The following is a 72,089-nucleotide window of genomic DNA, read 5'->3' as shown; positions in this document are numbered from 1 at the left end:
ATCGTACTAATTTAATGCATTATTTACTATATGCATGGATTTTGATTAGAAAATTGATATGGCTATCCCATGGTGATGGCTGCTAGGATTGTATATGCAAAACACTGGAAAGAAAAAGAGATGTCAACGGTTGAAGAATGGATTTTGAAATTTACTGAATTGGCAGAGATGGTGAAATTAACTGCTTTGATTAGAAATAATGGATTAGACAGCTTTATAAGAGAGTGGAAACCATTTGTGGACTTTCTACATGCTAAATATAATAACAGATGGTTAACAGAGGGATTTGAAGATTAGTGTAATAATTAGTTCAACCTGTTGACTGCTTTTTCATATATGTGTGTGTGTCAGAGGTGGGTTTCAGCAGGTTCTGACCAGTTCTGGAGAATGGTAGCGGAAATTTTGAGTTGTTCGGAGAACCGGTATATACTAACTGGTATATACAACCTCTGATTGGCCCCACCCCCATCTATTCTCTGCCTCCTGATCAGGATGAAATGGGGATTTTACAGTATACTTCCTCTGGAGTGGGATGGGAACAGAAATTTTACAGTATCCTTCCCCGCCACACCCACCAAGCCACACTCACCAAGCCATGCCATGCCCATCAAGCCACACCCACAGAACTGGTAGTAAAAATTTTGAAACCCACCACTGGTGTGTGTGTCTGTGTCTGTGTGTTTGTGTGTTTTGTATTTTACTTTTTATGATAATTAATTTAAAAAAAAGAAAATTGATATGAAATAACTTAAAATACTATAAGCTAGGATCCAACCAAGCCTGATTGCTATCAGCTGGATCTGAAGGCGTGGCCTGGGGGGGACGGAGGCCTCGTTATCTCTTCCACCTGGCCTGCTTCTGGCTCCTGGAGCTGAGCCAGGGAAGCCGGTGCTCCCGAGGTAAGTCCTGACAGCCCTTCTCCCTCATATTCCAAGTCACTTTCTGGCAGCAGGCCTGGCTCCAAGTCACTTTCCAAGTCACGGGCTCCCGAGCTCTGTTTTTGACTGTGACGGTTTCCTGCAACCTTCCCAAGCTCTCTTTTTACTGGCAGAGGCACTGCAGACTGGCCCTTCAATGTTTCCAGGGTGGCCCCACAGGCCAGATCTAAGCACCCTGTGGGATGGATCTGGCCCACAGGCCTTGAATTTGACACTCCTGTCCTAGAGTTTCCACACTGAAGATTAATCTTATGGCCAACAATCTCATTGAATATTTTTAATTCAGGACTACGTAAATTTAAAAATGATTATTAACTCTGCACAAAAACAGATTGCTATAATGGAAGTTTTTACTCCAAGAGTCTGGTCCCAGGTGAAAGCCTTCAAGCTTTTCCAATATTCTGTGACTAATTTCCTCATATTAAATGCATTTTAATAAATCTAATAATTTTTAAGACAGTAACACATTTTAATTTATGTATTTTACACTGTCAAACCAATATTTCAGAAGACATACTATTTATACAGTTTAGCCATGTATTATTCTCCCAACTGAGTTTAAAATAGTAAAGCAATAAAAATGGAAATGATACATCAACTTGTGAAAAAAGATAGACCCAGTTTAGAAAACACCCTGAACTTGATTACTGTGAAAGAATAGAAAATTCTAAATTAATGATAGATGTGAAGCGAGTTAAGCACAATTCTTTGAAGTTTGGAAATAACTGAGAGAATATACAGTATTTTTTTTTCCTATCAGAATTATGCTAATGTCTATCTGTCTGTTTATCTTGCAAAAGCTATAGAGAAAATCTTCTGAGAGACAAGAAAGAAAAAAAAATATGGAGAAGATTTTAAGCAGAAATGAATGAATATGAGACATATTTGGAATGGTGATTAGTGTCAGAACATGATTGTTAATATAGTGAGAGTTCAGAGTATTGGTCAATTTATTTGTACAAAACTACGGAAACCTGGATAAGCAAACAACATTGGGAAATACAGTTCTACTTTATTGCAGTATATATAAAAACCAGTGTGTTTGAAGTTGGTTTTGAAGGGGAAGCCAACTTTGCATATAGTAAATCAAGCTGGGGAAACTGCCGTGGACCCAGCAAAGAGACTGAAAACTATCCAGTGTGAAGATTTGCTTTCTCATGCCAAAAACTAAATCCGCACGTGCATGTTGACTACAAGTGGGAATCTTTGGCAGGAAGAATTGGATGAAAGTGACGATGACCAGAATGACAAGCCTAGTCCGATTAAAAAAGAACATTCTCTGAAACCTCAGAGTTTTGTCATTCTTCCAGTATTTCTCCTCAAGACAAAATGGCTCTTCCCAGTCTTAGCACTCCACGAGACAAACAGAGATTCTCCTATGGCACATTTCCACTAGTTTTAAATGGACCCATGGTGCAATAGTGGCTTATTACACTGTAACTGACCCTAGATAAAAATCTGGAGGGAAAAAATGGTTGTCCTTCAATTATCTCTCTGTCCTTTTTGCAAAGGCTATAAAGAAAATCTTTTAAGAAGCAATAAAGAAAGAAAAATATGGAGAAGATATAACTCTAATGGAAGAGGATTTCTGAATCTTATTTCTTTGTAATGGAAGCCTTTCAGAAAAGAAATGTTCTGGTCCTTAAATAGTAAGATTCGTTGTATAAATAATATCTGTTAAATATTACTTTGGGATACTGTCAATAATAGGAGATGACTTGACCATTTAGCCTTGTAGAATGAATGAATGAATGAATGAATGAATGAATGAATGAATGAATGAATGAACGAACAAACCCAGGCATGTCATTTTTTTATTATAGCATATAAAATTTACTGCACCATCTACCCAAATATTACCATTCTGATGTTAGATGTATCATCTCTATTATTAGAAGCTACTGGAGGCTGGTCACATTGTTTGCCTTCTGCTTAGTAATAATATTTGGAGAGACTGAATGATTTGCTAATTTGAAAATATCCTACAAAACTATGCATGCGTCAGCGAGCCCTAGAGAAAAATACCAACTGTCCTTAAATATAAGCTATTAATATAAAGAATACGCACTATGCACACATACACACTCAGTCAGTCAGTCAATCAGTCAGTCAGTCAGTCATTCAGTCAGTCATTCTTGTGTTCAGTCATGTCCAATTCTAGGAGACTGTCTGGACAAGAGCCTGCCTTTTTCTTGGCAAGGTTTTCCAGAAGTAGTTTGTCATTGCCTTCTTTGTAAGGCTGAAGAGAAATTGACTGGCCAAAGGTCACCCAGTTGGCTTCATGTATAAGGCAGGGTTAGAACTCATGGTGTTATCAGGAGAAACTAAGTAAATGGCTGAAATAGCAATGGTGAAATGTTAATGTTGAAAATCATTTATATGTGGCATTCTATTTACAAACCTTTGCTTAGCTACCAACACTGATTCCTATCATAATTTCAAAAACACAGTTTTAAAATAGTAATATGCTTTCAGAAATAAAGCCTATTGGAGCCAAAATGAAGAATTTCAGAGGGCAAAAAAGTACTTTCCATGAGTTTAATCATATGAATATGCAATCCTCTGTAGCTTTGACTTCAGTGGTAGCAAGCATTGACTCACATTTTAATGCAAACATCTTGACAAGCAAACTAGGCTCTAGGCTCTAAGCTGATGCTATCTGGAGACACAAGAAGGTGAGCTTTAGGTTAAAGGCTGGCCTAGGATGCCAAAACCTAGAGGATCAGTGGTGACCGTCCTTCCAAGTCATTCTAAAAATGCAAATCTTTGTATTGGTGGGAAGTTATGTCAGAGTTAATATGGTCTTGGGAAGACATATGCCCTTGAGGTGGCACTGGGAAAGCCCCTTGTTCATTGACCTGTATATGTTAATGTTAACCTTTATGAAGATTTTTCTCCTACCATGATAATCTTTTCATCTTCTGTCATTGCCATTATCACAATAGTTTGATTATGTTGAATGTTCTGCTTGCTAGGAAGTTTTCATACAGATTCAGTTTTAACTAGGTGTTATGTTTTCCAAATTAAAGTACCAAGGGATAATTAGAGTTTCTCCATTCCACTTCATAGCCCAATTGATTGTCTTCTCAATTTGAAAATAGAATAGATCATACTCCTAGGCTCCAAGAGAAGGAAAGAAATGGGAAGGAATAACAGATACAATAACTCTATGTGAAAAGTACTGTGGAGTAGAAACAATGTTATATAGAAGTATATTGAACCTTATGATTAAAATACTCACAAATACATAAATACACAAAATTAAGCTAGCATTTTTCAAACAATGTTTAACGATTACCAATAATCAGATCCAAAAGCAGTTACAAGTCATAAAATTCAAAATTCAGCAGCAGATATAACAATATACTTTATTGCTCTAGTAATTACCTGGTCAGATTAACCACACCTACTTAAAGAAGCTAAAAGTAATCAATTGGGCAAGTGCAAAATAGGCTTGCTTATTACTGAAGACAAGTAGACTGGTGTTTTTTTATGGTGTTTTCACAAATCCAGCAGAATTCAGGAATGGGTAACACCTTTTGGACAATTCAATTTTGATAAAAGAGTCTCATTTTCAAAAGAGCACCAAGAGCACTTGTGTATCTTGTTTTGCAGATACCAGGGTTAATGTTTTAATGCTTTTAATTTTAACATGAGTAAACTATCTAGCTGACACATCATTTTGTGTCAGATTTACTGTAATATTGCAAGATTCTTTGCAAAAGCAATAACTTGACCATTTGTAAGATCCTGAAGAATTGAGTACTTACTGTATGAATGGAGATGGTCTCAGTCTGTTGTTGTTGTTGCTACTGCTGTTGACTACAAGGAAAAAATAAATCAAAATTACTCATCCAAAATATTTTAGACAGATCTATAACTTTGCTATGCGTCCATCCAATGAAATAATGATTCAGTTTCTTTTTTTCTTTACTTCTGAACCAAGAACACTAGCCCTCTAGAACAGGGGTCCCCAAGCAACGGTCCGTGGCATAGCGGAAACTGGGCCACACAAACAAGCAAAGCCCCATCCACGGAATGCAGGCAGCACACAAAACCACATCCTTTCCAGTCCATGGAAAAACCTGTCTCCACGGAACTGGTCCCTGATGCCCAAAAGGTTGGAGGCTGCTGCTCTAGAATATCCTTCCCCAAATTGGTAGATAGGAAGGTAAGTATGTAAGTTTGCAGATAGATGGGGAGATTGATTTTGTAATAATCAGAGTCTATGGAGTACCCTTGCATGTCTTCACGTTTTCCCTAATGTTCTCCTTGCAAGCAATCAGTCTTCCATAGCCTGTATTTAAACAGTTCAGAATTGTTGTCAGAGGAATATGCTTGAGCTATAAAACAACCAACTGTCAATAATAAAGTAGAGTCAGGATAAAGAAGTGAACAGGGACCCAAAAAGATACATTCATTTAGGGATGTGTAACATTTGATGATTGGAAACTAAATATTCCTGAGAACTCCAGTATATTTCTTTTCCCTCTGGACCATGTGGGAATAGCCTCCCAGACGCCACCATTCCAAGAGCAATCCTGTGGTTTTCAAAAGTAAATCCTCTGAACCGAAAACATTTTGAGAAAATCTGGAAAAAATAAACCTATTTCAGAGGAGGATCATGAAGCACTTTATTACAATTGACATTATTTGTCATACATTTTCACTTATATTGCATTAAATTTTTATTCCAGTGAGAAGTTCAGGAAGATTCTTGGAACCACCACCAAAATTTGGGAGCTGTACATTACCCTGTGACACAAGTTCAGCCCCTTAATTTAAAGAATCACAAATCTGTTTCTTTCCCATATGGGTGCTGAGGCCACCTCTGACAACTTCGGGGACTCCCAGTTTAGTCTAACGGTTAAGGCACCAGATTAGAAAGCAGAATACTATGAGTTTAAGTCTTGCCTTATGAAAGCCAGATGGGTGTTCAACAGAGATTGCTAATCAATTGCAATTCTCTCTTTATTGCACACTCATACAAATTCATATTCTGAGCTGCTCTCTCTCTCTCTCTCTCTCACACACACACACACACACACACACACTCACACACACTTCTTGCCAAACCGCTTTGGCTTTCTCCATTCACTGAAAATTGACCAATCTTAAAGACACAGTGTTTTTGAAGGACATAGAATTTAATACACAAATTAAATTTCCCCATTTAATTGGCAAGATGCTTCAAAAGTCACATCTGGGTCTGATAATATCTGTAAGATTTTTTCCATTCTCAGATTCTGAATAACTTGCTTGAATAACTCCTCCATCTAGCCTTATCTGATCCTGCCTATTTTTCCCTTTGGTTTTTCAAGCTTTGATCTCCCCTATGATCAATCAATGGAGCATTTCCTTCACTGGTGAGAGCAAAAACCTCTCTCTCTCTCCATTGTTGGCTGGTTGAAACCTTGCCAACTACATCTCTCAATGCTGTCCATCCTCTTTGCTTACTGCAGAGAAGAAACCTAAGCGAAGCAGTATCTTTGCCACCAAATGTTAACATTACCACTTATATTTGGCAAACTCTTCTCAGTTTCCATCTCTTTTATTCTTAGCTATGTTGCCCTTCTCCTCTCTCTGCCTCTGCCCTGATTTATAGACCCACTGGACTTTATTCCATTACTTATATCTTCTAAATATAGCAGAATGAAAAGGTAAATATTCTTAGGGTCCATGACTCAAAAGATAATTACTTCTACAGGTGGTATAACCTGAATTTTGACTACTAGATAGTTGTCTAATTAGGAAAAGCAGAATTAAACCCTATAACTCTCTCATTTCTAGCAAGACACTGCTTTAAACAGTATTACAAAAATTAGAGGAAAAATCATGAGTCATGCTAGGTATACCATGATCATAACTGTAATTATTCACAAATATTAAAAAGATAATATAAATATTCAAGTTTATACAAAAAAAATCAAGCATTTTGAACTATAACCTTGGCATTCAAAAATGTATATTCTATTCTATATTCTATTTATTTATTTATATTATATCTGCTATAAAGCAAGTATGATTGGGTAAAATCCAAAAGCATGTATATGGTTAATATTGCAGCAGAGCAATAGGGATGAGCTGGCCAAGTAAGTCTGCACCATTTGTCTGCCAGATCAGATATGGGATAGTGATAGGTCACTAACATTTATGAGATAGCTAAGTAATTCATTTCCTCTCTTTTATCATTTTAAAAGCTTTTAATGTTTCCAGCAGTCTTTGAAGAATACAAGCTTTTTCCCCTGGTGTTTCCTAAAAATAGACCTAGGACCATCCATAATGTTACCACAAAATAGCACTGCTAATGCAAATGTACCCATGTAATTTGTGTCTCCTAGGGTGTGGCTTGGGTGCTAGAATAAGACAAATTAGCCTGCCCCCCAGTTTTTGATCATTTTTGAAATACACTGCCATTTTTAATTGATATTTTCTCAGTCTTTCTGAATGTTTGTCAAACTATAACTAATATGACATTTGAATTCAAACTCCACCTTTAGAAAAGGAAAACAGCTCACACAAAGTAAAAGTGATTTAAGATATTACTGCTTAACCCTGCTAGCAAACCACGGCCAAATGATACACAGCGTGTATCTTCTTAAACGAGATTCAGACTAAAACCTCAAAGCCCAGGAGAAGAATGTCCAAAAAAAATCAACAAGTGTCACCCCTGTTTCCGGTGTAGGTTGCCATAGTGATGAAAGCAGCAGCAAGAGTCTTCTACCAATAGAACTGGTTTGAACTGGCATGGTGAAATGCAAAGGAGGCTTAGCTGTAGAGAAAATTCAGCTCCATCCCTTACCTTTCTTAGTCTCTTACTAATCTTGTCTTTCTTCAGGGTAAGATTCTAAAAAGGAGGAGAGACAGATCAACATTTCTTAACAGATAGGAGCATATTTTGTAGTGTAACAGTGCTTTTAGATTGTAGCTTCAGTCATAATGTTTTTCTATATAGTCAATATTAGTTGCCATAAATGACAGGAAAACCTGTTATGATTTAGTATCAGCAGCAGAGATTGACAGCGCAATATGAAATAATTTTGTCAATTTTGTAGATTACTACTAAGTGTTCTTTTTTCTTCTTCCTCTCATATTATTTAATCTTATACAAGCATATATAATGTCTTTAAAAGGTAAAGGTTCCCCTCACGCATATGTGCTAGTCATTCCCGACTCTAGGGGGCGGTGCTCATCTCCATTTCAAAGCTGAAGAGCCAGCGCTGTCAGAAGATGTCTCCGTGGTCATGTGGCCAGCATGACTAAATGCCAAAGGCACACAGAACACTGCTACTTTCCCACCAAAGCTGGTCCCTATTTTTCTACTTGCATTTTTTTACATGCTTTTGAACTGCTAGTCTGACAGAAGCTGGGACAAGTAATGGGAGCTCACTCCGTTATACAGCGCTAGAGATTCGAACCGCTGAGCTGCCGACCTTTCGATTGACAAGCTCAGTGTCTTAGCCACTGAGCCACCTAATATTTTTAGGACTGCCATATTCTGTTAACGTTGTGGTATCTATACTACCTTTATTTACAATCACATTTGAATCTTTCAGTTTTATCAGTTACCATGAGAAGGGTTATCTCAGGATATCAAGCAAAACTCTTACTTCATTTCTAAATTAAATATATTTAAATTCACATACTGAAAGCAGGAATATGATATATTATTTCCCTGATGTTTTTTTCCCACCTTGCAGCAAAATTGCTATGAATATCGGTGAAAATCTTTACAGTTTAAAATATTTTCAAAACAATTGAAAATCTGCATGAAGCCAATTTCATGTTACCAAAATGTAGCATTTCTCCTATAACATAACATAACATAATAACAGACTTGGAAGGGATCTTGGAGGTCTTCTAATCCAACCCCCTGCCCAGGCAGGAAACTCTACACCATTTCAGACAAATGGCTATCCAACATTTTCTTAAAAATTTCCAGTGTTGGAGCATTCACAACTTCTGCAGGCAAGTCGTTCCACTTATTAATTGTTCTAGCTGTCAGGAAATTTCTCCTTAGTTCTAAGTTGCTTCTTTCCTTGATCAGTTTCCACCCATTGCTTCTTGTTCTACCCTCAGGTGCTTTAGAGAACAGCTCAACTCCCTCTTCTTTGTGGCAACCCCTGAGATATTGGAACACTGCTATCATGTCTCCCCTAGTCCTTCTTTTCATTAAACTAGATATACCGAGTTCCGGCAACCATTCTTCATATGTTTTAGCCTCCAGTCCCCTAATCATCTTTGTTGCTCTTCTCTGCACTCTTTCTAGAGTCTCAAATCTTTTTTACATCGTGGCGACCAAAACTGAATGCAATATTCCAAGTGTGGCCTTACCAAGGCATTATAAAGTGGTATTAACACTTCACGTGCTCTTGATTCTATCCCTCTGTTTATGCAGCCCAGAACTGTTATGTATTAACAGTTGTACCTTTAAATATTTGAGCGGGAAATCAGCACGTTGCTGATTGGACGAAGCCTCCTGCAGAACTGTATAAAAGGAGAGGTTTTTCCCCCAGCCAGTTGCTGGGTTCACCCTATATTAAAGAGCTGTTGTCACTACCCTGGTCTCCAGCCTCGTTACTTCCCGAACCTAACATTGGCGACGAGGGTGGGATCTCGAGGTTAAGGAGAACCAGAACCGAGCTGAAGCACGCTAGTTCTGAACCCAGCGAATTCAGGGCAGAAACGCGGAAATGGCAAACACGCCACCCGCACCGCATAACCCGGCAAGGAGAAATGGGAACGATATGACCCGCTTCGAAAGCTTTCTAGAAGCCAACGAACTACAGGATCCCGGATAACCGCAAACGGGCTTACTTAAGCCATTGCGGGCCGGAGGTCATCGAGATTGCGGAAGCCCTGGCAGAGCCAACGCCGATACAATCGGTATCGTGGCCGACTCTGCAGACTTTGCTGAAGAACCATTTCGCACCGACGCCCAAATACGCAGCGGTTTGAATTGGAGAACGAGACAGATGGAGGCGAGTCCATCGGTGACTACATGGCCGCTAAGAAGAGCGCCCAAGGACTGCGGATACCGAGACCTAGACGAAGTGCTACTCGAGCAACTCATCCGAGGGGTCAAGGACATCCGCCTACGGCGACGGCTGCTAGCCAAGAGCAACCTGACACTAGCCACCGCTCTGGACGAAGCCAGAGCACACGAAATGTCTACTAAAGCAGCAGAGACCCTGCAAAAGCCTCTTCAATCCAAGGCGAGCGCAAAGCCAACGCCAGTACACCAGGAGGAGATTCAGTCCGAATCCGACGGTGAGGGCGAGGATGAGGAAGGGGTCTGCCGGACCGAGAAACGCGACATTGAGGACCGTGACGAGTGCGGAAGCTGCGGAGGGCAGCACCAGCGCCAACGCTGCAGGTTTAAAGACGCAACATGCCGGCGGTGTGGGAAGAAAGGGCACTTAGCTCAGGTCTGCAGAGCGGCCCAACCTTCCCGCCGAAAATTCAAATCGGCCAATCAAAACGCGGAACCGGAAAGGCGGCCCGCGATTGGTTCAAACAAGAAAGGCGCGAAGTCTAACCAAACGACTGTCATTATAGGCCGCTACCAACCAAAGTGGAAAGAAGATTTTCACAAAACCCAAGATCGAGGGAGTACGGTGCAGGCTTGAAGTAGACACGGGATCAGCGATCACCATCATGTCCTGGGACACTCTGGCGAAGTCGCTGCCGTCCGTCGCGAAGCGCCACCTGCAAGCACAACGCCTACGAGTGCACGACTACCAGGGGAATCGCATCCCTGTTCGAGGGACCACCTCCGTCCGAGTCGAGTATGGTCCACATAAAAAGACCCTGCCCATCACGATCGTCGAAGGAACTCTGCCCAGTCTGTTGGGACTAGACTGGTTTCGTGCCCTGGGCATGGGAGTGACTGGCATCTACAGAAGTGACTGTAACCTGAAAGACATTCTCTTTAACGAGTTCAAGATGTCTTCAAGGACTGCCTGGGCAAGTACAAGGGGACCCCTATTTCCTTCAACTTAGACCCCAGGTAGCCCCCATTAGGCTTAAGGCGAGGAGAGTCCTTTGCCCTAAAACCAAAAATCGATAAGGAGCTGGACAAGCTCATAAATCAGGGATCTTGGTGCCAGTCGATCACGCAAAGTGGGAGACGCCAATCGTCACCCCCATAAAACCGGACGGGTCAATTAGAATTTGCGCTGACTACAAGGCGACGCTTAACAAAGCCTTACAGAAAAGCGCTTACCCGGTTCCCGTGGTGCAACACTTATTGCACTCTTTGGGGCAAGGGAAAGTCTTTGCAAGGTTAGACTGGCCCCAACCCTCCCAACACCTGCCAGTAGACGCCCGCACAGCCGAAGCCCAAACGATTGTGACGCACAGGGGGGCCTTCAAGTGCACCCGATTGCAATTTGGGGTCAGTGTGGCACCAGGGTTGTTCCAAAACCTGATGGAACGACTACTGCAAGGGCTCCCAGGGTAGTTCCTACTGATGATGTCCTAATTTCAGGGAAAACATGGAGGAATTGGGGAGCGGTTAAGAAAGGTCTTGAGCATTTTCCGGACAGCCGGATTAAAAGTCAAGACAAACAAATGCCAGATCGGGGTTGAATCCGTCGATTTCTTGGGCTACCGGATAGACAAGAAAGGAATTCACCCTACTGAGAGCAAGGTTAAGGCAATTAGAAAGGCTCCAGCGCCCAAAAACAAAGCAGAGCTGCAGGGATTCCTAGGATTGGTTAATTTTTACGCGGTCTTTTTAAAGAACAAAGCAACTGCTATGGAACCGCTGCATAGGCTCTTAGGAAAAATACTGTTTGGTCGTGGGGAAAGTCGGAAAATAGGGCTTTTGAAGCAGTAAAGAGCCTGCTCTCAAGTGATAGCCTGCTCATCCAATATCACGACTCATTACCCCTAGTGTTGGTTTGCGATGCTTCCCCTTATGGGGTGGGGGCTGTACTCAGCCATAGACTTCAAAGCGGCACAGAAGCCCCTATAGCGTTCTACTCTAGAACGATGTCCTCCCAGAGAGGAACTACAGCCAATTAGACAAAGAAGCACTAGCCATTGTGTCAGGGGTCAAAAATTCCATGAGTATGTCTTTGGGCGGAATTTTGAAATCGTGACTGACCACAGACCGCTACTAGGAATACTGGCTGGCGATCGCCAACGCCTGTGGCACTTTCGCCACGCTGACCCGATGGACTATATTCTTAGCCGCTATTCGCATACAAGCTGCAGCATCGACCAGGAAAGAAGTGGGGCATGCAGACGCATTAAGCCGATGCCCACTACCAGGGGCGATCAAGACCCCACTCCGGGACACCCATCCTACTTATTGACTCTTTGACTCTGGCCCAGTCACATCTAAGGAAGTGGCTCGGCATCATACCGACATTGTGTTAAGGACTGTACTCGGTTGGGTACAGAGAGGGTGGCCGCTGCCGGGCTTAACGGTTCAAAGAATTTGTTAAAAACGAGATGAGCTCTCAGCTCAAGGGGGGTGTCTGTTATGGGGTGATCGTGTGGTAATTCCTGAAAAGTTAAGGGGAAAGGTATTGGACCTCCTCCACGAGGGTCACCCAGGGATCGTAAGGATGAAGGGGTTAGCCAGAAGCTATGTATGGTGGCCACTCATGGACGCAGAGATTGCTGAAAGGGTGGGAAATGCCAGGCTTGCCAAGAGTCCAGACCTCTACCCCAACGGCCCCAGTCAGAGAATGGGAAAAGCCCCAAGGGCCCTGGTCAAGAATCCACATTGATTTTGCTGGCCTTTTCACGCCAAACATTCCTAATAGTTGTGGATGCATTTTCTAAATGGTTGGAGGTCATACTTATGAAATCCACCACGGCCAAGCAGTAATCGCAACCCTGCGCCACCTATTCGCAACTCACGGGTTGCCGGACACTCTGGTGTCCGACAATGGGCCCCACCACGGCAGCCCAGTTTGAAGAGTACCTGGCAGAGGAAGGCATCCGACATGCCCTCTCTGCGCCTTTCCACCCTGCGCCGAATGGCCTTGCAGAGCGCTCCGTAAACTTAAGGAAAGAACTACCAAAATACTTTCAGCATGTCAATTGTCCCACCAGAGGCAAGAATACTCTAGACCACTGCTACACAACACTAAAAGATGCCTATCGGTCTTTACCACGTGCAGCTGTAGGACACTCTGATCATTGCATGATTCACCTTGTACCTGCTTACAGGCAAAGACTTAAAGCCATAAAACCAATAATTAAATCAGTGAAAACCTGGACCGAGGAATCAGAATTAAAGCTACAGGCATGTTTTGACTGCACTGGTTGGGATATTTTAAAGATACCTCTGCAGACCTGGATGAACTCACAGATACTGTAACATCATATGTCAGCTTCAGAAGACCTATGTGTACCTACAAGGAACTTGCGAATACACAGTAATAACAAACCTTGGTTTACACCTAAACTTAAGCAGCTACGACATTCCAAAGAGGAAGCCTACAGAAAAGGTGATAAAATGCTGTACAATCAGGCCAGAAATGCACTAACAAGGAGATAAGAGCAGCAAAAGAAGCTACTCTGAAAAGCTAATGAATCAATTTTCAGCAAATGAACCAGCAAACATGTGGAAAACTCTTAAAAATATCACCGGCTATGGCAAACCTCCTTCCCAGGCTGAAGGTAATCAACAACTGGCAGATGACCTGAATGAGTTTTACTGCAGGTTTGAAAGGAAACTACAGCCACCTATCTCCACAACCCCATCTCAGACACACCAACAACAGCCAAGCCTCCTACAACTGACCCCATTTCATTGGGTTCACAACCCTAGTGATCACAGAAAAGGAAGTGCAGGACCTATTTCACAGACAAAAGCCAGGAAAAGCTCCAGGCCCAGACAAGATAACTCCTTCTTGCTTAAAAGTCTGTGCTGACCAATTGGCCCCATCTTCACCCATATTTTCAATAAATCACTAGAGATGTGCTATGTTCCTTCTTGCTTCAAACGCCTACCATCATCCCAGTGCCAAGAAGCCCACCATCAAGGAACTGTATGACTACAGACCAGTTGCTCTAACATCTGTAGTCCTGAAAACCTTTGAAAGGCTAGTGCTTTCCTACCTGAAAACCATCACGAATCCGCTCTTAGACCCCTTGCAATTTGCATACCGAGCAAATAGATCAACAGATGATGCTGTTAATATGGCTCTGCACTACATCCTACAACATCTTGAGTCTCCAAAGACCTATGCAAGGGACCTTTTTGTAGACTTTAGTTCAGCATACAATACCATCATTCCAGACATTCTTCTAACTAAGCTAAACCAGCTACAGGTACCGGAACAGACTTGTAAGTGGATCACAAGCTTCCTAACAAACAGGAAGCAGCAGGTGAAGCTAAGCAAGATCACATCAAATACCTGTACAATTAGCACAGGGGCCCCCAAGGCTGTGTGCTCTCCCACTTCTCTTCTCTGTATACCAATGACTGCATCTCCAATGATCCATTTGTTAAGCTACTGAAGTTCGCAGATGACACAACAGTGATTGGTCTCATTCGAGACAATGACGAATCCGATATAGACGAGAGGTCGAACGACTAGCCTTGTGGTGCAACCAAAACAATCTGGAACTGAACACACTCAAAACCGTAGAAATGGTGGTAGACTTTAGGAAAACCCTTCCATACTTCCACCTCTCACAATACTTGACAACACAGTATCAACAGTAGAAACCTTCAAATTTCTGGGTTCTATCATATCGCAAGATCTCAAATGGACAGCTAACATCAAAACATCATTAAAAAGGACAACAAAGAATGTTCTTTCTGCGCCAACTCAGTAAGCTCAAACTGCCCAAGGAGCTGCTGATCCAATTCTACAGAGGAATTATTGAGTCTGTCATTTGCACCTCTATAACTGTCTGGTTGGTTCTGCAACCCAACAAGAAAACACAGACTTCAGAGGATAATTAGAACTGCAGAAAAATAATTGCTACCAACTTGCCTTCCATTGAGGACCTGTATACTGCACAAATCAAGAAGAGGGCCGTGAAAATATTTGCAGATCCCTCGCATCCTGGACATAAACTGTTTCAACTCCTACCCTCAAAACGACGCTATAGAGCATTGCACACAGAACAACTAGACACAAGAACAAGTTTTTCCCGAAGGCCATTACTCTGCTAAACAAATAATTCCCTCAACACTGTCAGACTATTTACTGAATCTGCACTACTATTAATCGTTTCATAGTTTCCATCACCAATCTGTTTCCATTTATGACTGTATGACTATAACTTGTTGCTGGCAATCCTTATGATTTATATTGATATATTGATCATCAATTGTGTTGTAAATGTTGTACCTTGATGAACGTATCTTTTCTTTTATGTAACACTGAGAGCATATGCACCAAGACAAATTCCTTGTGTGTCCAATCACACTTGGCCAATAAAATTCTATTCTATTCTATTCTATTCCTCTGATCCACTAATTTTGTCATTTTGTCAAAGAATGCAATGAGATTAGTCTGGCAGGATCTGTTTTTGACAAACCCATGTTGGCTTTTGGTTATTACTTTGTTTGCTTCTAGGTGTTCAATGATTCGTTTTTTGATTATCTTTTCCAGAATCTTCCCTGGTATTGAGGTCAGGCTGGTAGATCTGTAGTTTCCTGGATCTGTTTTTTTTCCTTTTTTGAAGATGGGAACTACATCAGCTCTTTTCCAGTCCTCTGGCAGTTCCCCTGTGCTCCAGGATCTATCTCCAGTGTTTATTTCATGAGAATTTCACTACACACATACAGTATAGTATGCGACATAGGAAGATGCTAGAGGCAAATGATCACTTTAATGACAATAGCAAAGGTATCAATTCATACTGTCTGGAGAAAGACAATGGTAAATCACTCCTGTAATTTTTTTATCAAGAAAACCTCATGGATAGAAAATATGAAATGATTGATGATATAGTGCCAGATGATGGTGTCACCCTCAGGTTGGGTGGCACATATGCTACTGAGAAATTGCTGAAAATCTTTTTTAATACTACATAAAATTTGATATTCATATTGTTATGATTTGACTAGATTAAAGCCTTTGGACTGTCTAGTTAATGATGATGCTATACAGGAAACGAAAGGCTGCAGGAACTGATGGAATGCTTATTGATAAATGGCAAGCAACAGAAGAAGAATTCATCAAGGTCGTACCCGAGCTATCTGGAGAATAGCACAATGGCACAATGGCCAACTGTGGAAGAGGTCAATCTACATTTCAAATGGAGACTTAAGAGAGTGTATAAATTATTGTACACTATCCTTAAATTCATATACTAGCAAAATCATGCTTAGGGTTATCCAATGTGGATTAAAGCCCTGCATGGGAAAATAAATGCCAGATGTTTGAGATGGCTTTAGAAAAGGCCAAGGAACACAGACATTATTGTTGATGCATGCTGGATAGTTGAAAAGGCCAAAGAATACCCAAAAGAAGCACTATGTGCTTCATCAATTATAGAAAGGTCTTTGATTGTGTCAATTGTGTCAAGCTGTGGTGAATGCTCAGAAAAATGAGAATCCCAAAATAGTTCATTATTCTCATGAGAAACTTACATACAGGTCAGGAAGCCAACTACACACAGAACCTGATGAAATTGACCGGCTGCAGATTGACAAAGGACTGTGACAAAGCAGTGTACTCTCCCTTTATTTATTCAACCTATATGCAAAACATATATCAAGAGAAGATGACTGTGGTTAGAGATAGATTGTCATGGAGAAAATTTGGACATTAGGAAGCGAAAATGACTTGATGGCACATCATCATTCAATGTGTCATTTTATTCCAGAAACTAAAATCTATTTTTTAAAAATAGTACTTTGCTAGTAATAAGCTTATACAAACATATATTTAACATATTTACTACCTGGTACTTAATTTAGCGTCTGCAGATTTGTATTTCAAAAGCAGCCTTCTTTGTGTATTTTTTTCATTATTGGTCTATTGTTATTTAAGAAACATATATTGTTAGGTCTTCAGAAAAAAAATGGAGACACATATTTATTGTGGGATTCTTGGTGATCACTGAGTGTTAAGTTGGGCGACTGAGGAGACAGGAGATAGGTCTATGTGAACAACAGCTCTTTATTGTACAGTGAGAATCCAGCAAAATATACAGGAGTGCAGGTCACTTTATATAGTTTCTTGGCCAGGGTGTCAACCAATGATCTTTCAGCTTTTTCCCGCTCAATTTTTCCTCCAAAATTAGATACATAACACCCCTCCATTCCCAGAAGACACTTAGACAACTATTTTTATATATAATCACGCAGATGACCAGGGCGTTCCCTGAATCTAATTGACCTGCGCAATTCAGTCTGAGGCGGGGTTTGGGCTGATCAGAGGGACTTTTAATTTCTCCCAGCCCAGCCAATGGAACCTCCTGGATTTTACTATGGGTATTGTTTTCTTCTGTTGGGGCTGGCTTTTCGAGAGGGCGGTGCTGGACACCGAACTCAGCAGATAAGTCCTCAGGCCACTTCGGGTTTGAGTTAGCTGTAGGGGGAAGGTTTTTGAGTCAGGGATTGGCATTGTTGGATTGAAATCTGGCTCGGTTTCAATGTGTTTTCTAAATTGATCTATGTGTCTGTGCCAGACCCTTCCATCATCCATTTGTACTACATACAATTTTGGACCAGTTACCTCAGCGATTTGCCCAGCTATCCATAGGGGACCATCTGCATAGTTCCTTGCAAACACTGGTGCCCCAATGAAGAAACTTCTAATTGTTTTTTCAGATTCCCTATACTTGTCCGGGGAATAATTTGTATGTCACCAGTCTAGAGCACAACGGAGCCTTTGGTTCATTAACAGTTCAGCCAGGCTTTTCCCTGTGGCTGTACATGGTGTGCCATGTTGGGCAGCTAAGAAGGTATTGATTCTGGCCTGCCAATCTCCAGGCCCTAGTCTAGCCAATGCCTCTTTGGCCGTTCTCACAAATCTCTCTGCCTGCCCATTACTGGCCGGATGAAACAGCACTGGTAGGGCAGCCCATTTCTGCCAGGTATCCCTCAAACTGCATGGTCATGAATTGGGGTCCATTGTCAGACACCAGTGTGTCTGGCAGTCCATGGGTGGCAAAGAGTTTCCGGAGTGTCCTAATTACAGCCTCTGCAGTGGTGGCGTGCATCAGAATCATTTTAACCCATTTCAAAGAAATGTTTGCCCATGGAATGGTCCTGTGAAATCGATATGAATTCACGACCAGGGGCCCTGGGGTTTTTCCTATTCCCTGACTGGAACTCTGGGAGACAGGGGGAACATTTAGCCATCCCCTGGGCAATGCTGTCATTCATTCCGGGCCACCATACGTAGCTCCTTGCCAACCCCTTCATCCTCACGATACCTAGGTGCCCCACATGCAACATTTTCAACATTTTGCTTTGCAGACTTAATGGTACAACAATATGATAACCCTACAATAGGCACCCCCCCTTGCGTAGACAGCTATGTTTTCTTGGCTTGAAACAGTTTAAATTATCTACTCACAGTGTCCTTCGGCCACCCACTATGCACCCAGCCAATCACAATATGCAATACAATGTCTTTAGCAGAGGCTCTCGTCACTTCTGCAGAAGTGAGAAGCCCTGAGTCCATAGCGTCGATGAGCAGGATAGGGACCCCCGGAGCTGGGTCTTCCAACATGTCCAGTAACGGGCACCTGCTTAGGGCATCAGTATGTCCGAGGCTTCGACCAGGGCGATGAACGAGGTAGTAGGAATAGGCAGCCAGAAAAATGGCCCACCTAGTCAGATGGGGAGACAAGGCTGCTGGAGTGGGACAGTCTCCAGCCAAAAGTCCTAAAAGGGGCCAGTGGTCAGTGACTAGTTTGAAAGTTTGGCCTAACAGATATTCGTGGAATTGCTTGACCCCTGCTACAGCAGCCAAGGCCTCCCTGTCCAGCTGGCTGTAATTCCTTTCAGTGCTGGACAGGGTGCGGGAGAAATAGGCAATGGGTGCCTCTAGACCGTTCAGTAGTCTATGGCTCAAGACAGCCCCTACACCAAAGGGGGACGCACCACAGACCAATAAAAGGGGAAACACCCCATTATACTGGATTAAAAGGCCGTTGGCAGACAAGAGTTTTTTTACAGTCGCAAATGCTTCTGCTTCCGCTTTGGTCCAAACCCAAATGGACTTCTTGGTCAACAACCGGTGTAGCAGTTCAGCAATTGTAGCTTTGTCTCTTAGAAATATGGAGTAAAAGTTCCAAAGTTCCAAGAATGCCTGTAATTCTGCCCTGTTTTTAGGGGTTGGCGCATTCCAAATAGCCCGTATCTTACTTTCTGTGGGGTGAATGCCAGTCCCGTCAATCTTGTACCCAAAAATTCAAAGGCAGGAACTGCTATTTTGCACTTGTTCAATTTAACTTGCAGTCCTGCAGCCCGAAAAATTGTTAGCACTCTACATAACTGGTCTCCCAGTTGTTGTTCATCTGCTGCAGAGACTAGGACGTCGTCGAAATAGGGGACTACCACTGGAAGTCCTTGCAGCAGATGCTCCATTACACTCTGAAATAGACTGGGGGCTACGCTAATCCCAAACTGTAGTCTGGTGCACTTGAAGGCACTTCTATGGGCTACAATAGTCTGTGCTTCCATGGTAGCCCCATCTACCGGCAGCTTCTGGTACGCCTGCTCAAGATCGAGTTTAGCAAAAACTTTTCCAGGGCCCAGAGAGTGTAAAAGGTGCTGCACAATGGGGACTGGATAAGCACTCTTTTGGAGGGCCTTGTTTAATGTCACTTTATAATCAGTGCATATGCGCACTGATCCATCTGATTTAATTGGGTTGACTATCGGTGTTTCCCATTTTGCATGGTCCACCAGAATTAAAATCCCTTGTTGTATGAGCTTGTCTAGCTCCAGATCTATTTTTGGCTTTAGTGTGAAAGGCATTCTCCTCACCTTCAATCTAATAGGTGCTACATTAGGGTCCAGATTGAACGAGATAGGAGTCCCCACATAGTTGCCAAGACGGTCGTCAAACATGTTCTGGAATTTGCATAGTAGGTCATCCCTCAGGCTGCTTTGGGTGGCATTGATTCCGGTGACCCTGTCAAGGTTCCAGAAAAACCTCTTCTGCATAAAAAAAACTCAGAAGCCATTGTCTTTCAAAGTTCTTTACTAGCATGAGGAAACTGGCACACGATGAGTGAAATTCCAAAACTGAACTTCCGGATTCTTTTCCCAGTTATACAAACCCCAAGAGTCCCGCCCCTCTGACCCCTTTGCTGGTCACATGTCCCACATTCTCCCAGTTCATTCAAATATCTTCTCACCACTCTTCCTGCAGATGTGAACACCATCTGACCTTGACCGCTTGAAGAATGTTACCATACCCCTCAACCCCCCTTCTTCCCCTCAGGGGAAAAATGTGGCAGCGTCTGGAATCCTAAAATCTAGTATGGTTTCCAGGCCTGACAGGCATCCCCCCTTGGAAAAGAAGCTATATCCTAGGAAAGAAAACAAAGAGTTAATAAAGAAGAGTGTCAGTGGTCCACACTTCCCTTCTACCCCCCTCTCCCCCCTCCAAGAGGTTTTTTAGGTTTGTCTGGGAAAGTGTCGATGTATTTTCTTAGTTCAGACATTTCGGCTGGCATCTTTGAGTACATTTTGGGTTTTGGTAATTTTGCCCCTGAGTGCAATTCAATTGCGCAATCAGTTTGTCGGTGGGGGGGTAAGAGGTTACATTCATCTGCACTAAAAACGCCTGATAAATCCATGTATGCTTTAGGGATGCGTGGTTCATTAGGAGATGGATTGGATATGGTGGTTGTTGGTTCCCTCTGGTGGTCATTTTGGATAAGGTTTTTTTCGGCAGGGGGAATTGGGTCTAAGGGTCTGAAAGTCCATATAATTTTCCTGAATCCATCCTCCCATTTGATTGTGGGTTCCCATTTGTCCAACCAAGCTAAACCCAGGATTCTGACATCTTTGGAATTACTATGAATCTTATAAGTTCATGATGGGCTCCAATTTCTAAGCGAACCAGTTGTGTGATTTGGGTCCCTGGAACGCCACCAATCAAGGTTCCATCTACTTGGTGGAATTTAATGTTTTTATACGGAGTTGGGCGACCGTAGAGGTTGAAATTAGGCATCTGGTGCATTCTGTGTCCACAATAGCCTCTAAATCTTTTTTGGCCCCTCCCCCTGGAATTATTAAGTTTACTTTGATAGCAAAAGGACGAATGGGTGCACTCACCATTGGGTCATTTTCTGCTTGGTTTGAGTCATCAGGAGGTGAATCAGATGACGGAAGGTCAGTACGGAGGTCTATGGCTTGTCTCGCAAAGTGACTGGTATTCGGATTTTTTTGAGGGGGTTTGCGTGGTCGGGTAGCAGTTGGTGGGCAATACTGTGGGAGGGGTGTTGGGCCTAGGCAAACTGACGCCCGATGTCCTAGTTTTCCACAACGGTAGCATTTGATTATTGTTGAAGGCTGAAAGGTGGAGGATGTGGTTGGTCTTAAGAGGGAGGGTCTTGTAGATGGTCGTTGTGGAGTTGTAGTTGGTGATTGGCTTTGGAGGGGGTTGAATTCTCTGTCCAGAGCTATGGACACATTGTACCAGTCATTTAGTTGTTCTGGGATTCCTCTGGTGGAGCAGGCTTTTCTGATGTTTTGATCGATTGCCTCTTTGAAGTAGTGGAGGAGGATGTGATCTGGCCAATGTCTAAGATTATCAGCAATCCTTCTGAAATCCCATACAAATTGTTTTAGAGACCTGTTACCTTGCTTCATCGTTTTTAAGGTGGTTTCACATTCTGCAATTAGGTCATCATCTTGAAATCAGTTGCGAAACAGTGCCATGAATCCGTGAACATCGTTTAGTTCTGGTGCACGTTCATTGTGTAGTTGAGCTATCCATTCTGAGGCTAGCCCCATGTTCATACCATCCGAGATGGCATTGATTAGGCTTCTTTCTGATGGGTATTGATGTCTATATTGTTCAACGTAAGCCTCAATTCTGCTGAGAAAGTAAGCCAGGTGGTGTGGATTCCCATCAAAGGTTGGTTTGAAAGGGGGAAGGGCTGGGGGAGGGGGTGCAGGTGGGTTTAGCTGGCCTGCTTGCGGTTGAAGAGGGATTTGTGGGAGGGCCGTTGCTATTGTGGCTGGCTGCTGAGTTGTAAAGGGGGGGTGGAATTCCCCCTGGCTGCTGAGAAGGAAGTCCTTGAAATGCTTCAGTTGACAAGGTAAAAATCGGCCTGGGGCCCCCAGGAAAGAAAGGTTGAAGACTTCATGGCCGCAATGGCTTAAAAAGTAGGCTCTTTTCTGATTTCAGACAGCCCTTGAAGGTCATTAGCTTAGAGGAAGCATTCAAATCACGCCATGTAAAATCCCCACTTTTCTTTCAATGGATCAAATGGAGTTGGCGGCGTATAGGTAGACATCGTGCCTGTCGTGCTAGGCTCTTTCTGCCCTGTCCTACTGGCTGGATTCGAAGGTTGTCAGCTCTTTTTGGTCTACTTGTCTACCTTGATCCCATCCTCATCGCCAGTGTTAAGTTGGGCGATTGAGGAGACAGAAGCCAGGTCTATGTGAACAACAGCTCTTTATTGTACAGTGAGAATCCAGCAAAATATACAGGGGTACAGCTCTCTTTATATAGTTTCTTGGCCAGAGTATCAGCCAATGATCTTTCAGCTTTTCCCCGCTCAATTTTCCCTCCAAAATTAGATACATAACACTGAGCTTATTATTTGTTGCAGACATTTCATTACTAAACTAGGTGACATCATTACTGTATATTACAGTGTAGGTTTGCTCCCTATTTATATACAAAAGCTTGCCTTGCCAATGTTGATCGGGTTGCAATTTTCTCCTTTGTATTTCCTTGATTAGAACTTGAGCAGAAAACAATATTCTAATTGTTTTCATAATATGTAAAAAATATCAAAAACTTTACATTATTACTAGTTTAAGAATAGCAGTGTGCTGTGTACATTTTGAAAGTAGGCTTTATAAACTACGATGGTAGCAGAATTGCATGTTTTTGTTCAGAAATTAATGTATATTTCTTAACTATCTCCATCCTTCTTTCCCTTGCAATTGGGAAACAATTTGTTTGCATCTTTTAATTTTAATCATTCTAACTGGTTGTGTTTATATGAAATTTTACGAAAACAGTTTCAGTAGAGTTACATTTCATTGTACTTGTCTATATATAGTCCATATTGGTAAGCATCTCTTTATAACTTGCAACTAACATCAGTCCATTGAGTAATTGAGGCCATAAATTTATCTTTCCAATATTGAAAAATTAGTCTTTTAGCAATAAAGGAAGGTAGAGAATCTCTTTTGTTGTCCAGTCACCCCTTTCCATATAATATGTAAACAGTTCAAAAGAACATGGACATCTGAAAATATAAGATCTTGGTTTCAAAATCAATATATGTAATTATTTCTTCCTAGAAAAAAGGGCATTGAAAAAAAAAGTTTTAATGCAGTATTGTTCTCTTTGCATTTCCAACAATATGCTGAGTGACTCATTCCTTTCCATACAAATGCAATAATCTAATATCTGTTGAAATTTTGGATATTGAGATTTAGACAAAGAGGGGATATCTACTTTGTATTCAATTCGGTTTTTAAAATTTACATATCAGACTGATGTATTGATAAATATTTCATAAATAAAGATTAATTGTAGGGTTTTGACCTCACAAATTTTACTGGTGATTTCTAGCATGTGGGTTTGGAAGCTGAAAATGCACTAGTCCAAATGGCACTAAAGAGTGTTGTTTTAAATACCACCAGTGGGGGGCAATGGACAAATGGTATTTAACATATAATATGATTAAAAACTCTTCATTGTCACCTAGCAGTTAATCTAAAGTAAAATTCCTAATATTGTTATAATCTTCCATATAAAATGTTTTCTAATCAGATTTTAATTTCTGGATTATCCCATAGTAGCCATTTTTTATTATAAAATTCATGTGATAGTACAGGTTGCATATCTATTTGATTACATGTTGAACCCAGAACAGGTAACTAAAGGTGCTACATTTGAATATTTCAAAAAAGAAGGAAACTTTTACTAAGTGAAGCTATCCAAAATACCATAAAGAATTATGAATTATGCCATAATAGCATAATAGATTTGGCAAGGGGGAAGGGGAAAGTTATTAGAAGTTATCTATGTTTCCTGTGTGTTATGTTTTGGAGTGTATTTTCCTATATGCAGTTGCAAATAAGTGCAAATAAATTATTGCAAATAAATGCAGTAATTGCAATTAAAACATAATGATATTATCAGCCTAGTGATTACTGCTCATTTCATCTATAGATTCCCATGTACCGTATATACTCGAGTATAAGCCGAGTTTTTCAGCACGTTTTTTGTGCTGAAAAGCGCCCCCTCGGCTTATACTCGAGTCTACGCCTGATGTGCCGGGAACCCCGCACAGGAGACGCCAAAGAGGCGGCGAGATCGTCCGCGGATTTGCCCAAGGCTGAGCAGTTCGCCTGACCTGAGCCAAGCCGGTCGCAGTCCAGCCGAACGGTGAAAGCGACATGCCGAGCGCCGCCGCTTTCACCGCTCGCTGACTGGGACCGCTTGGCTCGTCCGCAGTAACTCCGCCAGGCTGTGCCGCCAAGAAACCATTTAAAAGCCCCGCCAGGGCTTTCTTCTCCTCCGTGCTTCAGAAGTTGGGCTTTTAAATGGTTTCTTCGCGCACAGCCTGGCGGGGAGTTACGACTGAAGAAAGCCGGTCGCAGTCCAGCCGAACGGTGAAAGCGACATGCCGAGCGCCGCCCGCCACCGCTCGCTGACTGGGACCGCTTGGCTCGGTCTCAGTAACTCCGCCAGGCTGTGCCGCCAAGAAACCATTTAAAAGCCCCGCCAGGGCTTTCTTCTCCTCCGTGCTTCAGAAGTTGGGCTTTTAAATGGTTTCTTCGCGCACAGCCTGGCGGGGAGTTATTGCGATTCAGTTGCCGTCGCAGTCCAGCCGAACGGTGAAAGCGGAGTGGCGCCGGCATGTCGCCACCGCTCGCTGACTGGGACCGCTTGGCTCGGGTCCCCGCGGCGGGGCGGGGGAGCCGACTTTGGCCCTTTAGCAAGGAGGAAGGTGGGAGGGAAGCGGAGCTGCCGGCTGTGGCGCTCCGCTCGGAGCCGCCGCCGCCGCCTGGAAGAGGGAGGAGGTGACCTTCACGCGCGGAGAGGGTGGGGGATGGGGGGGTTGAGGGGCGTGCAAGAGGAGCGAGCGTGGAGGAAGAGGAGGAGGCGACGGCCCCGCCGGGACAGCGCGGCTTCTAAGACCAGCCCACGCTCCAAAGAGGGAAAGGGAGCGAGTGGGTGGGTGGCTCGGACGAGACCCCCACCACAAACACACACACAGCCGGTCGGACGGCGCGTTCCTTTCTCTGCTCTCTCGCCTGCGCCAAGGCGCTGGAAGGGGCGGAGAGCGAACAGCAGCAGGAGCAGCCGCGCCGCCTTCCTCCTCCTCCTCCTCCTTTCGTGGCGGGCTGCTTCCAAGTCTGGAAATCTGTTTTGGGAAGTGGTGGTGCAGCGGCAGTTCAGCCCTGTCGGCCGGGGAAGGAGGCGGTGGATCGGATTCTCGCGCCACAATCAAGTCGGCTGGAAAGCTTGCTGCTTCTTCTTCTTTTGCTTCTCTCCCCTCTTTTCGGCTCTCTTGCAACGTTGCTGCAGCTCCTCGGCTCCTTTTCCCGGCGCCCAGAAGGCTCGAGCCTCTGCTGCCGATTGAATACTAAAATAAAATAAAAGCGGAGAAGAGCAGGCGCCGCTTTTGGTGTCCGCGTCCCTGTCGCCGCCCGGCAGGACGCGTTTAAAAAAGGCGGGGAGTTGAAAAGAGGCTGCCTCTTCGGGTTACCTCAACATCCATTCCAGAGCCGCTAAAGAGCGGCTGCTTGGCCCGCCCTGGTTGGGGAACGGCACAAAAAGGGTCCCTGGTGACCCAGAATTCATCCTAGCCCCATTGACTGGCCCTTTGACTCGATAGGATTTAGCTGACGGGATTGTTAAACAGCGCAGACCTTTCTTCTGGGGAGAGAAGTCACCTAATAAATATTGGGAGGTGTTTTCAAGGAAACATAGGGGTCCACCTTCTGCCCACAAGAAATGTAGGGAAATGCCACCATTCCCAGCCTTCTGAGCACATCAGCTTATCCTGGCAGAGGATGAGGAAAGTCGATTTCAAAGCCTTTGGAAATCACCAGCTTGGAAAAAGCTAAATTATGTAGGGCTATTCAGCTACAACTTCGTGTTTAGGTTTTGTCTTTGAAGCGAGATAATGATAGCTAGCTAGCTAGCTAATTAGATAGATAGATAGATAGATAGATAGATAGATAGATAGATAGATAGATAGATAGATAGATAGATAGATAGATAGATAGATAGATAGATTAGAAAGAAAACAGAACAAAAAAACAGAATAATAGAGTTGGAAACCTTGGAGGTCTTCTAGTCTAACCCCTGCTTACGCAGGAAACCTTATACCACTTCAAATGCTTATCCAATATCTTCTTAAAAACTTCCAGTGTTAGAGCATTCACAACTTCTGGAGGCAAGTTGTTCCACTGGTTAATTGTTCTAACTGTCAGGAAATTTCTCCTTAGTTCTAGGTTGCTTCTCTCCTTGATTAGTTTCCACCCATGCTTCTTGTCCTGCCCTCAGGTGCTTTGGAGAATAGTTTGATTCCCCTTCTTGTGGCAGCCCCTGAGATATTGGAATGTTCCTATCATGTCACCCCTAAACTAGACATACCCAGTTCACATGCCCCGTGAGACGCCTTGCTTGCATGTCACACACACGCACCGCCGCTGGGAAAAAAAAGGATGGAAGGAAGGAAGGAAGGAAGGATGGATTGATGGATGGAGGCGACCGCTTTGAAGCGCAACCCTTCTCCCGCAACTAAGGGGGTCAATGTTTTCCCAATCCTAGGGTGTGGGAAACAGTCATTCTTTCTTCCCCTAGTCTCTCCCGAGATCGCACTGCAGCGCCCATCATCCCCAGCCGGCAATCTGAGCTCGTGCCATCGATGTGGTCCTTGAACTTCCTCCTTGTTTCTAACCCAGCCTAGGATGGCCGGGCGTGGAGGGTATGGTGGTGGTAAACGACCAGGAGAAAGCTGCCTTTTCGAGAGGTCCTCTTGGAAGGCTGCCTTGAAAGGGAAAGTGGGAGGGGCAGAGATTTCTCCTCAAAGGTCCCCTTGGAAGGCTGGGTTGGAAAGGGAAAGTGGGAGGGGCAGAGATTTCTCCTCAAAGGTCCCCTTGGAAGGCTGGGTTGGAAAGGGAAAGTGGGAGGGGCAGAGATTTCTTCCTCTCGGGTCCCCTTGGAAGGCTGGGTTGGAAAGGGAAAGTGGGAGGGGCAGAGATTTCTTCCTCGGTCCTTCTAGAGTCCTTGAGAAACTGATATCATACAAGGTTAATAAATTATACCTCCTCCTCATTGATGAGTTTTTCATCCTGAAATTGAAGGAAACTTTTACTAAGTGAAGCTATCCAAAATACCATAAAGAATTATGAATTATGCCATAATAGCATAATAGATTTGGCAAGGGGGAAGGGGAAAGTTATTAGAAGTTATCTATGTTTCCTGTGTGTTATGTTTTGGAGTGTATTTTCCTATATGCAGTTGCAAATAAGTGCAAATAAATTATTGCAAATAAATGCAGTAATTGCAATTAAAACATAATGATATTATCAGCCTAGTGATTACTGCTCATTTCATCTATAGATTCCCATGTAACTCAAAGTTGAAGTGCTATACATTTTTTTTGAAAAAAAAATTTTTTTATTTTTTTAAAAGAAAAAACCAGATACAAATCTTTTGAACAAGATATCAGTCAGGTGCATAATTAAACACATTTCAAATTTCACCCCCCCATTGTATTGTTTATCCAATATTTTTCCCTTCCCCTCTTAACATTTTATTATTTGCACATTTCTATCAAAACATCTGTTCCACCCCTTTATCCTGAATAGTATTGGATCAAGTCTAGTTCCCACATTTTTGCCCCCTTTCTTGCCCTTCCCTTCTTCATTAAACAAAATACAATCATACTTATCCCTAATGTTATCAAAGACAAACCAGTAACAAAAAAAGATAAAAACAAGGTAATCTCAATAAAAATCTCTCCTACATTAAATCTCACCTTAATTTCAAAAAGGTCTCCCATCACTTATTATTTCATAATCCCATTCCAAATAAGAAAAAAAAATTAAAGTAATAAACAAAATAAAAAGAACAAAATGAAAAGGAGCAAACATATCCCATTTCTCACATAATTCCATACTTGTATTCAAATATTCTATTGGAAGTTTTATCTCAAATTATTTCAATTTCACTACATATGCTTAAAAACTACATATTTTTTTAATTTATTAGATTCCTTATTTCCCCATTCCTCCTCTTCTCAACATTTTTATAATTCTCTAATCTTTAACATAAATTTTAGTTTTACATTAGTATATCATGCTTTTTATATTCTTCTCTATCATTGCTGCATGCAGCTCTTGTCTTTAATATTCCAGTTCTGTAATCATTTCTTATATTTCTTGCTTAAATGACAGTTGTATACTTCTCTTATTGTCCATTGTTTTCTACTTTATTCTTTGATGTTATGAATCTTAAAGATCAGCCATCTGGTTGCAAAAATCCTCCTTTGAAAGTGTCCTGAAATTACGAAGACATTTCCCTCCTATATTTCTTCCTCTGCCTTTAGGTGTCAGTCTTTAGTATTGTTTTCTGTTTTATCCTTTGATGTTATGAATCTTAAAGGTCATCCATCTTGTTGCTGAAATCCTCCTTTGAAATTATCCTGAAATCACAAAGACATTTCCTTTCTGTATTTCTTCTTCTGCCTTTAGGTGTCAGCCTTTAGTCTACAGTTACAATCCACAATTAACAAAGTATCCATTTTCAAACCACACCTTTTTTCTTTTTGTTTCAATTTGTTGCCTCTTTTCAGTCCTGCTTAAATAGTTTCAATACAATCCTTTGAATCCAGATTTATAAGGAATAGAGGAACTGGGAGATGCTCAATTGAAATCCATTTTTAAAGTCTTAGTTAATTCCTCTCTTTTTTCTTCTTGCTTATAATCTTTAAATAATTGATAAAAGCCTCCAAAATTCTCCAAAGTTAATTTTAATTAAAAGTCATATTTTTCTCTGTTTTCACTATTCAGTTAGGGCTCTAGACTTAGGTTCCAAGCCAACTTTTGTCAGGTTTTAGGTATCATTAATTATTTCCTTCCATTTTCATTTCCTGTTTAAATTAGCCGCTATTTCTCAATTCCTTTTTAAATACTTTTTGCAAAATTGCTCCAAGTGCCTCTTCATGAGCTGGTATTAACTCACCTGGCTTCAATATCTTGTTCTATACTTATGCTTTATCCTCCTGCCTGTTCTTGTGGCCGTCCCAACTTCAGGCAGCTGGTGATGGCTGCGGTCCTCCTTGCTGGGTCAAGGGAAAAAAGCCGGAGCTACAGGGAATTTGCAACTTCCCTGTCCACTCCAGTGGCTCCCTCATTCTTTGCTGCCCCTGCAGGGCAGCTATGATCCAGACCAGACCCCCATATCAAGGGGATTTTCAGCACTCACCCCGGAGCTCTCGGGGTTCGTGTCCGTTCCATCGTGACGCTGGCCATGCCTCATTGTCTATGTTTCCTGTGTTTTATGTTTTGGAGTGTATTTTCCTATATGCAGTTGCAAATAAATTATTGCAAATAAATGCAGTAATTGCAATTAAAACATAATGATATTATCAGCCTAGTGATCACTGCTCATTTGATCTATAGATTCCCATGTAACTCAAAGTTTCAGTGCTTGAAGGATCAAAGGACCCTAACTCAAATACTTCTTCCAAGGAAAAGCAAAGCAGTAACTCAGCTAAATGAGGTCAAATTACTGTAGGCAACTACCCCCCTATCAAAAATACATTTTCCCAGGCGCACTAAACTGTCAGATCAGTCATAAAACATTAGAACACCAAAGAAAGCTTATAAGCTAAGAAAAGATCCTGGGAGGCAGCAGAGTTCTGGGAAAGCAAAAGAAAGTTACACCTTTGAAAGAAATTATATTTACGAAATACTGTCCCTTTATTATTTCAAAATCTAATTTCCTTTGTAGTCCTGCTTCATTGTTTCATAGTTACACCCTAATGACCTCAGTTATCTCATTAGGTACACACAGTTATGGGCTGCAAATTTTTTAACAACTGGTTCTCTGCCCTAATGACTGGCTGGGTGGGTGTGGCTGGGTGGGCATGGCTGGGTGGACATGGCTGGGTGGGCATGTGACTGGGTGGACAATGCCAACTCGATGTCACTCATGGCAAGGTGGGGCGATGCAGGCTGGACAATGCTGCAGAGACAGGGTGATTTCCTATGTACCATTCCGAGCCCCTTTCCTCCCCCACCCCCCATCTTGGGTTGACAAAATAAAAGCCCATCTAAAGATTGCAACTGCCTGCCAAGCCTGCCTGGTGGATGCTGGCAAAAGAAGGCTGGGGGGAAAAAAGAGAAGAGCGGATGGAAACGCCCAGTTTTCTGCCTCCATTCAGCTGACTGCACTGCACTGGATCACGATGGGGAGGTGTGGGGAAAAAGCAAAAAGCCCACTTGGTCCATGCGTACTTACCAGCATGACGGAGAATCTCTCTTCCAGCTCACCGGTTCTGAGCTTGAGGAGTAGATTGTGCACCAGGATCTTGATCCAATGGCAAGAGCTAGGCCTGAAAGATGGCCGAGCCTTGCCGTGTCCACCCTTCAGCTGAGCACCTTGCCTTTACAGGCAGCACAGTAAGCAGAACGGGCAAGGCATGGATATCAGCTGGGCTGCATGGCCAGCATGATAGGGTGCAGCAAAGGCAGGCAAGTGGACAAGGTGAGCAGAACATCTGGGCCACGTGGTCTGGGCGAGTGAGCGAAGGAGCCAGAGAGTAGCATGACTCTAGCCAGTGGCCAAAGGGGGTGGGGTGAGATAGGGTGGGGTGGATGGAGCCAGCCAGTGGTGGCATTTGTTGGTTTGGCAAACTGTGCATAATCTTAACTACCAGTTCACTTGAACCAGTGTGAACTGGCAGCAGCCCACTTCTGGGTATGCAATGTGCTATATCTAATCAAATATTTCCTCTTACCTATAACCATGTAATTACCTTGCTGTTGTAGCTACACGTGTGTATACTGTATATTCATAGAAGAGAATATTTGTGGCTTAGGGTTGAACTGTGGAGTGCTTGGTGCTCTCTGACCTTGGTTGTTTTCTTGCAAATGTTTTTTTAGCCAATTAGGTAACACCATCAATGCTAAAAAGAAGTGGGGTAAATCCCTGTCTTCTTTAGTTCTGTCTTAGACTTTAGTGTTGCAAATAAGCCAATTTGTGCTTCTGTGTAATTCTGTGCTGGTCTCTGGTATGAGAAAGTTCTCCAAGAGTATCATGGATATACAACATTTGGAGGCCTGAGTCATATCCATATTTGGGGGTTATACTTCCAAAATCTAGGAGCAAGTAAGATAAAGAGGTAGGGAAGGATAAGTCAAAGCTAAGTTCATTTAATTAGTTTTAAAATACTCAATATCTTACATGCAGTTACATGAATGATAGTAATGTAACTATTCCCTATGTAATGAACTTTCCATTTTTTTGCTTAGAAACTCTGCAATTTGTTGGTATTGTTTATGGACCTTGAGGAGTGGGTTGGTTTTGGGCAAGAATTGCATGTTGCTCTATGCTTGTTCAAATTATTGATGAGTGCCATAAATGATATAAAATCTTGAAGTTGCTTTATAGGACTATACAGAACAGTAATTATATTAGAAATAAGACAGCAGAACAAATAATTTCAAACAGAAGATTCAGTGATGGCTCTTCCCAGAAAACTGTGTAAGAGACTTGGCAGCAGCTGTCATTTTAATCCAAATATAGTTAAGAAAGTGACATTTCAGCAAAACCAACCTCAGTATTTTAGGCAACATTGGCAGAAGCTCTATCTCTAGGGAATCTTAGTATGTTACATCTATATAGTGGAAGGCTGTACTAGAAATATTATTGCATTCACTGTGGAAGCTTTTGCAGATTACAACCCATTTTGTTAGATTGAAAGGTTACCTCATTACAAGTGTGCTAGTTTTTACAGATGTCCTTTTTTAAGAAAATTGATGAAGCTGCCAGATATACCAAGTATAATATTTGATTTAGCACTTTAAAAAAGAGTAACTCAGTTTTATAACAAATTAAAACATTTTTTAATCAACTTCTTCAGGTCAAAAATTATTGACTTGAACCAAGCAATAAGTAAAGCTCATAAAACTGCATCTTTTTGCATCCTGCTGGTTAACATGAAACCATTAACTGTTTAACTTCTCTTTTTATTTTTTAATCAAATGGATATGATACGCAAGCTAAAAAAAATTAGAGGATACAGGATAACAGTCAACCAGAGTAATTCATATGGGACATTGGAAGCTATGTAACTAGACTTCTTTAAGCAAGATTTTTTTGTAAATAGTGGTTCATTTGGCATCAAAATGTTCAGTTGGCATCAAACCCACCAATATTAGACGGATACATGCAGGGTGAGATTTTTAAGAGGACTGTATTAGCACAAGCTTTTGGAACACGGATCCAAAAGGTTCCCAATTTTTTAGTTTTGGTGGGTTAATTCTACTTCAACTGTTAATATTATAGAGATCTTTGGTTGAAAAATTGCAAGATAAGTAGGATTAAGTTCCATGCCCACTTACATTCTGTGGCAAAGAGAAAGAGACTTAAGTCTATATGCCTGCAACTTCTTGGTTGAAAAGAATTAAATGCTATTGGTTCACAAAATGCTAAATAGTTGCCCACAAAGCATTGCTATTGCTGAGTGTCAGTCTTTCAGATAAGACCAGGTCAACAAAGACCTGGTCTTTGTTCCTTCACACAGAACCACTGAGTTTTCTGCAACCAGGAGCAGACTTATCATTTGTTTCTAATTTGTTCTCCTTTTCTCAGGTTTATGAATCCGGACTACAAAGCCCAGGTGATCAATAGAGCACAGGCAAGAGCTTTGGTTTTTTTTTTTGTTTTTCCTCACACAACAGCTATTTGGTCAAGGTCACTTTCTATGAAAAAACAAAAAAGTACCTTGTGCATCCTCAGAATCAGACTGAGACAGTAACTCAAGGCTATATAGTTCCAATGGTCTTAATCAGGATAACATATAGTGAGGGATTCTGGGAATCGTAATTCAACAAATAACCCTTAGTTTATTACTCCTTGGTTTAAAGCAGCCTGGTTTAATTTAGGATTTAAGATTCAGTTTGTTTCAGTCTGGGTCTTTAAAGCAAGAGAGGCAATCAAGGCAAATATTCAGGAGGATGTGATAAAAAAAACCTGGGCACCTTACTTTTTTTGAAGCTGCTTCTTCATAAATCCTGCCCCACATAGAAATATTCCTGTTAGGAGCGATGGCTAACTTGCATCTCCCACTGATATAATCTCCTACCAATGGTATTTTCACAAAATATTATGCTTGTAATTAGTAGAAGGTTTTGGCCTGAATTCATGAGCAAATCATCTTTCTTTTGCCAATTACTTACAAGTTCTACACAGTAATGGTATTTTCATATCTTAAGGTAAAGATTTCAATATTTTGACACTGAAAAATTATATAAATTGTTTAATTTCTTCCTCCATTCATACTTTTTCCAGCTGAAGAATGATAGAGAGCAGAGCCAGGAAAGAAAACATACTCAAGCAGAATGGCAGCCTAACCCTTTTAAATGTTAAAAAATGTATATTAAATGAAGGTTTTCAAACATACACACATACATATGTATATGTTGCTCAAAGTGTCTACTTCTGTGGTGTTTTAGATTGAGCTAAAACTGCTGTTCATTATGAGAGGGAAAACTAAGGCCCTCCAAAACATGGCTAAATGACAGCTCCCAACAACTCCTATCAGATTTTCTGGAGCTGTTGCAGAACCAATTAGGTTGGTTTTAGTCACCTCAAACTCCCCAAGAAAATTACAGTGATTCCTTCACAATACCATTCTTTTGTACCAACTGTTTAGTCTGAATGCCTTTAGAAGTTTGAAGCCGTTTAATTCATTTTGCAGCATGTTTCTGTTTATGTGCCTACTGATTTTAGCTAAACCAGTTACGTTACAAGCTGTTAAGCAATGTAAACTCATAGCAGTCTTCTGGAAAATGAGCCAAAACAAGTTGACCTTTGCGTGGTATTTTCCCTTTTCTCCCTTCTTTTACACAAATAGTTTTTTCTGATAATCATCATGAGTAGATTCTGGAAATTAGGCATCATTATCTATATATAATAGCAATCCAGTATAGATTCACTTGGTCAAAACTGCCACTGTGGGATTTATTTTTTAGTATATATTTAGTATATAATTATCTTTTTAAATAAATCATTGATAACATAGTTAAATAACTTTTCTAGGCAGTGATATTTGCACAATGGGAAAGGGTTCTGCTAAAGTTCTACAGAGCAAAATCTGTAGGTTGGTTATTATACTCTACATGAAAATGGTGCTAACAAAAGAGTATTTCAGAACACTTCAGTACTGCACTCCATTTAATCTCCAAAATGGATACTGTTGTGAAATCTTCATTCTCATTTCCACTCATGCTAATTACAGGAAATTACAGAAAAAATAGATCATAGTAAAAAATAAAGTCTCCACCAAGAAAAACAATAGCGGATCACTGTCATTGTTTCCAGGAAAAATACATGGATGCATTTCCTAGATACTTCATCTAGGAAATGCATCCATGTATTTTTCCTGGAAACAATGACAGTGATCCGCTATTGTTTTTCTCCACAATATGTTCATATCCTATCTAGCCTAGAGACCCAGAACCAGGCTTGCTTATCTCTAAAATGAGATAAGGTTGTCTAGGTGCCACTGCCTGGTGAGAAATGGCAGAAGAACCAAAGTTTGCTAAATAGTTGAGAAAGCGTCAACTGTACTGCAAATACTACAACTAATCTATGAGAAAGAACCAAGAAAAGGAGGACAACCTGCATTGTGAAGCTTTGGAGTCAGGGAAATAGGTATTTTCCTCTAAATGTATTTTTCATTATAATTAATTTTGTGTTTAAGGTTTAATTATTATTTTTCTATTCCTGATTTATTGTTATGTTTCTTATCATTTGTATTCTTTTGCAATATTGTTGTAAAGACTAGATGTATTGGCTAATTAAGTTGCTCAGATTTTGTTTTGCTTATCTGCAGTTTGCACATTTATAATTGTTTTAGTCCATTTTCAATTAAGTGGTTTTGGACTTGCTGTAATGTGTATATTCTAAATAATTTTTAAAGAAAGCATGACCCACAAAAGTCTGTGCCTAGTTGCTACCTAGCTGTGTTATCCATATGCTCCCAAACTAATTTTCTGAAGGCTTCTGGGAAGTTGGCCTTTGAGATGCTGATCTTTTTTAGATTATGTTTAGAACTTGCTGTCATGCAACTATGAGTACATAAGAATATATAACTTTGCTGGATGGGGCACAGGCCCATTTTTACATCACTTTTTATTTCTCACAGAGTTTAACCATATGCATCTGTGGTACTTCTAACCAGGGTATAAATAAATATTTTTCCTATATCACTGTCCCCCTGATTTTGTGCCCAGCACAAACCATCTATCATAGGTTGTTGTTATGGGAACAGAATTAGTGATATTCATAAATGCTAGTCTGACTTTCCCAAGAAAAAGATAAAAATAAAATATATAAGATTTGCATCTGATCTTGCATTTGTATTTGTCCATATATTATGTGCATACTCAAATTAGGCAGAAAAATGTTTTTAAAAATATGGGTCATCAGAGTAAATTAGTTGAGTCAATGAACAAGCCATGAAAAGAACTAGAAACGGGAATTTAGGAAGTTATAAAAATTAAGATGTTAATTACATTTTTAAAATCCTGTTTTTCTAATAGTAACATTGAATTAAGGCAGCATATAATGATAATCATATGTCAGTTTAAAAATTATTATTAAAGTCAAATAAAAATATGAATAAAAAGGATCAAATTAATAGGAATCATCAGTATAAATAATAAGAACTGATCAGAATTTATGCTAGTCAGACAGAATTTGATGTTTTAAGATTTATGGTAAGAGAAACCCAAACTTCAGATATGACAGATGTCTGTATAATATATCATGACTCCCAAATTAAAGATAGTTTACATTTCTTTTTAAATGATATTTTTGATATGAGTTCTTTGTCAGCTTGATCTGCCACTCTGTTGATTAAGAAATTGAGTGTAATTTCCAATGAGAATCACAACATATCCTAACATCTGTTGTCATGTGTAAGTGTATTTTGTATAAATAGAAATGTGTTAAAATAAATAAAATCAATATATAAAAGAATTTGGGGTCTACTAAACCTTTTGAATGGGCTGTGCATTAATTATATACTGTTGGAGGTCCCTATAGTAATGGCTGGGGAAAAGGAATCCAAACAATAAGATATTTTGCTGTTTTATTTTCAAAGCAAAATATTCTAGAAGAATGTTTTTGTTCAGTCTTTATTTTTCGTATTATATTCCTTTCCAAGTGCAGGCTGTGTGCTGAAAAGATCATTAACCCTGCTGAAAAGATCATTAGCCCTACTGCACCATCTTGTGGAAATAAATCAAATGGTTGAAATACTTCCAGAATCATGCAACAGTTCTAAGCTAGCAGAGCTACAACTATATATTTTCATAACAAAATAATTTGCCGTATCATATCTTGGGAAAATGAAGAAAAAGCATCTCTTTATGCAATCAAAAATTCAAAGCTTACATCTTTCCCTTAGCCACTATGGAATGAGCGGTCTATTCTTGTCAACTACAGCATTCATTAGTTTGAAGACTGCTAGAATTTGTACTTTAATAATATTGGAGGAACCTGTGGTGGGTTCCTCGCCGTATCAAAGAAAAATTTTGAATACTGTATTGTATTGCCAGTATTCGATAGACTAAAGATATGCTTTATTCATCCAAAAGAGAAACATCCCCTGCATCCCCATACTAATCCATTTCACCAATGGATTTCTGTGAAGAATGTGTTTTAGTGCACAGATAGGCAATCAGATACAATGGGTTTTAATTCCTATACAGATTATCCTTACCTCTTTAAATTCTTCATTTCAGATATTACTTCTCATACAGTACGTGCCTTTGCTTCATCTATGTTTTCCCTCCCCAGTGAGACAGAGAGAATTCAGAAGTCAGAAGCTGGTGGATTAATCCAGGTATAAAACGAATCATCTACATATTTTCCCTTTGTTTATTTAGCAATACAATTTCCCACATTTTGAATGCCATGATTCTGAAGAAAGATGTACTTTAGTTCCCTAGTATTTTGCTATGGTTAGATATGATACCTCATATAAAACAAAAATGATTAATTTCTTATGTTGCTAATTTTATATTGCAATTATTATCAATTGAATTTAGTTAAGGTATAATCACAACTTTTGCATATTTATTTACAATTTACTTTAAAATCATATTAAATATACTACATGGTACCAAAAGGTTTGAGGGTAGTTATTAGTAGGTAACAGTGCATTAAAACATTTTTGGGTTAGTCAAAGCAAAGCTATTATTCCTCTATCAGTTTCTGTTTACATATAGTATACACTCTTTCCTCAAATGCTTTTCCTCTCACCAGCTGCCAAGAACTGAACTAAGCCTAGCTGGAAGAAAAACCTTTGGGCTGGAGAAAAGTCTCTAGAGTAAGAGGAGAGGAGATCAAAGAAAGAATAAAATACCTCATCCCATTTATAATTTACCAATATTGCCCAAGTATTTATTGGTGACCTGAGCTTACAATGTTCATGTAAATGAAATATGCTAACAAAATGGCTATGATCTTTGCTTTTTATAGAGTGGGAAGAAATGGATTCCAGTCAGGTTATGGGGGCTCTATTTTTTTCTTCTCATAGCTAGTAAACTCCTAGAAACAAAATAGCACAACCCTTCATAGTTTTAACATTAGCTGTTCTTTCAAATCTAACTCCTCTACCCTGTTTCTTAAAAAGAAAGTGTGTAGGATCCCAAAAACATTTTCCTCCTGGAAAGAAGCCAAACTGGTTTATTTTCCAGAAAGAAATATGTACGCATGCAAGGATCCACAGATGGAGTAGATTTTTGTAATTGTGACCTATATTGTGTATTTGTGTTAATTAATCATTCCCTAAGCTGCATTTCACATTTGATCTTAAGAGCGTCTTTTAAAAAAATGTTCCCAACTGCTGCCAGTATCTCTCCAGTGACGTACGAACCACATGCAGGAGCTCACGTGAATTAGTCCAAGAGTAAGCAAGCAGAAGGAATTTACATCAGATGAAAATCTTTCTACCATATTTCCAGTTTGTCTTCAGTGATTCCTGACATTATCCTGTAGATGCAACTGTGCTTTTTAATAGGAATAAGGCAGGCCTGTTTATTCAAGATGCAACTTGACATTCTTTTCTAAAACACAGAAAGGCCATGCTTTGTTTCCAGAATACTTTTACATATTTGTTTAATGAGAGTCTTGATGACAATCTAAGTTCTAAATGATCTTTTACAAACAATTAATATTCTTGATAAAGTACACGGAAATAATGTGTAAATTTTCCAGGCAAAGCAAAGAAGACAATAAGTTCTCAATGTATTTAGCTTTTCAATGTCCATTAATTATTATACACACAGGTATGCTATCTTGTCCAACCCTGTCAACACAAAAATACATTCAGCTACAAATAAATTTTGGCCCATAGAATGAGGCTATTGTGTTTAAAATTATTTTGTGCACAACCAACCCAAGATCTTTTCTGGCTTTGCTTCCAACTCATTTCACGGATTGCCAATTAATTGCATACCGAATGAAAAAAGATGATAGCCACTGTTATTAAGAGAAAAGAAACAGCATATATTCCAGGGTTCTAGGTACTTTGGCAGAAGCGAGGCCTGAGTTTTACATTAGTTACATTACATATGTCTTCAGTGACAAAACATTTCTATTATGAATCTGCAGATCTGAGATTTGAGATTGAGATTCTGCAGATTTGAGATTTGAACATTTCCCCTATGAATCCTGAGTGTATGTAACCCAGAGATCCAACACAATTAGAATCTCACCATTCCTTACCAAACAGACCAAATTTGGTGATCTATTTGGCATGATTCCCATATTAACCCAAATCGCTATATAATAGCTGAATTTTTTTTTAAAAAAAATACATAACATGTTGTGTTTCTTCTTTCCCAGCCTGCAAAATTCTGATTTAATTAGTTTATAGCTCTTGAGGCTTGAGTAGGCGTGGGGTTCAGGCATGAGAGAAATCCTGGGGGGAACTTACTGTGAGAAACTGGCATTAGGAAGATGAAATCAGTTATTTCAGTTACCAAGAAATCTTTTTCGTATTGGATAGCAGTAGCAACTATTGAGAAAGGAAAAAGGCTACTTTCAATCTACTTTTGCATAATTTTGTAGATCTGTTGCCATAATATTATTATGGCTATTAAATTCATGTAGAGAGGAAAAAGTGTATCTCTAATAGATTTCATACTGTTATAAAAATTATAATGGGCAAGTGTATGATTTGGTTCATTTAATTAAAAATTATTACAACCTAAACATTATCCATAAAAATATTGCTTGCTTAATGTGGGAGAAAAATTAACGTTTAACCATCTAGGCAGAATTGTTTGGCAGCTTAACTCTTATAAGTCTTGGCTTGAATTTCTGATTATCTTACCAATTTTATAGCAGTGAAATTGGCTTTTTACTTCATTCCCTTCATTATTTGTAATAACTACAAGAAAGTCAGATGCAACAGACCTTCTCCATACTAAGAGTAACTAAAGCTTTAGAGTTTTGTTGCTACAGTTGGTAAGAGAAATACTACTAACAGATTTATTAATCCTACTTATAAAGAATTAAAAGGAAGATGCAGGGGTGAAATCCAGCAGGTTCTGACAGGTTCTGGAGAACCGGTAGCGGAAATTTTGAGTAGTTCAGAGAAATGGCAAATACCATCTCTGGCTGGCCCCAGGGTGGGGTGGGAATGAGGATTTTGCAATATCTATCCCCTGGAGTGGGGTGGAAATGGAGATTTTGTAGTATCCTTCCCCTGCCACTCCCACCAAGCCATGCCCACCAAGCCACGCCCACAGAACCGGTAGTAAAAAATTTAGATTTCACCACTGGGAAGATGGTTCTTTAAGCAGATGCACATTTTTTTCTTCCTTTAACATAGTTTCTAAGAATAATTTACCAACCTGTTTGGGTCTATTTTATCATGGAACTGAATATACCCATTTCTGACCTTCCTTATTTATGGTGAAGACTCAAATTCATAACTACTCAAGTTGGATCATCTGTTGGTACACACCACTAGCCATTTATTGACAGACATTGTAATGGTTTCTTGCTATGCACAGTTTTGAATTACTATGTGTTATGTATTCATGTTTGTACCTTTAAATATTTGAGCGGGAAATCAGCACGTTGCTGATTGGTCGAAGCCTCCAGCAGAACTGTATAAAAGGAGAGGTTTTTCCCCCAGCCTGTTGCTGGGTTCACCCTATATTAAAGAGCTGTTGTCACTACCCTGGTCTCCAGCCTCGTTACTTCCCGAACTTAACATTGGCGACGAAGGTGGGATCTCGAGGCTGAGGAGAACCAGAACCGAGCTGAAGCACGATAGACCCGAACCCAGCAAACCCAGGGCAGAAAAGCGGAGATAGCCAGTTACACTCCGCCCGCACCGTTTGACCCGGCTAAAGAGAAATGGGGAACGTATATGACCCGTTTCGAAAGCTTTCTAGAAGCCAACGAACTGCACGGAGTTCCAGATAACCGAAAGAGGGCTTATTTCCTAAGCCACTGTGGTCCGGAGGTCATCGATATCGCGGAAGCCCTGGCAGAGCCAACACCGTTGCAGTCGGTGTCATGGCCAACTTTGCAGACTTTACTAAAAAATACTGTTTGGTCTTGGGGAAAGACAGAAAATAGGGCTTTCGAAGCAGTAAAGAACCTGCTCTCAAGCGATAGCCTGCTCATTCAATATCACAACTCATTACCCCTAGTGTTGGTTTGCGATGCCTCCCCTTATGGGGTGGGGGCTGTGCTCAGCCATAGACTTCCAAACGGCACAGAAGCCCCTATAGCGTTCTACTCTAGAACGATGTCCTCCCCAGAGAGGAACTACAGCCAATTAGACAAAGAAGCACTAGCCATTGTGTCAGGGGTCAAAAAATTCCACGAGTATGTCTTTGGGCGGAATTTTGAAATCGTGACTGACCACAGACCGCTACTAGGGATACTGGCTGGCGACCGCCCAACGCCTGTGGCACTTTCGCCACGCTTGACCCGATGGACTATATTCTTAGCCGCTTATTCGTACAAGCTGCAGCATCGACCAGGAAAAGAAGTGGGGCATGCAGACGCGTTAAGCCGATGCCCACTACCAGGGCGATCAAGACCCCACTCCGGGACGCCCATCCTACTTATTGACTCGTTGGACTCTGGCCCAGTCACATCTAAGGAAGTGGCTCGGCATCATACCGACATTGTGTTAAGGACTGTACTCGGTTGGGTACAGAGAGGGTGGCCCGCTGCGCCGGGCGAACGGTTCAAAGAATTTGTTAAAAAACGAGATGAGCTCTCGGCTCAAGGGGGGTGCCTGTTATGGGGTGATCGTGTAATAATTCCTGATAAGTTAAGGGGAAAGGTATTGGACCTCCTCCACGAGGGTCACCCAGGGATCGTAAGGATGAAGGGGTTAGCTAGAAGCTATGTATGGTGGCCACTCATGGACGCAGAGATTGCTGAGAGGGTAGGGAAATGCCAAGCTTGCCAAGAGTCCAGACCTCTACCCCCAACGGCCCCAGTCAGAGAATGGGAAAAGCCCCAAGGGCCCTGGTCAAGAATCCACATTGACTTTGCTGGCCCTTTCCACGGCCAAACATTCCTAGTGGTTGTGGATGCATTTTCTAAATGGTTGGAGATCATAATCATGAAATCCACTACGGCCGAAGCAGTAATCGCAACCCTGCGCCACCTATTCGCAACTCACGGGTTGCGGACACTCTGGTGTCCGACAATGAGCCTCAATTCACGGCAGCCCAGTTTGAAGAATACCTGGCAGAGGAAGGCATCCGACATGCCCTCTCTGCGCCTTTCCACCCTGCGTCGAATGGCCTTGCAGGCGTTCCGTCCGGGCGCTAAGGAGGCATTGTCCAGGCTCAAGCCAGGTGACTGGCAAACAAAATAGACTTTTCCTAGCCGTCCAGCACAGAACCCCAAGCACGGCCACGGGAAAAGCCCAGCCGAATTGCTAATGGGACGGAAACTCCGTGCCCACTTGACCGCTTGAACCCCATTACACACCCGAGGGTTACAAGGGGAACTAGAAAAGACAAGGAAATGAGCATAGGCGACGGGTGTGGGCCCGAAACTATGGGGACGGCCCTAGTTGGTTCGCAGGACAAATAATAAAGATAACCGCCCAAAATCGACGTGGTAGAGCTACCAGACAACCGAGTGTGGGCGCCACATAGATCAGTTAAGGAAACGAATAACTGATCAAACCGAACCAAATGAAACAGATCATGACCAATACCAATTTGAATCCACAGCTGACAATGACCCGGGAGGCGCAAGACTTAGCTGAGGTCCCAGAGTTCCAGCGACGCCATCAGGTTCGAGGAAGCAGCAGGAAAGTTCAAAATTAATCCAAGGCCGGATGGCCAAGAAAAAGAGTCGGCCAATAATCCGGAGCCCGTCGGCCCGGAGAAAGAGCTGGGAGGAGAAAACAGCCCCTCCGACCAGCTCAAAACACCACCCAGAACTGAACCGCGCAGGTCAGAAAGAACTAGGAGACGCCCAGGTTATTTGCGTGACTACGTCGAAAAATAACATGTAAATAAATATGTAAATAGAGGCAAAGTGTTTTCTGGGAGGGGAGGAGTGTTATGTATTCATGTTTGTACCTTTAAATATTTGAGCGGGAAATCAGCACGTTGCTGATTGGTGAAACCTCAGCAGAACTGTATAAAAGGAGAGGTTTTTCCCCCAGCCTGTTGCTGGGTTCACCCTATATTAAAGAGCTGTTGTCACTACCCTGGTCTCCAGCCTCGTTACTTCCCGAACTTAACACTATGCATTTGCCATGTGGTACTAAGCATAGTTTATGTTGTAACCACAAATATAGCACACTTCGGCTAAAGTTCTAAAATATTGTCTGAAATAATGATTTATAAAAACTATTTTCAATTATCAGAGCCAGTTGATTATCTTTCTTTGTCAAAAAGTGCATTTAGGAGGCTTTGGAGCAGGCATGTTGAGTTAGACCAGTGGTTTGCTACTGGTTTGCTGGCTGCGCATGCGCAGTTCACACCAAATGCGCGCTGCGCATGCATACACAGTACACATCAAAAGGAGGCTTGGGAAGGTAAGTAAAACAGTGGGGGGGGGAAATCAGCTGTGGCGCACGATCTTGGGAACCTTTTTAAAAACTTTTAAAAAGCATTTTTTACTACCAGTTCAGGCAAATTGGTAGTAAAAAATGCTTTAAAAAAGTTTTTTAAAAAAGGTTCCGACAATCACAGCTGTGCCATGCGATTGTCGGAACCTTTGTTTTTACTTTTTTAAAGCATTTTTTATTACCTATTTGCCCGAAGCAGTAGTAAAAAAATGCTTTAAAAAAGTAAAAAGAAAAAAGGTTCCGACGATCACATGGCACAGCTGTAATCTTGGGAACCTTTTTTTACCTTTTTTAAGCATTTTTTTTACTACCGGTTCAGGTGAATAAATAGTATAAAAATGCTTTAAAAAAGTAAAAAAAGGCTCGGATGATAACAGCTGTGCCGTGAAGTCATTCGAGCCTTTTTTTACTTTTTTAAAGCATTGTTTTACTACCTATTTGCTGGAAGCAGTAGTAAAAATGCTTAAAAAGTAGGGAAAAAAATTTCCGATGATCGTGCATCACTCAACTGATCATCGTATCTTTTTAAAAATATTTTTTTACTACCAGTTCGGTGAATCAGTAGCATTTTTTACTACTGGTTCAGGCAAACCGGCCTGAACCGGAAGCATTTAACCCTGAGTTAGACCAAAATGTTATATTATGGAAGATCCTCTGAAATCAGTCGGACAAGTGAGTTATTACTATATTAAACGCAATTAATAGAACATTATATTTTATTGCATTTCAAAACTAAGACAAATGTGAGGTCCCTATGGGTTTCTACATACTTTTTAAAATCATTCTAAGATTAATTTCTGTCTAAGAAATTATTCTGTCTGAATAGTATAGCATCTGAGGGAGGTACAATTTGTGAAAATTCAAATGTGTGCAGCAGCATGGAATTCCACAAATTCCAGGAAAATACAGTGGTTTTTTTCCAATTGAGTATCTTCCAGATGTGTGGGAACAGCAATTCCCCATTGAAGGTCTAGTACATATAATATGGAGGGCAACAGATTGGAGAAGAAAGAGTGAATAGAATATGGTTTAGAGGAGAGGTTGTTTATAACTTTTCTAATATGTTTTGAGAATAAAAAGGGGCAATTTGTTCATTGTACCAGTGATGGGTTGCTACAGTTCGCCCTGGACTGGGTGAACCGGTAGTGGCGGCGGCGGAAGGTTCCACCCACCTGCTTAGACATCTCTGTGCAGAAGCATCGCATGTGAGAGCGCATGAGCACCCACGAGCGAACTGGTAGCGGCCGAAATTGAAACCCACTACTGCATTCTATCCGTGACAACCAATGCAAAATAAGGGCGGACTGATTTACGTTTCCTCAGGTTCATTCCTATTCAAAAGAGAGTCATCTTGGTATAATAGGTAAAACATCAGGATAGAAACCAACAGAACATGAGCTCCAGTTCTGTGTTAAGTATGAAGCCCAGTCACTCTCTCTAAGCCCTAGGAAGCAGGCAGTGACAAATCATTACTAAAAACATTGCCAAGAAAACTTCAAGGAGTTGTCCCATTGGTTTCCAGGAGTCAACTCTGACTTAAATGACAAATGAAATCCCTTTTCAAAAATGTGCATATTTTCCCACAATGACCAAGAAAATATTACAGGGACAAGAGTAAATGTTCCTTTTCTCTGACTTCATTTGTGGTGGAAAACCACATTACTTATAACCTTTAAAATAGATATAATTGTACAGTATATTGTGCATTTAACTTATTTTAATGTTAAAGTGTAGAAGTAGTGGTAGAAGTAGTAGCAATATGTTTACAATGATCCATATGTTTTGGGCGTTTCCAATGGTTATATCATCTGTTGTCCAAATTTTCTGATTTCATAGTTACAATGAAGGGGAACTTGACTAATTAAATTGACTGATGTATTTGTTTGCAGATCTGTACCGTATTATTGACCAAGAAGCCACAGCCAATCAGAACTGACACAGAAATTATAGTGGCAGGCTCCAAGCTGCTTACATTCTTGTATTTAGATCAGTCCTTCTGTCTAACCATTTGGGGATGCCAAGAACTTAGAAGTAACCTTAACCAAAAGTCTTCCTACCTCATGGTTACATGGAAGACTCAACACAATCAGTAAAATGTTGCTATTTCTGCACCAATATTTCTTGCTTACCAAAATAATTCCCAGTTTTATGGAAACATCAGAACTACAAGAGGAGCCTGAATCTAGTATATTAATAGGCCCCTAGCAATAATATCATATCATTGCTGGGTAAATCAACTCAACACATAATTGCCTCTGAACCACTTGGGATTGTATCACTTCAGACTGTGGATAGATGTGGGTATTTCTCATGATTTGAGGTTCTTCTTGGCAATAGTATTCTAGCCTGATTTTCTTCCTTATTTAATTTTATTTATTTATTTATTTATTTATTTCAATTTTTATACCGCCCTTCTCCCGAAGGACTCAGGGCGGTGTAATTTTCAGTACATAGCTTCCTTTTTCTTTTTTTTCCAAATAGAGAAACATTTTAATGTATACATTCTATTTATCAGAAGCTTGCAGATTTGAAAGAGACATTTGGGTTGGCTACTATGGGAAAAGAATTCTGGATTTGAATGCAAGTATTTCATCAAATTCAAACATCTTTTCTATGTTATTTTTTTTTATTGAAAAAGTTTTAAAAAAACAAAAACATTTTCCCCCTTTTTTTCCCCCCTCCCTCCCAGAAAACCCCCTTCCCCCCTCCCTTCCCCCCCCCCCCGGCTTCCCGGGTCAATCACAAGGTATTGTTATACATAAACCAAACATAGAATAAAATTTTCCCTTCCAATCCAATTAACCTCATCCAAAGCTTTTCATCTCCCAACCCCCTCCCCATTACATAAAATAACTTCCTAATTATTCAAAGGCAATCTGATATTTCTTAATCTGATATCTGTTTTGTAGATCCATTTTTTCCATTCAATTAAATATCTTTCCTGCGTATTGTCTTTTAAAAAAGCTGAGATTTTAGCCATCTCAGCCAAATTAATGACTTTCAGTATCCATTCTTCTATTGTAGGTACCTCTTCTTTCTTCCAGTATTGTCCAATCAACAGTCTTGCTGCTGTTATTAAATTCAGAATCAGTTTAGTCTCAATCCCTGTACAATCCGTTATAATTCCCAAAAGGAAAAATTGTGGCAGGAACTTTATCTTCTTCTTCAGTACATTTTGAATAATCCACCAAATTCTTATCCAAAAGGCCTTAATTTTCTTGCAAGTCCACCAAATATGAAAATTTGTAGCCTCATCACAATCACACCTCCAACATTTCGCTTGGATATTAGGATACATACATGATAATTTTTTGGGATCTAAGTGCCATCTATAAAACATCTTATAAAAATTTTCCCTTAAATTCTGTGCTTGTGTAAACTTAACATTTCTAACCCAGATTTTCTCCCATGTTTCCAACATTATTGGTTCCTGAATATTCTGTGCCCATTTTATCATACAATCCTTTACCAAATCCTTTTCCGAATCTATTTCAAGCAACACATTATACAATCTCTTTATATGCTCCTGGGTCTGATTTCTAATTTGCTTTATTAAATTTTCCTCCCTTTGCATTATACCAATTTTTTGATCTTCTTTCCATCTAACACTTATTTGCCCATATTGAAACCAAGTATAATTCCTCCCTTCTTCATTTAATACCTGTAATGATTTTAATTGCAATCTACCTCCTTCAGCATACAAAAGTTCTTTATAAGTAATCATTTCCTGTTTCTGTTCTATATTTATATTCTCTATTGCATGTCTGGGGCTCGCCCATATAGGAATCTTGTAATCTAATTTATAAGAATATTTTTTCCAGACCCGCAAAAGAGCACTTCTCAACACATGATTCTTAAAAGCCTTATCCACTTTTTTTTCATAAAATAAATATGCATGCCATCCATATAACAAGTCATAACCTTCTATATTCAAAATTCTTTCCTCCGTTAAATTAAACCAGTCACTTATTACTGAAAGGGTTACTGCTTCATAATATAGTTTAAAATTAGGCATTTTTAAGCTACCTCTTTCCCGTGAGTCCTGTATTATTTTCATTTTAACCCTCGCCTTTTTACCCTGCCATATAAATTTATTGATCCCAATCTGCCAATCCTCCAAATTTTTATCTTTCTTAATTATTGGTATCATCTGGAACAGAAACAAAAATCTAGGTAACACATTCATTTTAATAGCCGCAATCCTTCCCAATAGCGACAACTGCAATTTTTTCCAGACACTCATATCATTCTGAACTTTTTGCCATAGCAAGTCATAATTATTCTTATAAAGTTTCTTGTTCGATGAGCTAATATAAACCCCTAAGTATTTAACCTTTTTTACCACCTCAAATCCTGTCATTTCCTCTAGTTTTTGTTTCTGTTGTATAGACATATTTTTGATTATCACTTTTGTTTTATTCTGATTTATTTTAAATCCTGATACCTTTCCATATTTATCAATTGCTTCCAACAAAAATCTACTTGAATTTATAGGATTTGTTAAAGTAACCACTACATCATCTACCTTCATTTTGATCCACTTTTTTCTGAACACCTTGCATTTTGTCTTCTAAATGCTTATTTGACTGAGAGATCTGTTGCATTTCTTCTTCCAATCCCTCAATTTTTTTACTCAATCCTTGAACAGCCATGAGAATATCTTCTCTTATTTTTGCATTAAAGTTCTCCATCATCTCTTTTTGCCTATCTTCAGAAAGTTTTAATTGTACTTTCAATATATCCTCAAGACTTGGTTCAGATCCCCTTCTTCCAGAAGGCTTTAAAGGTTTAGCTGCCATTCTGTCTTCAAAAGAATCAGGAATTTAAACTTAACAACTTTCCTTTACTCCTTTCAGTATAAGAGAACTCCGTTTGTAACAATCCACAAATAACGCTACTTTGTTGTACTAAAAAATTTCACTTTCACTTTCAGACGCCATTTTAAAAGTCAATTAATCAGAGACAAAGAGAGGTTTCAAGTTTCAAAAAGGGAGTCGGTATACTTGCCGTGTTGATTCTACTTCAAAGATCGAACGCTTGTGAAATTCCCGTCTGCTTAGAAAATCAATCAATTTAATAAGTCCTTTTGAGCAGAAATGACCCCTACTCCCCTTTGCGCAGTGGCAGTATCGTAGCCAATGAGGTTTATCTGAGGCGCGATTATTGCTAATTGAAAACTTTTCCCAATACCCCGCCTTGACGACTTGAAATCTTTTCTATGTTATTATATATAGTCTGATGTGGCAGCACTCCAAAACTTAAATTTACCTCACTATTGAGAACAGATGAAGGCTCAGTCTAAGTTTATTTGCACAATTCCTATTATATTTGAAGAAATTACTTTAACGTCCACGAAATAGCTTTGCTTCTCGTCATTGTCAATTAAATATTCAACCGTGTGTTTTGTTTTTATTTTTATTCTGGACAGATGCAAACATTTATGCCTATCTATTCTGCCATTTCCTCCTCCTCTTCCTGTTTCCAGTCAAATAAGATATGTTATAGAAGCACATTTTCATTCCGATCTTTTTTTTTGTCTTGAAAAATACTATGGATTTATCAGCTATGTTAAAGTATAATATATAAATTTTGGCTAATATCCTTTATTAAATTTCTTTTCAGGAATTGCTGAATGACATTAACTGAACTGCACCATTAGTTAGTTTCTTATTATTTTCATTGTTGCAGTATGTGGTTAATTTTCTAATCCCCAAAAATCAAAGTTAAAAGTGGTCTGTTTAATACTACTTTAAAATTCTTTTTGCCATTGTCATTCAAACAAATTAAACAGAAACGGCTTTTACATGTTTTGTTGTTTTCTTTCTTCTGGGAGGAAAAATACCATTGAAATTCTTGGATAGTCTATCAATTTCTTACACTTAAATACTGTACAAGGTAATCACAAAGTGATTACCAGCTTTTTTTCATTTGCACCTAACCACTACACAAACATGCTCTGTCAACGTCTTTTCTTCTGTATTCCTATGAGGTTGTCTTCATCTTGTCCAACCTATACCTGAGACAGGATCCAGTCTGAGTCAGTCACTGGGACCAGAGTTTTCCAAGCTTTTGGATTCATGCTGGAGCCCATCTTCAGGGAACTTCTTTCTCTCCAGAATAATTGAGACAGCTTAAGGCTATCTTTAGCTATTCTGGGTGTTATAGTCCCCCTTAAGCAACCAGTTATACTAGGTCTGCATTCTAATATATTTCAATGTCATTTTCCACACTCCTTTTGGGTAAGAATGAGGCACTGTGGATTTGAATGAGCATGTCCTTCTCTCCTGGGCTTTTTATTTTAAGCAGTAGGATAGTCTGCTTATTTCAAAAACACAAGTTTAGCAGGCTTCATGAATAGCATTATATCTGTGTGCTTTAACAACCCAACAACACTAGACAGGCATAACAGGAGCACTAAAGCATAATGAAAACTGACATGAGATTGGAAAGAAAAAAAGAGAGAGATGATTTATATAAATTCTGTCAGCTGTTTGGGCTGATTTGGGGCTTTGGACCAGACAATTGAGCAGAGATCTAGTGAGGAGAGACCAGTGGTGGAATTCATTTTTTCTTTACTACCAGTTCCGTGGGCGTGGCTTGGTAGGCATGGTATGGTGTGGCTTGGTGGGTGTGGCTTGGTGGGTATGGCAGGGGAAGGATACTGCAAAATCCCCATTCCCTCCCCACTCCTGGGGGAAGGATATTGCAAAATCTCCATTCCCACCCGACTCTGGGACCAGCCAGAGGTGGTATTTGCTGGTTCTCTGAACTACTCAAAATTTCCGCTACCGGTTCTCCAGAACTGTCATAACCTGCTGAATAGTACCTGGGCGATACTTTCCCACTCTCTCTACTTTTTCCCTCAAGCCAGGATTGGAGAAGTAGCAGGTGAAAGTTAAAGGCAAGTTGTTACAGATGACTAAACTTTTAGGTTTGACTCTCTGACAGGGCTGTCAAACTCCCGGCCCATAGGCCAGGTGCATCATATGCTGGCCATACCCATGCCCAGTTTAGCAAAGGGGAAAAAAGTCCCCATACATCACGTGACGCCACCATGATGGCATGATGTTGCTCAATGAGAATAATCCCAAAGTTACATAAATTCTGTGGATAGCAGAACTTCACTGGCTAATGATTTTGAGAGGTTGAGAGAAGACATTCATTCTGACATGAATAAGAAGAATATTGGCATCTGGCTGCAAGCCAGAACAAATACAGTTGTGTTGGTAATGGAAATAGCAAATTGTATGCAAGAAAAAGATGCCTACCTTTGCTTTAAAGCAGGAAGCAAGCAATATATGAGTAAGGCCACAGCTCAGCCTCTAGAATTTATGGAGGATCTCAGGATGCTGTGTTGAGATCTTGTGGCATCACAATAAGAACACTTCTATATTTTTAGTTGGTTTTAAGGTAGAGATTAAGATGTTGCCCTAACTGAAAATATCCTAGATGTTGTTTTCCACTCATAAAAATCAGAAACAAGCTGACTTTTTGTCGATAAAATTTGTTTTTTTTGTAGATGAATATTGATGACAAGCCTGGAAATTTATGCAGCCCAGACATGGTATATTGCCTATTTCTGCCTTAGGGTGGTTCTGCATTCAAAGAAAATGCTACTTCCTACTTTAAAATATCACAGTTGAAGCATCTGGGTGACCAGCCTAAGACTTTCTTGAAGTGGGGGATTTTTCTAGGGTCATTTAAGCAACTATCAGCCCCACAGCACATGGCAGTTTAATTTTAATTAAATGTAAGGTGAATCTTATACCATTAACTCACATTAGTTTATGTAAATTTGGAATCTTTTACATTGTTTTCTGTTCAGTCATTTATCCATTAGTGAAACATAACAGAGAACTCTGAAAACCTTGCTATTAAACTACTACACGATTAACTCTATTCACCTTCCTCTTTCTCTTGAGGTATAACCTATGGCATTTTATTGATTTCTAGTGCATCTGCAACAACAGACATTCATGAATAGCTTGAAAAATGCTGTTGACGTGTCTTGCAGGAAGAGAGGTCTGAGACCATGAACACTGCTGCCTACGTTTCCTATAGCAACCATGGAGCATTATTTTAAACAAAGTTAAATATGCAAATTGGTTTCCTGGGAAAATGAACGCAGGCATCTCTTTGCTACCAAACAGTAGGTTTTAACTTACAGTCGCTGTTCATCTTGCTATGATTGTTTTGTAAGAGATGTCTTCCCCATTAGTTTTTATGTTCGCATATTCTCTGTGTGATTTTGTATGCATAAAATATACCTACAATTAAAAACAAAAATCATTTTATATTATCATTTCATCTAAAGTATGTTCATTATTAAACAAAATTTTAAGATGTAGCAAGCAAATGATCAAACATTGGTGTAATCAGAGGAGCCTAATAACGATCTTTGTTGATATTATCATATTTTCGTCATCAGCTATTCATAGTTGGATAAAGCAATGCGTGCTTTGTATTAAATGCAATTATCCTAAGAACCTAATAAGAATCCAAGAATGCTGAAGTCTCATAACTATTTTTCTATTCCTTAATTATGTTAAAAGTTATTCACTCTATGGACTGTCCATTCCTATTTATGAAGAACAGAAACTGTTAGAAATCACTGCTCTTTAGACAACACAGTGGCACGTCACATTTTTTTCCTGCTGATTTCCCTCATCCCACTTTCTGCCTCTCCTTGTCCAGGTTTTCAGCATCTGCATTATTGCCACCTTCCCCCACTGCTGGAAGATTTCCAAATTGGGGGTTAACCAGTCATATCTTCTCTCTCATCCTGAAAGTCTGCAGATGCCTGGCTGCCGGCTGCCTGCTTGTCATCTTTGAGCAAAAGACATTTAATAAGCACACCAGACTCACCGGCTGTTATAGTTTGCTTTAAGAAAGGGCTGGCCTTTTCAGGCTGTAGTCTCACATTATCTTGGCCTTCCAAGGTTATCTGAGCCACTCTTGCCTCCATTTCAAAAGTAAGAGCCCTTCTTCACCATCATTGCATCAATCTGCGGGGCTTCAAAAGCAGTTTGAAGTTGATTCCTGAGTGTTTTGTCTTCTGCTAACCTCACAGCACTGAGAACAAAGAGCCAAAATTGCTGTCAAGACCTTGGCTGCTGCAAGACAGTAATCTTCTCACTGACCTGTCTCTGTGAAAAAGTGGCTGAAGTAAATGCCTTTTGTCTTACCCATATCCATTTACTTATTTCATACAATGTGCAACGTCTGGCCATTTGCAGGAAAAAGATCCCAAGGATTTCTATGAGAGGAAACTGCAAACGGGTCAAACTAACTTTCCCCTGAGAGGCCTGAAAACCAGAAGAAGGAGGGAGGAAGGGTTGCAAGTGAGAGACACATTCCCCATGAATTCCCCAGAGACAGTATTTCAGAGACAGACAGAGGACTTTACTGCAGTTTCAAATTTATGGCCGCCAGTTGGCTTGGTTTTTGAACTAGGGGATCACAGAGGTTCAAAGCTGCTTTCAAACTGGTAAGAGTCTTTCCGTGGAAGGTTTCTAAGGTCCTGCCCTCTAGGTAGACCCATGTGTAGAACTTTCTATCCAAATTGCACTATTGCCTTCTAATTGCCGGCTTTCCTGTCAAGTCTTTGCCACAGCCAAAAAACTGAATCAAAGGTATTTTAGCAAGTGCACTGACTCAGTCTTTACCAAAAGTCACATGTTTTCAATTTAAATTTTTTTCTGCTTAAAGCACCTTACCCCAGTCTAGCCCTTCAACTGTATTGCACTGGAAGTATCCATCCTATGTAGATTTAAGACGAGTTATAATCCAAAACATAGAGCTCCAGGCAGGGAAACCTGATTTACATACTGTATCATGCCCTCTACAAATGAGTTGAGAAGAATAACCACTTGTTTCTCCTCCTTCATATGCAAGAATCCTTGTTTATTTTAAGAATTTACCACTTGATCACAAGGCCCAAAATCAGCCTATTATATTGTCTTTAATAACAGGTTGATGTGCAAGAAATAGCGGGGAAAGGCAATTGCAACTAATTATTAGGAGATAGGGTTACTCCCATAGAATTTTCTTAATTTTTTTTTAAAAAAAATCAAATCCATTGTGCTAGAAAATTGCAGAAAAGGCCATTGGGAATGATGGCAATGCTCATGAAAAACTAACAAAATACATTGAACCACTTCACATTTATAGCATATCATGACTTCAAAAAATCTAAATGATCTTGAGATGGCAGCAAAGGATTAAAGTCATATGTACTCTCTGTTGTCACTTAGTGTTTATTTGGCTTTCTGCAACCTAATAGGTAGGCCTACCATTTACTGCTGATCACAATGGCCAAAGCAAACAAATGTTTTAGACACACAAACTATGTTTTGAACAGCATGCTTGCCATAGACTTAAAGAACAAAGTAGTCTGAAATGTTCCTGGATGAATGACATGTGTTAGAAAAATCACAGCTGATATTCCCAGTGAAAATGAATCTAATCCTATTTGCTGAAGGTAAAAAAGAAGAAAGTAGTAGTTTTGGCCACAGAAACCTTAGTCACTGAATAATCATTCCATAAAAATAACAAAACTTTATCATATTTTTATTTAAATAAAATGAGGGTTAATGAAAAAATATTTAAATACAGTTCAAATATATACAGTGTGGTATCAAAGTATATACACAATTGACTTTTGAGTCAAGTTAAAAAGAATAGAGAGCCACCAATACATTTGTTTCATTATAAATGAAGAAAAAGCAATGGAAAAAATATATCAACTCATTTATTATTTTGAATTGTACAATTTCAGAATTCAAGTGATTCCAGGCAAAATGCCAAACATAGTTTGGCATCTAAGAATATTGAAAACAGTCCTTCTTGTAATATAGAAACCCCAAGACTGTTCTCATAAGATGATCAGCAAAGATAATAGCAATACATCTATTGCATTTAATGAGATTTATAGCCACTCATCAATGAACAAACAAGCAGACAAGGTTCCTTTAACATAATGATCTTGTTGACATCAGACAGACAAAATGACAATATTTTTTGATCAATGAGGTTGTTTAGCTCTGTTGAAACTGAAGTTAGAATTAGAACGAATGCCTTAAAATAGAAGTGAAAAGTAGGACTTTTGCCTCATTTGTGCCTATTCCCTTTCTGTTTTCACAGACTGTATCCCATAGCAATACATATCTTTCTGCATTATTTAACTTGGAAAACTCAGAGTTTTGGCAGTGTTTCTGTTCTCATACTTATAAGCCCAATGTTGATGCCCAATGCAATGCATGATGGAAGAAATGAATTTTGGGATCATTTTTACATGTATAACTTTTTAAAGCCCAAGTAATGTTTTAACTAATGTGTTTGTAAAATACTGTAACAAATGATCATTAAAAAATTCCTGAGCTATGGTTTGAATACTTTCTAAAATGAATATTTTATTTAAATCAGAAATCCAGAACCAGAATCTCACCATGTTTGTGATTAATGTTTTATACCCATTATGGATTAATGAAGAGCTTCAATGATGACAACTACAGACCAAGAACATCTGAGTGGTCATACCGGGCCTACTTTTGGTACAGTTATATCTTCATTGGGCATTATAGCCCCTGGTCTTTTTGTGATTCATGACTCATTCAGAACGAACAGGATGTTGAGCTGATTAACAGAACTAAATTATCAGTTTTGTACAATGCTTACTGATCTAGAAATTGACATTAATATTGGATTTACTTCCACATCCATTCTATTTGGAATAAACAAGTAACAAATAAAAAAGAAGTGGTAATTGTTGTTTGTTGCTGTATACTTGGAGTCACAAGTGCTGTTGTTTCATGCCATGTCATTGTTACGCCCCCTTCCCAGTTGCTGCTCAGATATCTATATAAACTTACTTCTTCTACACAATTATTCGTATCTGAAAGCTAGGAATTCATTCAAGTGGACTGCCACTTAGACACTGAGTGAACAAAGATTGGTTTTTGCTCTGTATTATTGCTGTTTAGTCATTCTGAGACTAGGAATGTCTCATTGAGACGTTTAATAAGGTAAAATATTTGTGGCATTAGTTATCAAATGACTGGTAATTCATAAAATAGTCACATACATATCACCACTACTTTCACATTTGTACATTCAGAAATAAGCTGAAGGAAAGCCAGGATATTTCCTTCAGAGAGGAAAAAAAATCCTCCTCTGTTTTTAGTAACCAAACCATTCTGTTATACATTATATTTGGGCTTATTACTTTTCTTTCCATCTTCCAACAATATAATGACTGATCCTGAAGATGGATGGATCAATGCCAGAAGCAAAACTGATTATAATTTTTCAAAAGATGTTGAGTCTTCGGAGCCTGGAAATGCTAGGAATGTTGATGGATGCTTTCTGAAGAGCCTTCACTACTGTCCTTGAGGAGGGTTGCTTCCGTAAATTCTCCTGGTTCATCAACAGGCATTTCTTCTTCAATAGTGAGGTGGACATCTGGCAAGGAAGATTCACTGTTTCCCTCCATGGAACACAAGGTGCAGGAAAAAGCTGGTACCATGCTGTCTTGTAGCATACTGATCATCATTGGGAACTGGACAGACCTCAGTCCTGAGACTGCTGGCAGAGGCTTTACAGCTTGTCCCCATTTCCTCTGCTCATCTTTATAAAGCAGCAGCAAGTTAGATTTCTTTTCTTTCCTCTTGGAGTTCATATAGCCTAGCATGATTCCCATTAAAAAGATTCCGTAGAAGGTCATGACAATCAGGATATAAAAGTATTCATTGCCACTACCTCCATTCTTCTCAGACAGGGAAGCAACAGAGCCAGAATTTTCAACAGCTGGCAGGAACTGTGTTGTGTTAGGATGATCCATTGCAAACATCAAAGCTTTTGGAAGAAGACTGGATCCTGTAGAAAGGAAGAGATTAAGGCATGAATATCAAACAATGATGATAGGAAATTAATCCTAATGCATATGTGAACTTATAGTTATTTGTTGGGCAATTGAGATAGACCAATAGTTTAGTCAAGACAAAACAGTTTGATTGTCTAAGAACATTTGATAAGACTTTGTGGGAATTAGCTTCATAATAAATTGTTTCATACATCACTGAAGCTTATTCTTCCTTTATGTAGCCTAGTGTTATCCACTTGGAGAACTTTCAAAATCACAAGTCTTTACCACCAGCTGCCTGATCTTCTAAAGCTAAAGACAGCATAAATTGACCCAGGAATATTTACGTGTAAAGATCAAAGTGATAATGATCCCACTATAACTTATTATAAAGCAAATAATCAGTTTTATGAAAATACGTACAGTACAGTACCTGACAGACCTACTAGTAGATTGAAAAAATGTTGTTTAATTTTGTTCCCAAAACAATACTTTCACTATCCCCTGAATGAGCAGGTAATAGGCTTGAATTTGGTATTCTTCAATTCAAGTCCAAAACTTTATACTAAACTGATTCTCCTTTTTCTTCTTGCCATCCTACTCAGTCTTCCCCACAAAATATATTAAGACAAGTTGATAATGTGGTTTACACAGCCTAAGCGCTAATGTAGATTATTATGATTTTTGGACCGTTTAGTTCAAAACTACAGAATTTTGCAAACTAAAATTTCCATTCAAGCAGTATTTCTAGTTATATCCAAATATTTCCTTACATCAGAGTTCCTTACAAAGAGAGTACGTGGCAATGAATGACTGAAAAAAACACTTCTAAAATTCAAGAAGGAGAGACAGAGTTGGTTTACAACCAAACCAATTATTATAATGAAGCTTCGCATAGCTTACCACTCTGGAACAATGGGAAAGCATTATTATATTCAGTGCCTTAGACTAATAAAAAAATGTTCAACTACTTACGTGAGCCTGCAAATAATGCCGTGCTTCCCAAAGCCCTAAAGAAACAGTACATCTGCCGGATTCCAGAAGCTCTGAAACTTTCTCTGGCTGCTGCCAGAATTAATAGACTTGCCTGGATGAAATGTTATGCCACGTGACCCAGAGTATATAATAGTTTCATACTAGAGTCAGCCCACAAACTGAAATGGTCTCACAGTTTTAACTGGTTAAATTCCTGACACCTCTGTAAAATGAAGAACAGTGGGATGGCTGAGTCATTCTTTCCTAAACAAAGACCAGTGCTAGAAAGTTTGGACACAAAACTTGGTTCAAGCGCAGACACTTTATGGATGAATTATGTGACTTGAGCTAAACACTGCTTTGTATGCACAGGGATGAGTTCTGCCAAAAGCAGTGAATTGTCATCAGCAGAAAATCCCTTTCATGGTGATGTGTAAGCACTGCTTCCTTCCTGGTACTCTTGCAGATGGCCTTTATAATTTACGGAAAAGTTTGACTGCATTTAAATTAAAGCTATCAAATCTTAAATTTAATTCATCCCTTTAAACAAAGGGCTGGGATTAAACAAAAAGGCCCGCCAAGACTTGCAGAGTTAAAGTTAGAATGCTTCAGTTTACAATACTACCATGGACAGGTTGCTGGGTAGATTGAATGCCACCACGTGTTTACTGGACCCGTGCCCCTCCTGGCTGGTGCTGGCCACTCAGGAGGTGACACGAGGCTGGCTCCAGGCGATTACGAGCGCTTCCTTGTTGGAGGGAGTCTTTCCGGCCGCCTTGAAAGAGGCAGTGGTGAGGCCCCTCCTCAAGAAGCCTTCCCTGGACCCGGCTGTTTTAGGTAATTATCGTCCGGTCTCCAACCTTCGCTTCGTGGCGAAGGTTGTAGAGAGTATGGTGGCATATCAGTTTCCCCTGCACCTGGAGGAAACTGTCTATCTAGACCCGTTCCAGTCTGGCTTCCGGCCCGGTTACAGCACTGAGACGGCTTTGGTCGCGTTGGTGGATGATCTCTGGAGGGCCAGGAATAGGGGTTGTTCCTCTGCCCTGGTCCTATTAGACCTCTCAGCGGCTTTTGATACCATCGACCATGGTATCCTGCTGCGCTGGTTGGAGGGATTGGGAGTGAGAGGCACCGTTTATCGGTGGTTCTCCTCCTATCTCTCCGACCGGTCGCAGACGGTGTTGACGGGGGGGCAGAGGTCGACCCCACGGCGCCTCACTTGTGGGGTGCCGCAGGGGTCGATTCTCTCGCCCCTTCTGTTCAACATCTATATGAAGCCGCTGGGTGAGATCATCAGTGGCTTCGGTGTGAGGTACCAGCTGTACGCTGATGACACCCAGCTGTACTTTTCCACACCGGGCCACCCCAATGAAGCTATCGAAGTGCTGTCCCGGTGTTTGGAAGCCGTACGGGTCTGGATGGGGAGAAACAGGCTCAAGCTCAATCCCTCCAAGACGGAGTGGCTGTGGATGCCGGCATCCCGGTACAGTCAGCTGAGTCCACGGCTGACTGTTGGGAGCGAGTCACTGGCCCCGATGGAGAGGGTGCGCAACTTGGGCGTTCTCCTGGATGGACGGCTGTCTTTGAAGACCACCTGACGGCCGTCTCCAGGAGAGCTTTCCACCAGGTTCGCCTGGTGCGCCAGTTGCGCCTTTCTAGACCGGGATGCCTTGTGCACAGTCACTCACGCCTCGTGACGCCTCGCCTGGATTACTGCAATGCTCTACATGGGGCTCCCTTGAGGGGCATCCGGAGGCTTCAGTTAGTCCAGAATGCGGCTGCGCGGGTGATAGAGGGAGCCCCTCGTGGCTCCCGTGTGACACCTATCCTGCGCAGACTGCACTGGCTACCTGTGGCCTTCCGGGTGCGCTTCAAGGTTTTGGTGACAATCTTTAAAGCGCTCCATGGCATAGGGCCGGGTTACTTACGGGACCGCCTGCTGCTACCGAGTACCTCTCACCGACCCGTCTGCTCTCACAGAGAGGGACTCCTCAGGGTGCCGTCGGCTAGGCAGTGCCGTCTGGCGACACCCAGGGGAAGGGCCTTCTCTGTGGGGGCTCCCACCCTCTGGAACGAACTCCCTCCAGGACTTCGTCAACTTCCGGACCTCCGAACCTTTCGTCGCGAGCTCAAAACACACCTATTTATTTGCGCGGGGCTGGGTTAGTTTTTAAATTTATTGGTTTTAATGGGGTTCTTAGTATTTATGGATGAATTATGTGACTTGAGCTAAACACTGCTTTGTATGCACAGGGATGAGTTCTGCCAAAAGCAGTGAATTGTCATCAGCAGAAAATCCCTTTCATGGTGATGTGTAAGCACTGCTTCCTTCCTGGTACTCTTGCAGATGGCCTTTATAATTTACGGAAAAGTTTGACTGCATTTAAATTAAAGCTATCAAATCTTAAATTTAATTCATCCCTTTAAACAAAGGGCTGGGATTAAACAAAAAGGCCCGCCAAGACTTGCAGAGTTAAAGTTAGAATGCTTCAGTTTACAATACTACCATGGACAGGTTGCTGGGTAGATTGAATGCCACCACGTGTTTACTGGACCCGTGCCCCTCCTGGCTGGTGCTGGCCACTCAGGAGGTGACACGAGGCTGGCTCCAGGCGATTACGAGCGCTTCCTTGTTGGAGGGAGTCTTTCCGGCCGCCTTGAAAGAGGCAGTGGTGAGGCCCCTCCTCAAGAAGCCTTCCTGACCCGCTGTTTTAGGTAATTATCGTCCGGTCTCCAACCCGCCGTGGCGAAGGTTGTAGAGAGTATGGTGGCATATCAGTTTCCCCTGCACCTGGAGGAAACTGTCTATCTAGACCAGTTCCAGTCTGGCTTCCGGCCCGGTTACAGCACTGAGACGGCTTTGGTCGCGTTGGTGGATGATCTCTGGAGGGCCAGGGATAGGGGTTGTTCCTCTGCCCTGGTCCTATTAGACCTCTCAGCGGCTTTTGATACCATCGACCATGGTATCCTGCTGCGCTGGTTGGAGGGATTGGGAGTGAGAGGCACCGTTTATCGGTGGTTCTCCTCCTATCTCTCCGACCGGTCGCAGACGGTGTTGACGGGGGGGCAGAGGTCGACCCTGCGGCGCCTCACTTGTGGGGTGCCGCAGGGGTCGATTCTCTCGCCCCTTCTGTTCAACATCTATATGAAGCCGCTGGGTGAGATCATCAGTGGCTTCGGTGTGAGGTACCAGCTGTACGCTGATGACACCCAGCTGTACTTTTCCACACCGGGCCACCCCAATGAAGCTATCGAAGTGCTGTCCCGGTGTTTGGAAGCCGTACGGGTCTGGATGGGGAGAAACAGGCTCAAGCTCAATCCTCCAAGACAGAGTGGCTGTGGATGCCGGCATCCCGGTACAGTCAGCTGAGTCCACGGCTGACTGTTGGGAGCAGTCACTGGCCCCGATGGAGAGGTGCGCAACTTGGGCGTTCTCCTGGATGAACGGCTGTCTTTGAAGACCACCTGACGGCCGTCTCCAGGAGAGCTTTCCACCAGGTTCGCCTGGTGCGCCAGTTGCGCCTTTCTAGACCGGGATGCCTTGTGCACAGTCACTCACGCCTCGTGACGCCTCGCCTGGATTACTGCAATGCTCTACATGGGGCTCCCCTTGAGGGGCATCCGGAGGCTTCAGTTAGTCCAGAATGCGGCTGCGCGGGTGATAGAGGGAGCCCCTCGTGGCTCCCGTGTAACACCTATCCTGCGCAGACTGCACTGGCTACCTGTGGCCTTCCGGGTGCACTTCAAGGTTTTGGTGACAATCTTTAAAGCGCTCCATGGCATAGGGCCGGGTTACTTACGGGACCGCCTGCTGCTACCGAGTACCTCTCACCGACCCGTCTGCTCTCACAGAGAGGGACTCCTCAGGGTGCCGTCGGCTAGGCAGTGCCGTCTGGCGACACCCAGGGGAAGGGCCTTCTCTGTGGGGGCTCCCACCCTCTGGAACGAACTCCCTCCAGGACTTCGTCAACTTCCGGACCTCCGAACCTTTCGTCGCGAGCTCAAAACACACCTATTTATTTGCGCGGGGCTGGGTTAGTTTTTAAATTTATTGGTTTTAATGGGGTTCTTAGTATTTATATTGTTTTTATCAATCTGGCTATTGAATAAGTTTTTTATGTCTGATTTTAAATTGTATTTATATGTTTGTTTTTAATTGCCTGTGAACCGCCCTGAGTCCCTAGGGAGATAGGGCGGTATATAAATCTGAAAAATAAAATAAATAATAAATAAATAAAATAAAAATGAAACATTTGATGTTATGGGATTTGCTGGTCTAGTAAAAGTGTATTATAAAGCAGCATAAAATGGTTTGGAGTTGCACCCTGGACTACATTCCACCCAACTGTGGTTGTAAAAGGGAATTGTCTAAGGTGGTTGTGAAAATAATCATCAGCATCTTTTATTAGACAAAATACAGGTGATGTTGCCATGGGAACCAAATAATCAGCAGATCCTTTCAATAACCAACATACATTTGTACAGAAAAATGTATCGCAAGCATATGAAGCAGTGGACAGGAGAAAATAGATCATGGTTTGTAAATTTCTGAGTTATTTGCAAAAGATGAACCAAAAACTTTGATTTTTCAGATGTTTAATGCTATAAAGGATGATGTACTTCCCACAGTTCCATTTTGTTTCTGAAATGAAGAATTTAGGAAGGAAGGGCTGCTATCTAGCATAGTTTTTGCATTTTCTTACACATTCAAGCTAAGCTAAGCCAAGATTTCAGTCTTTCTCCTCTGCCTGGAAAAGCTGGCTTATCAGGAAAGCCAGCTTTCCTGCCTAAGAGGGAGCAGACTTGGCATTCACAAGCAAAGATGGAACTCTGACAAGGCTATGTTGCAGAAAGTCAGCTTGTTCAGGAAAAGTGAGGAAAATGCCACATTTTGGCTTAGATACATAAAATATTAGAATGTAAGCTCCTAATGAATATTTCAACTTCTGATGATTACTTTTGATGTACACAAAGCTGATTTATTCATAAAACTCTCTCCCCAAATTTTTTGTATACATGTTAAGTTCAGTAGCACTTTGAATACAGAACTGGATTACTTTAACACAGTTCTAAGCAGGCTTGAGGCAAGTGATTAGGAGTGTGGCTGATACCCCTAAATTAGTAAAAAGCCTTTAACAAGTATGCACAAATTTATTTATTTATTTACTTATTGAATAGCATTTCTGTAAAATACCATTGGCTTCATACAGGCGGTCAATGGTTAAAACTATATAAAATCCATACAAGTATAAAATCTATTCCTCCAAAATGCAATCCTGGCATCACAGCATGTTTTACATTCTTGAACAATTGATTATCTAACTATGTGCCACATCAGTAATATTAAAGGGCGGGAGTTAAATGAGGAAATAATAGTTTTCAAACCACTTGTACTTTCAGTAGCCACCTTCAAGAAGGATATAAAACTCAAGTCTTTTGTGGTTTTTTGTTTGTTTTTAAATAAATCAACCAGGAAAACATGTTCTAAATGTTATCATCCTGGAATAACATTCAACTCAAAATGAATTCTTAAATGGAAGAATTTTTCTGTCAATCCTACATTCCAAAGCAATTACATTGCTTAAGAATTTCTATGTCAGTTAAACTATATTATTCAGGGAAATTCAGGAATTTGTGATTTAAAAAAATAATGAAAAAATATAATTTTTCACTTTGAATTTCACAGACTTGGGTTATTGAAAATTTAGATAATCCGTAACTTATTTCTGTTACTTATTGGTTTGTTAATAAATATATATGATTCACTATTCCTTTTATCTTTGTTGAAATATGTGTGGGCGTTGTTTTTATCATAAAGTCCCCATTATTAAATACATTGATTTTTTTTATTATTTTGAAGTCCTAACTTCACAATTTATCTGAATCAGATGGTAAATGGTTAACTAATTTAGATAATATCCCTAAAGAAAATGTAATATGAAATGGAATTTGGCATTTCTGGATAACCAAGATTTGAATTCTTGGCTAGTAGGAAGGTGGGTAGGGAGGATAAGGATAAGATAGGGGGGGAAATCCTGGACTGAAGATTGCTTATACAAACTGTAAAATGTTTACACCCTATTTGGATGGAATTTAGAATATAAGGAAGCACAGATTTAAAATCTGGCATACCCTCACCCCTTATGGCAAAGTGGGTGATGAAACTTGTGGTTATAGCTTCAGTCTTAGTTGCTGTTCTTGGCAGTAATCCAAATTATCTTGCCCTGGAATAATTACCACACAATAGCCATATTTACAATACTCTCTTATGTGTCTTAAATACTTAAATAAAGTTTTATTGAATTAATCCAAATTTCTGAATATATCCCCTCACACTGAATCCTAAACTAATCTCACTTTCTGGATTTGTACCAGAGATGGGATTCAAATCCTGGCGCTACCGGTTTGCTATCGGTAGCACACAGATGTGTGTGCTTGCTTTGTGAGCATGCAGCACTTCTGCGCATGCGCAGAGCATTTTTGATAACGTCTGGGCAGGTGGGCAGAGCTTCCCACCACCACCGCTACCGGTTCACCCGAACCAGGGCAAACAGGTAAAAACCCACCCCTGATTTGTACAACACAATTTGCTGTAAGGATGTTTGGTAGATTGTCAATGGATTTGCCAATGAATGTGAACTGAACATGCAGACTTGTGACATGGACACATTTGTCAACTAGTTAGAAGCCCACTTTAAATATCAGTATTCTAAAAGAAGTCATTTTTTTCATTGGTATTTAAAAAAAGTCTAAATAAGATCAGCAAGCAGCACTTGGTTCTTCCTCATCAAATAAGGAATAGGAGGAAAAAGAACTGAAGCAGCAGTTGAAAAGCTCTGGGAAGGAAGCCAACAGAGCAAGCAGAAAACTCCCTCAAGAGTTGAAAAGGCCCATTCTACTTATAGAATAGTATTTGTACAAAAGTTCACTCTTTATGGGGAAATGAAAATTCACCAATTTTTTCAATTTATACGACATATTGACCATAGTAACTAATTTTAAGACTGTCCCTTCAGAATGGCCTGCATTATCTTCAATTCTCTACTGATACTACAATATAATAACAGTGAATTTTTAAGAACTACAGGAAGAATACTGCTTATTGGGATAAAAATGTAAGAAAAAAGGGACGCACCCCATTTTAAACAAAAATATACCAAAAACAAGCCTCCAAAGGAAACTGAATCATGAATCATTTCAAAAGAATGAGGAAGACCAAATAGAAAGTAGTACAATTGAAAAAGACTTTCTGAAGTCAAGGATTTGAGTAAGTTAAACATACTACATGTTACAAAAGGAAGGAAGGAAGGAAGGAAGGAAGGAAGGAAGGAAGGAAGGAAGGAAGGAAGGAAGGAAGGAAGGAAGGAAGGAAGGAAGGAAGGAGAAAAGATTAGAAATTTTAGGCAATTTTAGAAAATTGATTAAAATAGTCTAAGCGTCTAAAATAAATATTAGAATGAAGATTATAAATAAAGATTTAATCAACAAGAAAAAGTGATATCATATACAAGACCTCTCAAATACTCTTTCCCATGCAAGCATTACATTAATCTGAATTAAGTGCAATAGCCCGATGTTCTGGCAATGCACATGAACTCAAAAAACTGAGTCAGTCAACAATCATTTCAGAAGAAATATTGCAAAGATAGTTTTGCAATACTTCTGGAATTGAAGGACAGGTGATTTCCCACTGGTAGGATCTGTGATCTCATCCTGGCTTTCAGAATTTCCATCCTCACAGAGGTCAAGGTACCATGATGCCTTGCTATCATTACTTGTCTCACCAGTTTCCCTGAGCATCTGTGTTCCATCGTGATTGAGAAGATTGTCACATTGTGGACAATTCACTGGCTTCCGGTGTCTCAGAGTACAATCCTCATGGAAACTAAGGATCTCCCAAATTCCTGACTGATATTTGAAGAAATATTTTAATACCTATTAGAGAATAAGCAGTTTTTTTTCTCCTCAGTCCATCCGGTACACTTGTAAAATTATTGTGAAATATAGTTTCCATGAAAAGAAACAGGAAACAGAAAGTAAGACTGAAATACTAAGAAATGAATTGTCTTTAGAAATAATTTAGATTATATTACTGTAATTTTAAGACATTTTCTCTTTAGACTTTAAACTTCAGGAATTTGTCCAGCCAGTCTCCAAGAATTGGACATGATTGAATGTAAGAAAAAAAAGTTCTGAAAAGCTTCCATAATATTTTTTCACTGAACAGACTAATTATGCAATTGTATTTTTGCATATATTATTTTAATAGTCCCAAATAATGTCTTAAAAACAGATTAGGTTTTTAAGATTAGATTTAAAATATAATGATGACATTTCCAGACTAAATACCTAGTATGGAAGCTACTCAAGAAACTATCTAGATCACGGGTGTAAAATTTGTGGTGTCATGTTGCTGTCACGTGACATTTCTTGACTTTTTTTCCTTCATGGAGCTGGGGTGGGCGTGGCCTGCACGTGACACATCTGGCCTGCGGGCTGCCAGTTTGACACCCCTGATCTAGATGAAAATGAAAAGTTCTCTTTTTTGCATAAGAATTTTGATAAAGGTAAATTATTTTCTCTTTTTCTTTTCACCTGGCTTGCTTTATATAGTTTTCATTATTTGTACTGTTAACTGCCTTAAAGGAATGAATTAGCTGGAGAGGCAAATATCACTATTTAATAAAATATGGATGCAGTTTGGCAGTTATTTTTGTTCACTGTGTTTTCATACAGCAAATGTAAGAATTCACTCTCTGCCATAATCCTGTCTGTTTTCTGTTACTGAAACTATACATCGGACAAGCCATCCCAAAAATACAAGCAATAATCTAGATTCAATATATGAAAATAGTTGAGAATCAACCATATTTTGGATTTATGATATAGATGTTGCCTTGGCTGAATCACTTTCTGAGAAAAGTATATGAGAAAAACCTTTTAGATTCTTACCAGATGACGATTCCTCAATGATAGCATCATAATTCCCCTAGGATAAGATGTAAATAATTCTTCACTGTTCTTTAAATGTTAAACAATTGTGTTTTTACATAAACATTTTTTTTCAGAACTTTTGCACTTTCTCTTATTAATGCAAAATGTACACTTGAATAATGGGATTTTTTTTCAAAAAAAAAGTTATCTTCTATTGTGCAAAGTTGTTGACATTGGATTCATGCCACTGAAATATGATGCTGCATTGTTTTATTTGTCTTACTGTACATAACCCCACAATTACAATGATGTTGTGAATATTGACAATTTTTACCCGAATTGCCTTTTTATACATATGCTTATAGTACACATCAAAATATTGCATAAAAGATGAGCAAGAGAATAGTAAACTAAATATTAATACAAACGTTTGTGTAACCCAGTGCATTTTCTGGCTTTACATAACTTTATTGGAGTAAGGAAAGTCAAAATTCATCCAACTATGTTGCCTACGTTTGAATAAACAAAGGAAAAACAAATAAACACAGAAGCTTTTCTCCAGGGTGGTAAGGAGATTGCTACAATAGACAATCTAGCAATCCAGCTGTAACAAAAACAAATGCAATTAGCTATAGTGGGAACTTTTTAGCAAAATTCATGAGACTGTAGTTTTGCCGGAACTACTCCTTGCTTCCTCCTTTGCTCCCCACACTCCCAAATTCATAGATTTTGTGATAAGACAAGAGAACAAACAAAAACAATTCCATCTAGACTTTCTGAATGTTTCTTTTCTTTTTTTTCTTTTCTTTTCTTTTCTTTTTTTTTGGTAGCTTTGCATCCTGTGTTTGTTCCATGGTTTTCCAACATAAAAAAAAAAAGATTGATCCTCTCATTGCATGCTAGCTAAGAAGTGTGGACAATTTCATTCAAACAAAGCTCTCTCATCAGACTGCTTTGAGTCAAAGGTATCATTCTAGTATTCCAGAGGAAACATGGAATATACTTGGAGCAATGGAATGAAAACAGACATTCAGCACCTATGTTTGTGTAATTGCTTGCACTTTTTTTATAAAGGTTCACATAATATCTGAATGGATATTTCTCAACAATCTTTTCCACTGTATTTCTACACATATTTCATCATGCATTCCAACTGTCTGCATTTGACAAAAGAAAAATTGTTTCTGGAACCATACTATCACCCTTTTATTCCAGTTTCTATATTTTGGAATAAGGGCCAACAGAAAAGTGAACAGGTTTCAAACTAAGTTAAACAAACATATTAATTCACAGAAAAGTTGCTTTCTGTGGCTGCTTCCAATGTTGCTTCAGGGGCAGAAGGCCAGTTCCTGAGAAACATGATCAACATCATGCCATTCCACTCACAATCTTTAAGCTCTTGATTGCCTACTGTGGGAATAGAACATTGCAAAGGAAGCTTTCATTCTGAGTCAGCATGTATTCCCAGGTTTTTCTGAAGATTTTTTTATAATTTATTTGTTGGTAAACTTTCTATGTATTTATTGGTAAACTTTCCATTTACTAAGCTTTGACACCCATAATATGGTGATGTCCATATTATGGTGATATCGTAAATTCAAATTCAGTTCTTTATTGTCAGTGCACAACATATGTACAATGAGATTGGTTGAGCTCCTTCAGTGCACCCCCCCAACACAATGCAACTCACAGTGAAGACAGAAAATCCTTAACCCAATAAATCGTATTAACAAAACACCCAGTCCTATTGCACCAGTGACTTTATGGACCATCACCATAATGTAATCAAGGGTGAAATGCTCCCGGATCAGACCAGATCATGCAATCTGGTAGCGATCATGGCCAGTAGTTTGGCGATCCAGTAGCAATGGCGGAGCAAAGCTCCGCCCACTGCCAGGGTGTCATTACTTTTTGGTTTTAACCAGAAAGTAATATGTTTTTTACCTTCTGCACATGCATAGAAGGTTTTGCGCATGCGCAGGTCTGCGCAAACATGAGATACTTCTGAACTGGTAAAAAAGGTAGTAGATTTCACCCCTGAATATAATGATATCCTGATGGCTTTATGGGCATTTCCAATTAGCACCCCCAGTGAGCTATGACATTTTGTAGTGCAAACTGCTGTGGTATGATTTCTGATTTTTAATTTCTTTTGCCAAAAAAAAGAATGATATTTCCCAGAATTCCCTAATGTTACCAAAAAGGCACACAAGTCTTACAGCATTAATGTATAAACCAATAGTTGCAAACCCAATATGAGGGTTAAAGGAGATTACATATAAATGGGGACAGTAGGACAGAGACAGTAGACATGCTGGTGTGTTTATGCACACCCCCTTAGGGACCTCTTAAGAAACATGAAAGGTCCACAGTGGACAGTTTAAGGTAAAAGGTATGGGATTAGCGAGACTAACAACAGGCGCAGGTAGAGTGTTCCAGACATTTACTACTCTATTGCAGAAGTCATATTTCCTACAATCAAGATTAGAGCGAATTACATTGAGTATGAATCTATTGATAGCCTTGTGTTATTACGGTTGAAATTAAAGTACTCATTTACAAGTAAGACATTTTGGTAAATAATCTTATGAACTAAGCATAGGTCAGAATGTACAGATGGGCAGAAACATGAACTATAAATAAATAAACAAATTAAATAAACAAATAGCATAGATTCACTTCTTCCACTTTGAACGACCACAACTATTTTAAAGAAGTTTTATATCTTATGATAATACTGCTGAAAAATTCCCCCCCATCCCCCCCATCAAATAACTCTTAAGTTTCATCATATTCTACAGCATTTCCGGTAAAAAAATGCTTTCAAAGGATGCATTATTGCTATAGGATCTAAACTAAAGCAAATATTTTCCCCAGGAAACTGAACAGTTATTATCCAGTACATTACAAGCCATCAGCATTAACCTTGAAAAAGATCATCCTTTTCCAGCTATGTTTATTTGCTGGATTCTCTGTTGTCATGAGTCAAGGAGGATTAATGGAATCAACTCCCAGGATTTAGTAGATTCTAAGAAGTTAGTCCCCATTTATTTCCCACTGGTTTTTAAATGTGGTTTCTGATGCAGCATGAGATGTGAACCCAATCACTGCAGATTATTGAACAGACTATGGTTGAAGAAACCATGACTTAGTACAGAAGTGCACACTCAGATGATCCCAGGGATGTAACACAGACTTTAAAAGCTTTAAATGAGCTCTATAGAGCCCTCCTAAAGTTTCTATCAAATCAGATGTTCCAAATTGGATGAAAACAGAGAAAATAATTTAAAAAGGAGAGAGCAATTATGTCAACTGCAGTTTATTTATTTACATTCATTTTAATTACATTTGCATTTAAATTAAATTACATTAAATCTGTATTTTAATACTAAGTAGTATTAAAAGGTGACTAAGTCACCTTTTGGAATGAGTCCCTGGCATGAAGCCAAAATACAGCCCTGAGGCTTAGGCTAAGGCTGAGAAAAGTTCTGTATCCTTAACTCAATGCAGTGTTGAACCTGGCCAATATGTAAAATATTATTTTATAACTAGCAAGAGAAGAAGGTGGGCTCTAACCTTGTTCCATTTCCTCATAATAAGATGATTTTCTTATTTGTGGGAATGATGCTCTCCCTTGATCTTTAATCTCTTTCAGAAATTTAGTGAACTTCAAAACAGGCTGACTAAAAGACAATTTACATAGTTTTTTTTAAAACAGTGCAGCAGCTGAAAACTTGGGTCCCATTCACCAAAATAAGCAGTAGAGCCCCCAGATCCTGGCTTGTTTGCTTTTGGAATAAGTAAACAAATGTACAATGCCATTTTAGAAAGACCTCTCAGTAACCCCTTTGTGGGTTACCTGTTATTATAATGGATGTAGCTATTCTTCTCCAGAAGGTGGCCCTGAAGCATGGGTGAAATGCTCCCAATTCGGACCGGATTGGGTGATCTGGTAGTGATGGGGGCAGGTAGTTTGGAGAACCAGTAGCAAAAATCCGTGCCCCCCCCCGCCCATGCCCACCCAATCGCCTGGTCCCCACTTGCCTACTTGGCAGCTTCCTGCTTCTTTTGGGCTTGCTCGCTGCCTTGCTTTGCTTCGGCTGCTGCAATCAATTACATCAGCTAGCAACTCAATCTGCCTGCCTGCAATCCATCTCATCGGTGAGCAACTCAATCTCCCTGTCTTGTCCCTTTATTGGATAAGTAAAGGGGGGGGGGGTTAAAAAATAGTTAATTGGGATTTTTTTAAGGTTTTTTTTTAGACATAGCAGTTTAAAGTTAAGAAAGCTTTAAATTTAACTGCTTTTATCTAAAAATATAAATAAAATAAAATAATAAAATAAAATATTTGTGCAGCTTTCTGAGATTTGGTGTGTTTCTGTAGTGTTTCACTCTAACTACACAAAACACAAAATCTCACAAAGCTGTATGTGGCATTTTGTGTGTGTGTGTGAGTCAGCTGTGTTGTCTTGTGTTGTGTGTGTGTATAAAGTGTGAAAGTTGGTTTTTGAGCTTTTTGTGGCTGTGTGAGGTTCCTGCTTGTTGCAGGGGCCATTTTGGGTGAAGTGCAGCTGGTTTTACATTGTGTGTGAGCCAGTTGTGTTGTGTTGTGTTGTGTTGTGTTGTGTTGTGTGTGTGTAAAATGTGAAAGATGGTTTTTGGCACCTTTTATTGTTTTGCGTACTTTGTTTATTATTTTTTTATTGTTATTGGCCACCACAACGCCCACCCAGTCACCTGACCACCAAGCCACACCCACCAATTAAGCCACACCCACAGAACCAGTAAGGAAAATTTTTAGATTTCACCCCTGCCCTGAAGGTAACAGAATAACAGAGTTGGAAGGGACCTTGGAGATCTTCTAGTCCAACCTCTTGCTCAGGCAGGAAATTCTAGTCCATTACAGACAAATGATTGTCAATCTCTTTAAAAACCTCCAGTGTTGAAGCACCCACAACTTCTGGAGGCAAGTCATTCTACAGATTAATTGTTCTGTCAGGAAATTTATCCTTATTTGTAAGTTGATCCTTGATTAGTTTCCATCCATTGCTTTTTTTACCTGCCTTCAGGTGCCTTGGAGAATAAGATTCACCCCCTCTTCTTTGTGGCAGTCCCTTAGATATTGGAACACTGCTTTCATGTTACCCCTAGTCCTTTTCATTAAACTAGACATAATTGCTGCAACCATTCTTCATGTTTTAGCCTCCAGTCCCCTAATCTTCTTTTTTGCTCTTCTCTATAGTCTTTCTTCTCTTTCTAGTCTCAGTATCTTTTTATATCATGGTGACCAACACTGGATGCAGTATTCCAAGTGTGGCCTTACCAAGATGATATTAATACTTCACATGATTTTGATTCCATCCTCTGTTAATAAAGCCTAGGACTGTGTTGGCTTTTTTGGCAGTTGCAGCACATTGCTGGCTCATATTTAAGCGATTGTCGTCTAGGACTCCAAGGTCCCTTTTGCAGTTAGTACTATTGAACCAGGTACCACCTATACTATACCTGACCCCAGCTGTGTATGACTTTATAGAACAAAACCAGTACTTGGGAATATATAAGGAATCAATACTCATACCAGTAGTAAAGATGTTAACAATCTTGAAATAGCTGTCATTCATCAGCAAGCAGGCTACCATTCTGAAGGTAAAGTGCTAATGTTGCTATTGCCAGAACCAGTTGCTCAAAGAAATGCAAAAGATGTTTAACAACATTGGGGTAAGAACAGAGGAACAGGAGGGACCGAAAGCTCAATCACTGAATCCTCAGCCTTGGGAATTAACAGCTGGAACCCGCCTTTTAAGAAGGCATAGAACCCCTGCAGAATGTTACTTATACTCCAATCCTTTCAAGCAGTTCTAAAAGATAGCATGATCAACGGTAGTCTTCCCCTGAGCGATATAACAAAAGTCACTATA

General features: G+C 40.2%; 1 protein-coding gene and 1 non-coding gene across 3 annotated transcripts; one reads left to right on the top strand and one right to left on the bottom strand.

Annotated features, from left to right (window-relative positions):
• The first annotated feature begins 48,512 nt into the window (after positions 1-48,512).
• LOC131201571 (U4 spliceosomal RNA) lies at positions 48,513-48,632 on the top strand. The gene has a single exon (XR_009155930.1). It is a non-coding gene; the product is annotated as a U4 spliceosomal RNA (small nuclear RNA).
• A 5,364-nt stretch (positions 48,633-53,996) lies between these two features.
• Positions 53,997-65,088, bottom strand: KCNE4 (potassium voltage-gated channel subfamily E regulatory subunit 4). Of its 2 annotated transcripts, none has more exons than XM_058189248.1 (2): positions 65,022-65,088; positions 53,997-56,276 (listed from the first exon to the last, which is right to left on the bottom strand). In XM_058189248.1, exons 1-2 carry the CDS (start codon positions 65,035-65,037, stop codon positions 55,744-55,746), a joined length of 549 nt encoding a protein of 182 aa, XP_058045231.1. In that variant the 5' UTR covers positions 65,038-65,088; the 3' UTR covers positions 53,997-55,743. The 2 variants fall into 2 exon arrangements, with proteins under 2 accessions (XP_058045231.1, XP_058045230.1); XM_058189247.1 differs by lacking the exon at positions 65,022-65,088 and adding an exon at positions 57,238-58,776.
• Between the last annotated feature and the right edge of the window lie 7,001 nt (positions 65,089-72,089).

This window comes from Ahaetulla prasina, chromosome 6 (assembly GCF_028640845.1).
Source record: "Ahaetulla prasina isolate Xishuangbanna chromosome 6, ASM2864084v1, whole genome shotgun sequence".
Lineage (NCBI taxonomy): Eukaryota > Metazoa > Chordata > Lepidosauria > Squamata > Colubridae > Ahaetulla > Ahaetulla prasina.
This window is presented reverse-complemented; position numbering and strand designations above follow the sequence as displayed.

Bases quoted from the DNA above. Each gene is read 5' to 3' on its own strand.
- KCNE4 (XM_058189247.1), bottom strand. From the start codon at position 57,289: ATGTACTGTTTCTTTAGGGCTTTGGGAAGCACGGCATTATTTGCAGGC. The intron at 56,277-57,237 runs GTAAGTAGTTGA...TCCTTTCTACAG, and splicing joins GGCATTATTTGCAGGCTCAC to GATCCAGTCTTCTTCCAAAA.